The 72,089-nt window shown below is 36.2% G+C and overlaps 1 protein-coding gene across 1 annotated transcript; it reads right to left on the minus strand.

The window, feature by feature from the left end:
* Positions 1 to 2,511: 2,511 nt before the first annotated feature.
* LOC144443609 (monocarboxylate transporter 12-like) lies at positions 2,512 to 22,706 on the minus strand. The gene is made up of 4 exons (XM_078133152.1): positions 22,436 to 22,706; positions 5,195 to 5,338; positions 2,915 to 3,754; positions 2,512 to 2,711 (listed from the first exon to the last, which is right to left on the minus strand). The coding sequence occupies exons 1-4, from the start codon at positions 22,704 to 22,706 to the stop codon at positions 2,512 to 2,514; spliced, it is 1,455 nt and encodes a 484-aa protein (XP_077989278.1).
* Between the last annotated feature and the right edge of the window lie 49,383 nt (positions 22,707 to 72,089).

A 72,089-nucleotide genomic window follows, 5' to 3' on the forward strand; every position in this document is an offset into this window, starting at 1 on the left:
ATTGCATATTTAACATAAATTATTTTGTTAAAATTGCACGCTCCTCCTTTTTAGTCTTCTAATTCCCAGTAAAAGTCTAGCAAATGAAAAAAAAAGAATTGGGCAAATGATACAAGGCTAATATTTACTAGGACAAATGCTATTACATTATGATAATTTATAGGTTGAAATTTGAAATGACCAATTGTTTACTCCAGTATCTGATCTAACGCGATTTAACATGTACGAGAGACTAAGCTGTCAAGAACTGTGCAATTATGTGTTTCATTGAAAAGCGAAACTCCATCATACCATATGTTACCTTACCCCATGGACAAATTACAAATGTTCAATGTTTCTTAATCTCAATAATCAAATGCAACACACAATAACAGTATATATATATATATATATATATATATATATATATATATATATATATATATATATATATATATATATATACATATATATATATATATATATATATATATATATATATATATATATATATATACATATATATATATATATATAGGGGGGGGGGGGCAGCGAGCATGTAACTGATTGATTGATCGGTCGATCGATTGATTGATTTATTATTTGGTTGAATGATTGATCGATTGAATGATCAATTTTTGTGGTGCAATATAACTTTTTTTGTGCGTGATATTGATCAATTCACTCTTTTTCTTTCCCTGGTTACTTTGCTCTCAGCTATATCTCAGACCACTAGCAGTCTGAGGCTGTATGTAATTCTCTCTTTTCTTTATTGACTAAATAAAGACACATTGTCCATTCTTCAAATCTTATCTTAATTAAAACATCCCTTATCTTATAATTGGCGAGAGATCACTTACATTAACAGTTTGCTTTATCCGTCCATCCGTCCGTCCACCCATCCACCCATCCATCCATCCATCCATACATACATACATACATACATACATACATACATACATACATACGTACATACGTACATACATACATACATGCGCGCGCTGATAATTTGTAATTTACCAATCAATTTACAGTAATGCATTTTGAATTCACTTTTGTTTCATGTGGTGATTTTTCATTCTTTGTCGTCTTATTTAGATAACACGTTTTTTTTTTAGAATGGAAGGAAATGCCATCCCTACTGTCATGTGTTATTACAAATTTCGGCAATGTTATTACATGTTTTTAATGACATTTACTACGCAGAGATGTCGGCAAGTTTTATTACCTGTCGTTCACAGAAATTATTAAACATTTAGACAATTATTACAGTTGTAGGTTTTATTGAATGAAAAAATGTTGTTTTTATTGCAAATGTCTGCGTTATTACAAATATCGACAATTATTGCAAATGTCTGCTGTACAGGGCGCCCCGTCACGGCATACCTTATAGACTAGCGAAACCCTTGAACACATTATTTTATTGATAAAACAAACTCATTTTTGACAATACACTGTCGGTAAGATACATCGTGTCGGTGCGCCCTCATCGGCATTTGCCACTCTAAAGGTTGCCAGTGAAGGCGAACAACAACAAAATGATATGTTACAATCAAAACAATAAATTTTCACTTCTTAAAAAGTCTAATAATCAAAATAAAATCAAGAAATAATCATAACATTTGAAGCAGTTAGATGGAAAATGAACATGGCACACGGTTGGTGGCCTTAGGTTGACTTACGTCTTGTGAACGACTTCTGATCATCTTCATTATTATACAAGACAAGGGAATCATTATTATTCAGTATATGTGCAATATAATGCTAATGAATATAGTCTGCCCGATATGGCTATTTCAGGCATTTGCTGGAATAGCTGGTTATAAAGACCGTCTTTGGCTGAGAGAGGAGGAAATAATTTCCCGCCTTTGGACATGGGTTATTTACTTCAATTTCAATATAATTTACTTCATTCATTAAACATAGCAAAGTTTATACGCCCTATAAAGTTTGTTAATGTGCCTTACAGTGTTAATAACTAATTTGTATGATTAATAATTTTTGGTAATTAGGATATATCAGAAGAATGCATACTTGAAATTCAATATCATTTAGTACATGCATTAACCATAACAAAGCGGATATGTCCTATAACATTTGTTGATACAGCTTACAGTTTTAATGAAAAATTTGCATAATTAATGATTTTAGGTATCTAGGCTGTTAAAATGCAAGCTTCAAATTTCGTATAATATGATACATATATCAATCACAATAATACGCACCTGTCCTATGAAGATTGTTGCTACAACTTTTTCCTTTAATGAGTATTTCGAATAATGAACGATATTCAGTAATTAAGCAGTATCATGCACTCTTAAAATTCAGTATAATTTTGCACATACATTAACCTAAGAATGCACGCTTGTCCAAAAAAATAGTTTGTTACCATAGTTTTTAAAGTTTCTTTTGCATAATTAGTGATTCCCTTACGGGGGGGGGCATTCAGTTTAAATTTGGCTGTTATTTTCAGCGTTTTGAATAATTGAAAGGGCGCTATAGAAAATAAACAAATGTTAAATGTTAAAGACTTCAGCCTGTATTTGTTCCCGTTGAAACGCAGACAACCTGTTCACTATTTTCATATCTTTCGTCTCTCACTACAATTATTTCACCACGACATAGACGATAAATTGGCTCAGATAAGAAAGTTGTAAGGCCAGCAAACACCATACAGGAACCGTAAAAGTAGAAAGAATTGTTGTATTCCTTGGTTATGTCATATATCCATCCTGTGTGAAAATTATCGATAAAGAAAAGAATGTGTTATTAGTTTAATTGACATTGACAATATTAGCCTCCTCTCTCTCTCTCTCTCTCTCTCTCTCTCTCTCTCTCTCTCTCTCTCTCTCTCTCTCTCTCTCTCTCTCTCTCTCTCTCTCTCTCTCTCTCTCTCTCTCTCCTCTCATACTGACTGACTGACCGACCTGCCTACCTCCGACTGTCGGACCTATCAATCCTCCAATACAGCCCCAAGGCGAGCTAACACACAAAGCTGCCGTCAAGTTAGATGAACCAACTACATCGTTAGTTGCCTGTGAATACAGAGAGTAGAAAAGACCACAGAATAGTCCGAGAAAGGCGGTGTACACACAATATTTTGAGTACGTGTCAGCAAAGGGACTAAACAGATTGGTTATCCCGGCTAAAATCAATGCTACACCAAATAGGCTTGTACTTGTCATGGAGTGAGGTTTAAAACGCAGTATGACAGGTGGAGCGAGTCTGCCTATTATACCTACAGCTCCAAATATGGACATGATTAGGGCAATGTTCCTTTCAGAACTGAGGCTCATAGACTTCGCACGTGCAACCATGTGAGATGGTATGCCAAAGAAACCAGCGCTTATACCAAGTAGCGAGGCAAATGCGATTACATCAAATATTGGGTATTTGATATAGAGACTACAGTCGCAAATTTCATTTATCTGTCGTAAGGCATTCGTTTTCGCTGTAGAATGGACCTCGTTATCACTTTCATCGGCTGCCATGTCATCAAAATGTTCTGTGCCTCTCAACTCTAAATTTGTCTTTGTCATTTTTGGTAATTTGAAGAGTGTTCCGCATACACACAAGTTGGCATTAATAGCAGCAAATATAATGAACGCTCCACGCCAGCCGTACGTCTCAATCAATAGTTGCCATAATGGTGTAAAGACGAAAATGCCTATTCCTGACCCACACACCACAAAGGCATTTGCTATGGCGTACCTCTTTTTAATGTAAATTGGAATAAGTCCAAGGGGAGGGAATGCAATAAGACCATGGCCGCATCCTGCAATGACAGTGAACACAAATTGCATCCTTTTAGTAAACATTACTATGATACAATGGCAAACATTAAAAGAGCACTTGGATGAGTGTACAGTGGTTTGAAGCATAATGTGCATATATATATTTTACCTGTACTCAGTGTATTCTACTCACTGAATCATACTTAACCATCATTTGCAATTGACTTAATTCAAACCTAGTATTTAAGATTTAACATGTAAATGACCAAATGACGTAATACATTACAGTATATAATATATATATGTCGAGGAAATCCCTACTATACAATCAACTATTCTAAGAAGTCCAGAAGACAACAAGTGTAATGTCACAGAAGCCATGCATTGCCATTAACATAATTATAATAGAATAGTTTATGGCTTTAGGGTTGTATGCAAGTATTTGAAATTTCACATGAATACAAATCCTACAGACTCTGCTCATGCATCAATTCCCCGATTGACACAGGCACTCCCCTGGGGTTCTATTTTAGGTAAATTTATAGTAACGAGGTTTGCTCACACAATTACTTTTCTGAGCTTAAAATTACAGGATTTAAAAGTAAGTTTTTTGCCACAAGTAAAATCCGACATCGTACCAATTGATCATTATGGTCAGAAGTTGTGATTGGTAAGAGTTTGAATAGTGATCACGATAAGCGTCTGTCAACAAATTTAAAAAAAACCATGTCAATGACAATGACAATTAGTTCTCTTTTGGACATTGCAGATAAATACTACAACAAGTCCCCAAGACGCATGTTCTAAATCAGAGAATAAATGTGGATTGTACACGTGTTTCCTTTTTGTCTTCATCACGGTGAGATTGTATCTATGTGTATGCAATGAACAATAATTTGGTCGTAGGATATCGGATAAAATCATAAACATACGTGACATATAAACTGCCTGTATACTAGACATCTTTCGTAGATTCTGTTTAATTGTTTTGTCGTAATTTAATGAATATATAGCAATCATATAGAACAGAGGAATCAGCGTCGATGTAACTTGTCAATGATTAGAGTCAATGATCTGTACATGGTAATGGAACAGTAATTTTAGGAACTGGGAGCGTCCACGCACGCATGCACGCGCGCGCGCACACACACACACACACACACACACACACACACACACACACACGCACGCACGCACGCACGCAACATAATGTCATTGTCACTCATTTACAAGTGACAAGCGTTGCTATTCTTTCACATAGCGGTAGAACAGGAATGTACTGAACTGAGTATAAATGGACTTGATGATTTCAATGTCTTTAACTGTTTACCTGCTAATAAATAATATGACAACTTGTCTACTTCTACATTCCAACTGTATGATAGTCTGAGTGTAAAGTTATCTGTATTTGTGATTGTTTTATCTATGAAACGCCACGCCAACCCAGTTTCTGTTGTAAACATTCTTTATGTTATACATACCGTATAATACTCCAAAACTGAAGTAGACAAATTCAAGAGTTGGTGCATAAGCCGTCAGTAGTAATCCAATAGATGATATTATACCTCCAAGTATTACAGTGCCACGGTATCCTATTTTCTTTACGGATATATTTGCAATTGGACCTGGAGATGATGTGAAAAGAAAGATGCATTAATTTACTATTAAATGCTGCTATGTTTTATATGCACTTGTATCCAAGGTATACTATATAACTGACAGTATCTAGTATTACTTGTAAGTATATGCCAAGTACAATGTACGTTCCATATTTTGCTGCTATAGATCACCTTTCGGTAAATAGCCGAAATGAACTGTTTACACACGTCAAATGACCTTGAGTAGCGATGTTCAACAAACAATATACGTGTACGTTATAACGGAGCGTTCAGTTTTAACGGCCGGCGGCGGGTCTGTGACTTTCTGTTCAAGACATGTTGTACATAAAAATAGTGACCTCCTGCAATTCACCCACAAAACGAACCACCCCTGACAAATAAAAAACACACTACCCCCCCCCCCCAATCTATTGATAAGAACTATTCTTCTTGTTCTTGCAAAAGACACTCTATTCTCAAAGTATAAAACCGCCCACTGCATAGTTAATTTTACATGTTACATTTTCATTAATTTTAAGTTTGTCTGGTAAATTGCTAACCAAAATCCCTTGCTTCACAGCTCTTTAGACAGGAACCCTATGAAGTATGATTGTCTGTTCACTGACATAAAAAATATTCATGGTTTAGTACCCAAAAGTTCTAGGATATCTCTCTGATTGAGTGAACAATTACCATAGATTAATTCAGCTAATTATCAAATACAATATTAGAAATGGAGTTAATATAATTATAAACCCATGTCAATAACTGTCAATGCATGTATACACATTGCCCAGTTTGCAATTTTCAGGTACTTGTTTGTCATGTTCATAGTTGTTCAGTTTAGTAAATCATGGCACTGATTCAAACTCCCCTCTCTTCTTTGGTCAAACTGCTTATTTTAACGGAAATGTTTTTGAACAGGTTTTGAAAAACGAAATATGCTGACTGTCATTGATTTCAAAAGAAAAATTAAAAAAAAATCATGAAAGGTTTTCTATATTTTCAGCTGTTTTAGAACGAGATTACTAATTCAGTTCACTTGCAATGTTGTTCTGTAAATTGCTGACAACGTGATAGCCTTGAAAATAAATACATTTAACATTCCATGGGAGATGTAAAATCTAATTTTCCTTATAACTTTGCATTATGTCTGTACTATAGAAGTCCTAGCTACAGTAAGTAGCCCTTTACTAGATCATCTGAAACACAAACATAGAAATTTAATGGTTATTTCTGATAGGAAGACATGCAGTTCGTATTATGGCTATGCCAAGTAGTTTGTATATGTATGATATCTCAACACATTAGGGGCGAGATCAATATTTAAAAAACTAAATTCTTTTAGTAAGGCCTAGGCCTAAGACCCCTTCTGACTAAATTGGTCAAAATATAAAAAAGTTGTACAGAGCACACTCAATTTGAAATCAGTATGTAGAATTATGTAGTGCTATGAATAAAGAGGAAACAAGAGTTCTGCCAAGCATTTACTACATGTATAACACAAATTCTTCCATTTTTCAATTTGACATTTTTAGAAATGATTGTATTGGGGTACAAAACAGATTTCATTATAAAAGTAAAATCTTCTTCATACATGTAGGGTGAGACCTCCTCCCACACCCCCACCCCATACTAAAAGTGCTTAGTTTTTATCCTACATTAAACTATTGATCTGATCAAGGGCATGAGGCAACAATTCTGGTGTCTATCAACAATTGAATAACATGAATAAAGACAATATCAAAAAGTTCCGTCAAGTTTATAATTACTTCATTATCTTGAATCAATAATTAATATCTAATTAAAATACACAGAAAAATACATACAGTAACTTGAAACGCGCTGAAATATAAATAGAATACGGCGGACTGGGACGTAACATGCGTAATGCATGTCTAGTCTAACGCATGAGTCTAACGTGTATGGAGTGTACCGATTGTGTAGCGCCCCCAACGGTCATATAAATTATCTGTCTTGTCACGCACGAGCTCGAATGATTCGAATCTTTGCAACCGTCCATAAAAGTACTGGATTTTGAAAATTCAATATGCACGAGCTCGACATTTGCTCAATTTGCTCAATTTGCTCAATTGCTAAAAAGGGAAGGGTAGGACACTCTGGTGTTCTTTTTCGTCGTAAGATTGAAACCACATCGCCCTCGTTCACGGACGCTTTCTGTTTCGGGCAAACTTACGCGTTTTTGTTTACTCAGTCAAATGATGTTGTTACGTTTTCTCTTTCATTCAAAAGTATATTTCGAAGAGACACAGATATGACGAGTAATGTTTAATGATTATTTTTACGTAATTTTATGAAAATGATATAGACCGGAATCGACTGTGTGTTCGAGCCTACCGTAACTCTACGGCATCAAATATTGATTAAACCAAGATATTATCAATTGTATTTTTGTTTATATCCTTCGCAAAAGACGCACCGTTTCGGAGCTTCAGTTCATATAATATGCTGTTTCGGCAATCTGTTTTACTGTCCCGCAAACGCAATCACTCTGGCCACAATGTACTGAAACATGCGAAATATATATACCTCACCACAAGAGGGCAGCAGGTGGTATCGAGCTTCGAGCGAAAATTCATGGGTCACATGTTCGAATTGAAGCGTCCTGATTGGTTTATTCGATGTCGTGTCCTACCCCTCTGTATTACAAGTTTAAGCAAGGAATGCGTTTGAGCTCGAGCTCGAGCACGGCAAGCAGCGCGTCACGCATCGAAGCGTCAGCTGTACATGTCGCGAGCGAACTAAGCGTCGATTTTGCATGCACCATGATCATGTTCCATTAAATCATTACAGACAAAATCTATCCATATAGTTTCTTTTCCTTTATTCTTTTTTGGAGTCTTCCATATTTATATAAACTTTTTCTGCGATTATTAAAAATGTTTCATTTTTAAAAGACCGGAAAGTGTACAAATACATACCCAAAATAACAAATATGTGTAGACTTGTATAATGAGTTTATTAAAATAAACTACAAATAAAGAAGTAAGTATGTAAATGTGACTCATAGCTAACTTGGGCCTTTATTACCTGGATATCATTTTTGGGTTTCACCAGAATTGTTGCCTCATGCCCCTTGGTAGGACACTCTGGTGTTCTTTTTCGTCGTAAGATTGAAACCACATCGCCCTCGTTCACGGACGCTTTCTGTTTCGGGCAAACTTACGCGTTTTTGTTTACTCAGTCAAATGATGTTGTTACGTTTTCTCTTTCATTCAAAGGTATATTTGGAGAGACACAGATATGATGACTAATGTTTAATGATTATTTGTACGTAATTTTATGAAAATAATATAGACCAGAATCAACTGTGTGTTTGAGCCTACCGCAACTCTTCGCACCAAATATTGATTAAACCAAGATATTATCAATTGTGTTTTTGTTTATATCCCTCGCAAAAGACGCACCGTTTCGGAGCTCCAGTTCATATAATATGCTGTTTCGGCAATCTGTTTTACTGTCCCGCAAACGCCACAATGTACTGAAACATGCGAAATATATACCTCACCACAAGAGGGCAGCAGGTGGTATCGAGCTTCGAGCGAAAATTCATGGGTCACATGTTCGATTTGAAGCGTCCTGATTGGTTTATTCGATGTCGTGTCCTGCCCCTTTTAGGCTCGAGCTCGAGCACGGCAAGCAGCGCGTCACGCATCAAAGCGTCAAGTGTCGCGAGCGAACTAAGCGTCGATTTTGCATGCACCATGATCATGTTCCATTAAATCATTACAGACAAAATCTATCCATATAGTTTCTTTTCCTTTATTCTTTTTTGGAGTCTTCCATATTTATATAAACTTTTTCTGCGATTATTAAAAATGTTTCATTTTTTAAAAGACCGGAACGTTTACAAATACATACCCAAAATAACAAATATGTGTAGACGTGTATAATGAGTTTATTAAAATAAACTGTACAAATAAAGAAGTAAGTATGTAAATGTGACTCAAAGCTAACTTGGGCCTTTATTACCTGGATATCATTTTTGGGTTTCACCAGAATTGTTGCCTCATGCCCCTGATCTGATCACCCCTAAATGTATGAGTTGGAATGGGGCTCCGAAAATGGACAAATACAGTACTTTTATAATTGTTATACTCACACTTTAAAGCAATTCTATGTTTACCCCTAATGACTAGTAATGTGCATATTAACAGCCCAATTAACTTGTCTTGAGCAAACTTATATCTGCTCATCTCACGACACTTTCAAAAGAAATTTTAGAGAAGATGTTAAAGCATTATTACCAAAAATTCTATTTTGAGACCTAATTTGCATATTGAAGACTCAGTCAATTTGTCTTCAACAAAAAATTGTACCCATGTACAGATATTGAATGGTTACCTATGACAAAACTGTTATCTGCCAAGATTAAGTGGAATATTTAGTTTCTAACAACTTACAATTACATATTTGATACATCTTAGTTTTGTTAAAAGTCTTCGAATTCCCATAAAAAGTCAAGTTTTCGCTCAAATTCGATTCTGCAATGCATATGAATAAAAAAAAAAATTGATATGTTGTTTATTATGTTGCCTACATACTTCATTGTATGAGAGACAAAGCTGTCTAAAACTGTGCCAGTGTGTGTTACCCTGTAAGGGTAAAATCCATTGTGACAATATCACTTAATTCCATGGATGGAAACTGATACATCTGATGTGAACAAACTGTTATTATTCGTTGTACAATGTTTTGTATTTGCAGCAAGGATGAACTATCAGAATTCTTTAAGTTAGGGTGACCTTTTTTGTTTGTTTCTCACCTCCAGTGGAATAGTCAGGTGGGGCGGGCGGACGAAATAAAAAAACAAGCGACCTATCGGTCAGAATAGCTCCGCTGTTCTTTTTAGTTTTTATTTTGGTAGCGATGTAATAAAGTGGTTAGTGGTTTCATATGATGTCTCACTATAAAACACATTTTACACAGAAAGTTGGTAAAATATTGTTCTTTTATACCATAGTCACCATTTTATAAAAAAAATTACTGATATGAAAATTACACAAAATCTCAGAAAAATAATGATTGGGAAATGTGCACACACACACACACACACACACAAACACACACACATACACACATACACACACACACACACACACACACAGGATTTTGAGGTTGGCTATAAATAATTCCAGTGCCTTACAGCTTTAACCCTGGAAAATTTTAATAATGAATGAAATAAGCTAGAGATCTAAAACAATTTTGAGGCAATTAGAAGTTCAATTTTCTAACAAATTTACCAAAACCACTGTCCATAAGCTTATTTGTCAACAACATTCAACTTGTAGTAGACATAACATCGTCAAATATTTAAATTTACGGAGTGTCTTGTGACCTGCGCCTGTCAGCAGACTCGGCCAATTTTTTTCATCATTCCATTGTATTAAACCTTGTACTTGACATTTCGTAATATTTATAATTCTCAACAAAATACCTCAACATGTTTCACCTCGCTCGTACTCAAAGCAGCCCCAGTATGATCACTGACATGACTATACAGAACCATTTCGGATTTACACGTAAAACGGGGAAAGATACCCAAACATAATGCAAAGTCTGAAGCCAAATTAAAGTTGTAATTATTTTAATTATTTTTACTTGCCAAATATTTGCATTTTGGAATTAGCAAGACATGTTCATGTCATTTACATCACAGATAACTAACACTAGTTATCTGTGTTTATATGTAAACTGTCGGCCAATAAACAAAGTTTGGTCGATTCACTGTACGTACTGCGCATGCCTTATGGCCTTGGCATGCCTTGCTTAGCAAGTTGTCTTCATTCGAGACTGTCACTCCAAATTGCACGACAATATAGAATTAATCACAAGTTACATGTTACCTGAAAACATCAAACTTTTATAGTGGGTCTGAAGTGTGATTTTAGTGAGTACCAAGAACTCCCACGTTGTGGAAAATTGCCCGGTCAGACGAAGCCAGCTTCAACTTCCGGGTCATATCAGTCGTTTTCTACCGAAAATTCTTGAACGGTCCGGACCGTTACACAACGATCCTACTAAATTTACTTGCCATGGTTATTTAAAACACATAAAAATCCACCTTTTTGTGAAATTTGTCAACTTTCCGGTCAGTATTGAGGAAACTATGACTCGAGCGAAAACCGGGTCGAAATTTCAAGGCCTCAAGTATATGTCAAGAATTCGTCGGAAAATCGGTATTCCTAAATGTAATGCCAACATTTATTTTGCTGGCACGAAAGACGAGTTGTCAGTTGAGGTTTAGGCGTTTTCAGTATCTAAAATGGGGGACTCTAGTGAAAGTTACGGCGAGTTAAAAATACCGAAAAATAAGGCCCGTGAGCAGCCATTCAAAGTGTAAACAGTCACAGGATAGATGTATGCAAATGAGGATGTTGCGGACTGGCTGATTATGTAGAAGGGGTGCCGAATTTGGATTTGAAGTTTGCAACCCTGTTTCGAACAAAGACTTGTCATTTGGGCGCCCAATGCGTAGAATTATGAGTATAGCACATATTACATTGCCTGTTTGACATCAATAGTGTCTTTTGAAAAGTGGCAGTTTACTTAAAGTCTCGTCGACTGATTTCCAATATGGCGTCGGTCACAATGCTCATTAACATATTAATTTTTTTGTTAAATTACAAGAAAAAAATCATAAAAAATAAAAATGAAGATGTGCTGACTTGAAATTAATAAATCTGAGTAAGCTACCCCCTGCGCATCAACACACCAGATATCAAAGCAATCTGACAAGTTGTATTTGAGGAGATGATGAAAATGTCATTTTTTGAAATTTTTTTAATAAAAAATTGAAAATGGCACAGATCAACTTGGCATGAACAAATCTGAGTAGCCTCCCCCCAGGGAACATGCACACCAATTATTGAAGAATTCTGACTGTCGATTTCGGAGAAGATGATGAAAATATAAAAATTTGACGCACACCAATGATTCCACCTATACTCTATACCTATACACACCTATACCTAAAGCTACGCTTTCAGCTTTCGCTGACAGTGGAGCTAAATAGGGGACAAGAAAACAAATCTGTATTTTTTCAGTTCTATTCTCTGTCCTTTCTGTCCTGTCAGTCTCTCTACAACTTCCTTTCTCTTCTCGTTATTGAATCCTTGTTACTGGTCTCTTTCCTTCATTTTAGCAGGGTTGACAAGTCCGTAGAACAACTTTGTAAGAAGATAATTACTTATCATCCTGATGGGTGTATATCTGTAGCCATGAAATATTGTGTGATTTTATCAGGAGTACTAATACATTCGTCCTATTAATCAAAGTGGCATTGACATCGCTAACAATTTTTTCAAGTTATCCAATTTGAAATTTAGTATGTAACTTTTTGAAACACTTACGTGATTGTCATCAGTGTGCTAGATGAATTTTCATTTATACAAATCATTACTTCTATGAAACATTTCTCTTCAGTGTGAACTTGTCAAAATAGATAACATGTAAACATTTCTAGAACTCAGAACCCCTTTGGGATTTACTGTTTAAAAGTAATTAAAAGTAATAATGTAAACATCGGAATGTCTTCCAAGGTCATGTATGTCATGGTGTTCTGCCAAGGTTTCCAACAAGTGGGGACAAAGGCCCTTGGTTGCAAAAGTGGTGTCATTTGACAGGGAGTGGGGTCAATTATTATTGTCTATGAAATATTCATATTGATTATCTCAGACCACTATAGAGACACTGTGGTCTGAGATATTCCATTACATATAGACCATTACCTAACTACATAAAAAACTTCCATTCACAATAACAGTTCCCAGTAAGCTATTTTTTGAAACAATTGTGTACTACACATTACACCTTAGAAAAAGAAGGCAATTAAGATTATGTAATTTTAAGTCATTTCAACAGAGTATATTATATATTGTTTAGAACGATTGGACAGCCAGGTAGTCACAATTTTTAATCTGAATAACAATGAATAGCAGTGCTAAAATTTATAATTCCCAATTTTCAGACGACAACGCGACGAACAACTTCAAAATAAGTCAGTGAACATATGATTGAATAAAAACTTTGAGAAATCCTAAACTTGTAACCACTTGTTTCATTTTTAAAACTGTTCGTACACTGATGTGTTTATCATTCCCTCTTCAAATTCATGACATTTTGAATAAAAAAAATCCCTGACTTTAAAAAGTACCAAGTGTGAACGAAAAACTTACAAATAATATAGTCAAACAAACTTTAAAATAATTTATTTTTGATCAATTACCGTTACTGGCTGTGTATCATGATTTGGTCCTGCTATATCAAATGACAGCATTAGTTATATACCGTAAACTTGATACGGAAAGCTCGTGACATTAGGTGTCCTTGAAACTCAGAACTTGAATCTTTAACTAAAACTATCAACAACGTCAAAGTTGGAATGCTTTGTAAATACCACTGTAATTATTTTCTGATTTGCACAACAAGTTCATTCTTCATGTCTGACCGGGCGCACATGCATCGGCCGTCTATAGTGGCCATGCCAGTGATCACGCATTGATTCAGTGCCCAACATTCACATGTGTAACTGTCAACATCATGCAACACGATCCCCTAACACAGCTTTTTCGGAATCAAAATACACATGTACTCATATCGCGAGCAAACGTGAAACTGAGATGACTTGGAGAACGGGCGCGGTTACATATACTTTCTAGGGAATTGCATAACATACATGTATATCCATGGCCGATACATGTGTTTGACCTAAAACCTGTTGTTCTGTATCTCTTTGTAACGTCGTTATTGTTGTTGTTGTTGTTGTTGTTGTTGTTGTTGTTGTTGTTGTAAAGATTCAGTTTTCTTCATCGTACATTACAGTATAGCAAGTATAGTATAGTATAGTATAGTATAGTATAGTATATGACAAGTTGAGAACTACACGACACGTCTGTTTACATGTAATACAGGCTTCAACATGTGCCTTAGTAGGAGTACGTTGCATTAGACTGGTTAGTACCTTGCCCTACCACGTGTCCTACCCCAACCCGAATTAGCAATTACGATAGTATGTGCATTTCACCTGTTTCTATTTCAATCGTGCACAATGAACCAAGAAACACAACACTCTAAAAAATATACACACCATACTTGCCAATGGTCATCACAATAAACTTTACCGATGCAACGAACGTTTTGAAGGCCAGCAGTAAATGTAACTGGTTCCCTGACCAATTTAGTAGTTCCCCGCTTGTGGCTCATGATCAAAGTAAAATCGAAAATTGTGTTTGAACTGATATAAAGAAGGCAAGTCAGCTTCATGATGATATTTTTTTTGAACAATAATGCGTAGTCCGATTGTTAGTCTATCAGCTAGCCCTCGGATGTTCTTCCGATAAAATACGACACACAGCCGAACAACGCTATCGAGGATGGAACATCCGAGTGTTCGGGCAGGCCCTCACATGCGAACTTCGTTCGCTTATAGTTATAGCATCGAAAGAAAGCCCGAACGTCTAGCAGCAAGACTATCCGATTGTCTGATAGTCAAGCAGACTACCGAGAGTTGATTGCTTTTATTTTGATACATAGCATGTATCATTGTCGAAATCAACATAAAAAGACACAACGCTGTACTGATGTTGCAATTCAGTGTTGCCATTGTTGCGTCTACCTGGATCATGGCAAACACTGGTTCATATAACATATATGGACACAACACTGTACAGTCAATACGTCAAAACAAAATAATAAATACAAGATAAAACAAAAATAAGACATTCCTAGCCATAGTTCTCTTCAGCATGTTCAATTTAATTTTACAAGACAAAAATAGTCATAGACGATACACCATGCCACATGTACAGTGAGTCTTCAGTACACGCACGGGACGGGAAGTTTTTTGAAAGACAACGAAAATGCTTCGTGTCACTCTGTGGATGGTAATGAACCCAATCAAGAGAAAATAAAATAAAGTGAGTACATAGTTTTCAAGGTGGCTGGTTATTAGACAAAACTAAAAAGCCCAAAGTGTAAAATAAGATATCTTGAAAATATTTGACGATTACGCGGCAAAACAAGACTAGCAATTTTATCACGAGCGAAAGTGTTCTTGGTGAATTTAACCCTTGACCTATTTCGTCGAAGGAAACGAAGTCAGTGTGACATCTCAAGCATGATCAACAACGTTTACATGAGTAAGTACAACTAAATGTTGTCTAAAATTTAGTGGAAGAGAAATTCTGTTGATCAGACACATACTATTTTCAAATTCTTACAACATCTTGACGATAAGAAGCAAATGTGACACTGACAGACAGGCTAGTAGTCCGTCCGTACACCATACAGGAGGCACAAACATAGCATATGTGCATCTGGTTGACTGGGATTGATTGTGATCACGTAATATTTAGCGCTAACTTTATGCTGTTGCTTCCAAATATACTGCAATCTTTCTAAACTAGTCATGGAAATTGCCAGAAACCTGATAATTGAATATGTTACAATAATAAATTCCCTTACTTTCAGTTAAATTTTCTGATGGAAGCAACACATTTAGTGTGAAATCTGATAAGCGACATTGATGGGTACAGTGACGTAATTCGTAAACAAATCTAACGTTGGTAACTATTATTTCTGTAAATGATCCTTAAATATCAAGTACACCTGTCTCCATAGCAAACAGCAATCTGAGGCCAAGTTTTGCCACGAATGGATACATCATTTGACTCCACAATAAAAGAAGCACGGCAATAGCTCAAAAACCTGGCTCAAATTTTATAACACTCGCACAGCTCAGAGCGCCTGCAGGGGTCGGGAAAAAAATCGATAATCTTTTCAGTAAACTTTGCAACACTATATAGTCAAAATATTTGTACCTGTCAATGTACTGCTGCATAGTAGAAATACTACTACTAAACACTTCATGGAATAATATAATTACTTTGGACTGTACACTGTATTACATTATGTTACATGAATTTGCTGAACGGCCGTATAGTATAGATGTGGGAATAAATAATATATGTTTCAGCAACATATATTACATAATGTACCCAATGGCATGTACAGCTTTTGAATGGTTACTTATCGTTAAAAATCGTTCTCAAGGAAGAGTCATATGCTAGAAAACGGGATAAAGGGAGAGTAAGGTCACATTTTATTTTGACACATTATATCGTCAAATCTTGTATTACTGTTGTGAGTTTTGGCATTCCATCCCGGCCACATCTATTAGGGTGTGGGTTAAGTTTAGGTACTGTAATATCAGACCATATCAATCATATCGCTGCTGAAAACGATGTAGGGAATTAATTGGCAGTTGCGATGAGAGGAGAGAAATGGATGTCACAGGAGTAAAACGGAAAGAGTTTGGTTTTGTTTGTTTGTTTGTTTCAATTGCGAACGCCGTATCTTGTCCAATCAGAATGTCACTTCCCGATGACCTTTAACGTGAATGTCATGATGTTTAACGTTACATATCAAATACGATATTTCGCGCTAAACGTCATCAAGGACGATTCATTTGAGCATAAAGATATGATAAAAGTAGACATTGTTGCCCGATATTATTCTTCATTCAGCCAAGGAAAATACTCATGACCTAAGGGGCCCTGTCAGTACGAATCGTTCAGATGAGTAGTGACATAATATGATAGAATTCTCACATAGTAAAATATAATCGTACATCTTCAACTTCAAGCACAATTCATGAAAAAACGGAGATTTGGAAGTTTTCAATCATATTCGAGCACTAGACAACCGATGACGTAGACACGGGTTGTTGTGACATACAAGGACCAGGGTATATAATCCATATCTTCTGTTCAAAGACAATAACTTGGTAATATCATAACTAGGCAATGCCCATAAGCTCGCGCAGGGTAGATTCATTTGTGACCGGCTGCCTGGGCCAGGGTTCGTACAACTGATTTGGGTCATTTTCCAGGGGTGTTGAGAATCAATATTTATTTTATTGAATGTCAGAATGACATCTAATTCTCTGACATGGACTTCTCGAGAAGTAAAGGAAGTCAACACTCTATGCAGTTGTTGGTTTAAGATTAATATTGTTCATTTTCAATCAGCCTACTTATCATAGACTCTCCACCAACGTTGGTCTTTGGACAAATGTTTGTTGACATGTTGTCGAACATCGCGATTTCTCAATTCAACTCAATGATTTAGGATCGATAATTGAATTTTTTACATGTTCTAAAAAGAATAACTACATTACTATGTTTGTTGGTGCAGTAACATTCGACAATATAAATGTCAAAACCGCACTTCCACAACCTGGAAATTCAACTGCGCTATGTCATCAGTGGTCCGTATCGCATACCGTACGCCAAACTTCCAAATAGTGAAACAATTTCTACTAGGGGTACAGTGATGCCTCGATACTCGTTACAATGTTACGATAATCATGCCAACAGGCCCACTGTTAGAATATTGCAATGCATGGCGTCACCTGATATGACCAGGGGCATGAGGCAACAATACGGTAGCGCGTGGAGAATGCACATAGTATATGGAAGGCGCATGCGTAGTCACTACGCGCCGCAATGGCCAAAGCATCCTTGGGAGAACCACCAATTTTTGTCGCATATTGTCGCATAGTTTATACGACGCGCATGCGTACTAGTCATTGAGCCGAAAAAGTTACACCAACCACATGCAATTATAGTTACACATAGATTTATGCTGTGTACTTAGATACTCTGAGAAAAGATATACATGTTGTCATCATAGATTCCTGATTAACACGTACATATAGAGAAATAAACAAATACGAAAACCAAAATAATAGTTCTTGAACTTCTCAAATGATGATATTCAATTATATTAAAATACTGATATACTAATTTCACATTTAGACAACATGTCAAAAACACGCATAGGGTTGGTCGGGAGGTTACTTTGGAAATTTGGCTTTTTTACTGGGTGTGGTCACCTGCTATGGCCATCGAAGCTGACGGAGAGGTCAGTTCACATGAAAAAAAGCTATGCATCACCCTGCTGGTACAAACAAGTTTTACTTTTATTAGAGAAGTCATGTAGAAAAGTCTTCTAACAAGTACTTGCCCAGGGGATAAACTTCTGGGACAAGTAAAAGGCATAAATAATAATAATGAAAATAATAATAATGTACGGTTCTTATACAGCGCTTTCCCACGCTGTGCTCAAAGCACTTTTATTACCCCTGGCTCGGATCAGAACGGCACAACGGCCCTTTAGTCGTCCTCAATTCCCCGGACGCATACAATCCATTGCAAATAATACTTATACAATTATGTTTTACGAGAATCCGGGAACAATTTTCTATGCTAGCCTAGTACAGATCACCCCAAGGACAATGGGTTGTAGTAAGGAGATGTGACTCTTTATTGAGAGACTGTATATGTTATAAATCTTACTAGAGAATGCTATTTATATATTGGTATATGGTACGTCAGACATTAAGTTGCTCCCCATTTATAGGAAAGAGCATCCAAACTATAGTAATAGTTCACGTATTACTTGTCAAGACCTGAACTGGTTTGAATTCCTATTGTATATGAACACAGCTTCACGCGATAATACAGAATTAAGAACTGTTGGGGTGACCTCACGGTCCAACAACTAAACAGAAGCATCATATTGCAAAGTGACCACTCAAAATGTATATAATTGTTTATATTATGTGTGGATGAATTTCCTCCAGGCTGAACTTCTCTACGCAATGTTCATAATATGTGAATAATTTTGATATTTCGGTAATATTTAGACAAAATGTCCAATTTTCCCATCCATGCATTTATAGTCGAGATATAAAGAGAGAATAAAACATAGTATCCTTCCCTTCCTAACAGGTAAGAGTTCATTTGGGTTCCCTTCTAGCATCTATTTTCCATGGGGACTTATTACGTGGGCTTACGATTTGATTACGGGATGGGCTGTCTTGATACAGGGTGAAACAAAGAAATGGGAAAAATATGAATTTTGAGTGGTATATAGAGTTGCAGTAATTTTTGCCATGTCCTACAATGACAATATGTGGTGTTATCGTTTGATTACATGGTGGATCGTTTTGATGTAGGAATATATAAGAAAAGTAGGGGAAGTTGGGAAGGGTATACTAGAGAGTTTCGGCTGCACGTTCAACGTGTACGCGAACGCGCAACTCACTCACAATCATGTTCGCGTACTGGTCAGCAGTGACCTAATTTTTCTTCGGCTAGCCGTTTACATGGAGGTTATATGAGCGCAATGACAATAACCGTATGGCTCGGCATTATGACAAGACAAATAATTAAGCAAATATATTTACTTGAATAATCTCGTATTTTGACAATAAAATCACCCTGCAGTATCTTGACGATTGCAGCGACAGTCATCATCATACCCCAGCACAATACATCGTGATTTCTGTGCAAAATCAGTTTTCTGTGCAAAATCAGTTACATGAAGGCAGCCACAGATTCAAGGCTGCATTTTAAATATGTTACACGTAAAACAAAATTACTGAGGTGTATTATGTCGTGAAGGGTCAACTTGCTAAAAGCATCAACATTTTTTATTATATTAGTGTTGATTTTACAAAAAATTTAAAAAGAAATTTCAAAATGTTTTATACTTAAGTGTAGACAGCTGTCGCTACGTTCGAAACACCCGCGAAACTTGTCAGTACGCAGAGAAGTAGGTCAAAATTGCGACATAGTAGCACAAAATCTCCTACGTCACACGTGCGCGCACACTTTGAACGTGTAGACGAAACTCTCTACTGATTAAGAGTATAGACATGGGAATGCATATTATATGCTGCAATTTGTAGAATTGTCATGTGGAAGGTTACAATCAACTATAGTCAGGGTCGTATTGATATTGAGTGAAAGGTCTATGTGACAGAATGGAGACATGATTTAAAAGAAATTGGTGGAAACAAATGTACTAGAGAGTGTATGATAATGCAGGAAATTGCTGAATTTCGATAAATGAGCCAGAATATCAGAATCAAGGCTGAAGGTCAATGTCTCAAAATAAAGTTTGACATTTGAATGTAGTCTCTAGCTATGTATTAAGTTTGAGTTATGTGGTAAATCATGATTATTCACTACAAATATGGTTGGCATTGGGAAAAATTACATGCGCACCAAAACTATTGTTTCTGTATACTTCTTTTCTTCAATACTACTTGAAAACATGATTTGAAAGAAATTATCAATATGTAAACATTACGATGTGTCGGCGATGTTCACGCAATTGACTTGATTTTGATACTTAGCAATGAAGGTCAAGGTCAAAAGTCAAGGTCTTAAAAATATCTTGCATTTGATAATATGGGTTAGACACTTGACTGGAGTCTCTATGCATTACATGTTTTAGTTAAGCAATAAAAAAATGATTTTTAACTATAACTATGGCTTCCATTCAGTAAAGGTGATATGAGCACCTAAAATAATGCGTGTATTGAGTTCTTTTCTTCATTAAACATGATTTAAACGAAATTGGCAATATGTAAGTACTACAATGTGTCTGTGATAGGCAGTGATTGGCTTGATTTCGATAATTGACCCTTAAGGTCAAGGTCAAAGGTAAATATCTCAAGATAACTTGCAACTGATTATATGGGTTAAACACTTGAATGGAGTGTCTGTGTATTACAGTTTTTGAGTTATGCAGCACATATTGATTTGTAACTTTAAATATACGGCCGCCATTTAGTCAAATTTGCATATATCGCAAAACAAAGTGACATACATATGTACCACATGATATGTCACCTATGTGACAGGTATGAATAAAATGGCATCCTGCTTGTCTAAGAAATGACTTATTATGGACGGACGGACTGACGGACACACAGACGGACGGACGGACGGACACACAGACGGACGGACGGACGGACACACAGACGGACGGACGGACGGACACACATACGGACGGACGGACGGACACACAGACGGACGGACGGACGGACGGACACACAGACGGACGGACGGACGGACACACAGACGGACGGACGGACGGACACACAGACGGACGGACGGACGGACACACAGACGGACGGACGCACGGACACACAGACGGACGGACGGACGCACGGACACACAGACGGACGGACGGACGCACGGACGGACGGACAGAGCCCATTGTTATTATACCCTTTTTGGGATGGGGGAGGGGAGTGCTAAAATGTCTTGCTTTGCACAACTATCCCCGTGACTGGCGTAGTTGTGCATACATTAGTGAGGAACTCTGGCATGCTTAAAGTCCTCGGTATAGAGGGATTGCAAAGTTGTATGCAGGTGTACATTCTGTACTTAAAATTGCTACCTTTATAAGATATGCAAGTACATTTGTTATGTGTTCTGAAAGAATTATGAGATTGTGATATACATATCTTTAAATCACACCATACAATGTACTATACCCATGTACAGCTATTGAATGGTTACTTATGACAAAACTGTTATCTGCCAAGATTAAGTGGAATATTTAGTTTCTAACAACTTACAAGTACATATTTGATACATCTTTGTTTTGTTAAAACTGATACCCTCTCATTGTAGTCTTCTAAATTCCCATAAAAAGTCAAGTTTTCGCACAAATTCGATTCTGCAATGGATATTAATAGGTAAAAAATTGATATGTTGTTTATTATGTTGCCTACATGCTTCATTGTATGAGAGACAAAGCTGTCTAAAACTGTGCTAGTGTGTGTTACCCTGTAAGGGTAAAATCCATTGTGACAATATCACTTAATTCCATGGATGCGAACTGATACATCTGATGTGAACAAACTGTTATTACTCGTTGTACAATGTTTTGTATTTGCAGCAAAGATGAACTATCAGAATTCTTTAAGTTATCAATAAAAACAGTAAATCAGAATCGTATTAAAATAAATCAATTTTGAATCAAATCTGGAATATGTTGTCTTCAATAGGCCTAGGGTGGTTGGACGATTTAAACAATATTTTCAAAATATGCATTTCACTTTGTGTGCTGTCACCGAATTGCACCTGGTTTAGACTAGTGGTACAGGTGGTGGAGTTGGGATTATGAGAATGCTTCAGACTCTTTACTATTCTGGAAAGTCGTTTGGATGGTTTATCTTAAAATCTTCATTTTATAAAGTTAACTGCTATTTTAAAAGAATAAGGAACAGATGCTAGTTACCGAATGCCATTTCTATGCTTCCAGTGATCGCAATAACCCATGATGTACGTGCTGATCCTGACTCAAACGATGTCTGCAAAGCTACAAATACCGGACCCAAGGATTGATACACACCAAACACGAACATATAGCATACATGACATCCTACGATGACAAGCCAGCCATAGATTCCACCATCCTTCCCGTCAGAACTCATTCTATCATTGTGGTCGTTGGTTTCGGATTCAAAGTTTTTACCACAGTGATTTTTTCTGCTTCTATCTGATTCCATGCAGACGTCGACGTCATGCCCAAAGTTTGATCTCGCGCGTGCCTGGTTCATAATGTGATGTCCACAGGTTTGGAATGCCGAGCAACGTTATCAATAAGCTTACATAGTGAGTGAACAAAAGCCTCCGGGGTTTGACAAGAATTTACTACCTTAATTATAATACGTCGTGATTTGCTGGAAAACAAACAACCCTACCATTCTGCCAAATTAGTACTTATATTTTGTAATACAAGTTGCTCAAATATTTTAATGCATATTGTGGTTTTTCATTTCACCGATTTTGCTGTTGTCAATAATACCGTTGCACAAGAAATCTGAGGAAATTATGAATGAGAGAGTTGACTCAAGGTCAAGTGGGATGCTTCAGTCGTCAAATAAGAACTCAATTATTGGGTTTCTGTCGTCACAATTGCAAACCACTGAACATAAAAAATCATTGGTACAATAACATTTACTCTTTATCTGTAAGTAGGCTTGTCGGAACACTTTTACCCTCTGAAGAGATGACCACGTTGTGTTGGAGCGTCCTTATTGACTTTATCCTTTCAAGCGATAGCCCATTAAGGGGCAAGACAAGACGTACGTGACAGTAAAGTTTACAAAGATGAATTATCAAACAACTTGTTTGTTCATTGCAGTATTGACCATAAAGTACGTCTATTCAAGCATTTGCACAGATTATTTTATTTGCATTCAGACGACCAATCTTAGCAAGATGTGCGCACTCAGCTTTTGCGCACTATTTATTGATAAACAATCTTCTCTCAGTCACGCTCGTTCATTCATTCATTCATCCATCCATTCATTTTCATTCATTCATTCATTCATTCATTCATTTATTCATCCACCCATCCATCCATCCATCCATCCATTCATTCATTCATTCATTCATTCATTTATTCATCCATCCATTCATTCCTTCCTTCCTTCATCCATCCATCCATCCATCCATTCATTCATTCATTCATTCATTCATTCATTCATTCATTCATTCATCCATCCATCCATCCATTCATTCATCCATCCATCCATCCATCCATCCATCCATCCATCCATTCATTCATCCATCCATCCATCCATCCATCCATCCATCCATCCATCCATCCAATCCATTCATTCATTTCCACGCTCGGTTTTTCAATCAATTTGACCAGGTTTCTGATGACCCTGTTAGGAAAACAATTCCTAAATCTGCTATCAAAACTTGTGATCTTGACCCTTTTCCAACTGGCTTACTAGTAGAATGTCTACCCTTCCTATCAACAATGATTAACAATTCACTATCTTCTGGGTCCTTCCCTGCTGTCTTCAAAACTGCGCTTGTAACACCTCTCCTTAAAAAACCATCCCTTGATCCAAATGGATTACAAAATTACCGCCCTGTTTCAAACTTACCCTTTCTTTTTAAGCTCTTAGAGCAAATTGTTTTTTCACAACTTGTCAATTATCTCAAGTCAATGAATTTATTACATCCATTACATTCAATCAGCATACAGAGCATTTCACAGCACAGAAACTGCACTTATCAAAATTCTTAATGACCTTCTCACTTCCATGTACAGTGATAAAATCAGTATTATAACTCTCCTTGACCTGTCTACAGTATATGATACCATCGACCATAATATCTTACTCCATCGACTCGAACACACTTATGGTATCACCGACTCTGTTCTCGCCTGGTTTAGTCTTATCTTACCAACAGGACATAAGTTGTCACAGTTAATGGGTCAAGGTCAGATTCATCTGTTCTGTCTTTTGCTTTTCCTCAGGGTTCAGTTCTCGGACCGGTTCTGTTCGTGTTGTACACCAAATCCCTTTTTTATCTTGTAAGTTCACATTCTGTCGATCATCATGCATTTGCTGATGATAATCAATTGTATAAAAGTGCTCAAACTGACCAAATTCGACCCATGATCAAAACCATGGAGAATTGTATAGATGATGTTAAAGCATGGATGACTCACAATAAACGTCAATTAAACGATAGTAAAACCAAAGCTATATTTATCACGTCACCCAGGCTGGCCACTAAAGAGTCTCTCCCTATTCACATCCATATCGGTGATGCCGATGTGCACTTTTCCTCTCGTGTCAAGAACCTCGGTGTCACTGTTGACTGTCATTTGAATATGGCAGAGCATGTTCAGAATGTCTGTAATCTATCGTATATGTACCTTCGTCGAATTGCTTCCATCCGTCATTTTCTAACGCAACAGGCCACCAAGACTCTTGTCTGTGCGTTTATTCTTTCTCGCTAAGATTACTGTAATAGTTTAGATCTGCTTTTCGGTTGTTCTAAGAATCTTATTAAAAAGCTATTGCGCGTACAGAATGCAGCCGCACGCCTTGTGTGCAAAGCACAGGGAGCTCAGGCTCAGTTTGTTTTGTTTACAAATACAAGTAAACAAACAAACAAACAAACAAACAAACAAAACACAAACACAAACAAATAAGTAAACAAACAAACAAACAAACAAATACACACACACGCAAACAAACAAACAAAAACAATTAAACCGACAAATGAGTAGATACATACATGAGTTTAAAGGGTAGAGACTGATCAACATAGCTAGTACTATAGTACTATTAATACGTTTGCCGTGTGAAAAAAGTATTTTGTCTTGTCAAGAAAGAGTTTGTATGCAAAATGGTTATAAATAATTACACCCTCACAGAAGTGGTGCACTTTTGGCAATGACTGTACATCGGGATGATAGAATTCAGACATTTCTTCTCCTTGATTTAACGCCATGACCCGCCATTACTACAGCTGACAGTGACAAATACTTTAACTGCAGAATGCAGCAGAATGGTCATCGGCGAGGTCACCAGTGAGGGCGTGATTTAGGACCTAGTTAGCTCTAACTGCCTTTACATTGACAAATCTGGTCCGGACTATGTTATATTAGTCAGCCTTTTTGGTCCGGACTATTGAAGGTCGAACTTAGACTGCCCTAATGCTTTCATACAGTATTTTAAGGTCGGACTAGATACATTTTTACACATTGGTTGCTAAGGGCGTGGACGCGCTCACTCATGTCACCTTGTCCGCACACTACATCCATGCATGCATCCATACATGCATACATGCATGCATACATGCATGCATATATGCATACATGAGTTTGCTTCATCCATATTATATTGTGATACAGTTATATAAAACTCGATATCGAGTGTATTGTTTGATATGTCTTCACGGACTATTTGTTCGAATTATGATTATTTGACAATATCGACACTTGAGTGATTCAAATTCAAAATGAGAAACTTTGCAAATGAACTGTGAGGAATATAAAGACATCCAGTACGCTACCATTTATGGATGTACACTAACATGTATACTATATGAAATTTAAAGCGTGCATTCTTACGGTATTCAAAAGATTAGTTATTCAAATTACTCATCACAATTGAAATATATGTGCCTTATTATAATCAATGCATATACCAAATGACAGAGAATTTGAAGTTTATGTTCCTAGATACTGCCTAATTGTCGAAAATCATTAATTATGGAAATAAATCATTAAATTCAAAACTAAGGCAACAGGCTTTACAAGACAAGTATGCTTTGTTATTGTTGATACATGTACTGGGATGAAATTTGAAGCTCGCGTTCTTACAATTTAGCCAAATTACCGAAATCAATAATAATACAAAACACACATTAACAATAAAAACAAAGCAAACAGGAATTAAAAAAAAAACCTGAAAGCTAAACCAATAAACACGATAGCACTTGTGTGCTTTATTATGTTCATGTGTACCATACCAATCTATATGGAATTTGAAGTTTACATTCCAAAATATTGCCAAATTATCAAAAATCATTAATTATGCAAATGACTCATTACAATAAAAAACAAACTAAAATATACACGTGCACTTTGTGATTGTCAATGTACGTACCAAATGTTATGAAATTTGAAGCCAGCATTCAAGACAGCCGAACCACCGAAGATCATACATTTATGCTACTGACTCATTAAAACTAAAACCTATGTCAACAATCTTAACAAGAAATGTATGCACTTTGCTATGGTTGATGTATGAACCAAACTATATGAAATGTGAAGTTTGCATTCGTTAGATATATAGTCTCATTGCCGTATATCAATAATTATGCAAACCACACATTAAAAACACCGAACTATGCCAACATGAATTATAGGACATGTTTGCTATTTATGGTTTATGCTTGTTTCAAATTATATGAAATTTGAAGCCTACATTCTTAAGAAAAAGCCTAATTACTGAAAACCACTAATTATACAAATTACTCATTTTAACTAAACTACGCCAACAAGCTTTATAGCACATATATGCTTTGTTATCATTAATGCATGCATGTATCTAATGAAATTTGTATTACATCTTCCACTTGGTAATGACATGAACTGATTAGGTTTTGGTAAACATATCCAATGAACATTAATTCGTAATTTGCATAATTAATGGTTTTAGTAATAGGCTCTATCTTAAAAAAATACATACTTGAAAATGTTTATTCACATGCTGATCCCTGCCAGGTATATGTGTTCTTTTGATGAATGATTATGCAGTTGCCTATCCCTAGGCCTGTTGTTATCTTTGCAATATACATAATCATTTGGCTGTTGCTAAGGGCGAGGTCTTGTTGCTAGGCATATTTCATACACTTTTTGAATGTTTTGTTCCTTGTCTAAGTATCCCTGTTGTTATCTTTGTGAATTACATTGCAGTTTGGATGCTGTTATGGGCGTGGTCATGGTTGCTAGGGATATTTGCATACATATCTTGAATTGCCTATCAGATGATGTTGTTATTTTAGCAAAATATACTGGCATTTGGTTGTCGCTAAGGGTGTAGTCATGGTTGCAAGGGCAAAGTGTTCAAAATCTGCAGAATAACACTTCTAGTAACATCTCCGTTCCCACCAAATTTCACACCAATCTGCTCAGTAGTGATGACATTTTGTACTCAAATCACATACCTATAATGCGATCATTATGCTGCACCATGACTATAGCACTACTGAACCTTATCAGTTAGTTAATAATTTGGTACATATGTTAACGATAACAAAGTGCATATCTCCTGTAAAGATTATTGATATAGCATATAGCTTTTAATTAGGTGGCCAAAGACTATGGCCTTGGGACCCCTATTGGTGTTCCTAGTGTTTTTCTTCTTCTTCTGCCATTTTTTTGTCGGGCTAGAACTAGAAAACGGGTGCCTGTAAACCTTTTAATCTTGATAGGATTATCAGGGACTATGAGTACTCATGGACCTGACTAAGGAATATGGGCTGGTCACGTGACCTGGCCGCCAGATTGGATTTCGTGAAAATGTTCAACAATTTCTTCTAAAAAACTAGGGGTCCAGTTGGCTCGAAATGTGGTAGGTAGTGTGCATGTCCTGCCCTTTTAATTGTGTCGATAAAATCGTGTGCGGTCACGTGAAATTGGTCGCCATATTGGATTTTCGAAAGAATGGCATTTTTCTTTCAAAAATCATCTTCTCCAGAACAAGCATTCCACTTAGTGTGATCTTTTGTGTATAGCATCATATAAGTGATGTGTTCAAGTGTGTGAAAAACGTTGCAATCGATTGACCGCTATGGTGGCCATATTGGATTGTATGAAACTATAAAAATGACAACTTCTCCAAAAGCACTGCACTGATTGACTTGCATTTTGGCAAATAGAATCAACTACTTGACTACTTTAAAATTTGTAATAAAATTACATGTGGTCGGCCGCCATATTTGATTTTTGGAAAAAATGGCATTTTTCTTTATAAATCTTCTTGTCCAGAATGAGCAGTTCTCTTGGTATGATATTTTGTGTATTGCATCATCTAAGTAATACCTTTCACGTTTGTGAAAAGCATTGAAATTGGTTGACCGCTATGGTGGCCATATTGGATTTTATGAAAATTTAAAAATGCAACTTCTCCAGGAGCACTGCACTGATTGACTTGTATTTTCGCAATTAGAATCAACTACTTCATTACTTTAAAATTTGTAAACTAAAGTTTGTAAACGAGAAAAAAAATCAATGCGTACTTTCATGGCAATCATTGATTTAAGAAATCCAGTGGTGACTATATTGGATTTTCCTTCAAATCATTTTTAAAATGTTCTTCTCTGAAACCAGTGCATAGATAACCTTACAATGTGGCGCGTAGAAGGAAGACTACTAAAACCTCAATGCAGCACATCATTGCCTGCTGGATAAACTGCTTGGTCCCCGCAAACGATGCTTGGAGCTTTAATTTTTAGTTGTTATTGTTCAGCGCCTTTGAATGTTTTTATAATAGGGCGCTATAGAAAATAAATAAATGTTAACTGTTAAAGACTTCAGCCTGTATTTGTTCCCGTTGAAACGCAGACAACCTGTTCACTATTTTCAAGTCTTTTGTCTCTCACTACAATCATTTCACCACGACATACACGATAAATTGGCTCAGATAAGAAAGTCCAGCAAACACCACACAGGAACCATAAAAGTAGAAAGAATTGTTGTAATCCTTGGTTTTGTCATATATCCATCCTGTGAGAAAATTATCGATAAAGAAAAGAATGTGTTGGTTTAATTTACATTGGCAATAGCGCTGCTACGAAACAGGGATTGGCTATAGTGGTGGTGGGCTGTCTGCCTCACACACATGTTGACGTGTCTTCCTGTCTGTTTGTCTCTCTGTGTGTGGCTCTCTCTCACTCACACACACACACACACACACACACACACACACACACACTCACTCACTCACTCACTCACTCACTCACTCACTCACTCACTAACCCACCCAACCACCCACCCACCCACTCGCTCGCTCACTCACTCACTCACTCACTCACTCACTCACTCACATGCTGACCGACCGACCAATCGACCTGCATGCCTACCTCCAACTATCAATCCTCCAATACAGCCCCAAGGCGAGCTAACACACAAAGCTGCCGCCAAGTTAGATGAACCCACTACATCGTTAGTTGCTTGTGAATGCAGAGCGTAGAAAAGGCCACATAATAGTCCGAGAAAGGCGGTGTACACACAATATTTTGAGTACGTGTCAGCAAAGGGACTAAAAAGATTGGTTATTCCGGCTAAAATCAATGCTAAACCAAATAGGCTTGTACTTGTCATGGAGTGAGGTTTAAAACGTAGAAGAACAGGTGGAGCGAGTCTGCCTATTATACCTACAGCTCCAAATATGGACATGATTAGTGCAATGTTCCTTCCAGAACTGAGGCTCATAGACTTCGCTCGTGCAACCATGTGAGATGGTATGCCAAAGAAACCAGCTGCTATACCAAGTAGCGAGGCAAATGCGATTACATCAAATATTGGATATTTGATATAGAGACTACAGTCGCACATTTCACTTTAATACGTTTTCCTACTTGAACAATCAATGTGAAACAACATATATCAATTCCATGTTTATAACTGAATAAATGTAAAAACTAGACAGTACACAATGACAAACATTTTACACAATTGTTGTAATTTTTTGAGATGTTTTGAGCAACAAACAAGGACTTGGTATATGTTGTTTCGCATAGTTTTTTCAAGTAGGAAAACATACTAGAGTTATGTTATGAATAAGAAATCCAAACTAAATACCAATTTTTCATCCATATGGCCACTTTACTATAGGTGTAGGATGTAGACAGTTGTTAATGCGGCATATTAAGGTCGGTGCCTTGATTGGCAAATCCATTATATATCATTATCTTCAGAGATGATTAAATCGGAAATTACAGTTAACACTTTGCTGTAATGAGACCAATGTGATGATTGATTTGAAATGACAGCAATTTGACAGGTGTTTAAACAAATGAAATGATATAAGTACCAAGAGTCAATCAATCGGACATATCAAACTTCTGAAGCACCCATCATGAGAGTTCTACCAACTATTGCCTGTATCGTTATACTATCTGGTATAAGTGACCATATATCTGCATCAGATGATAAGGTAACCATTTTAAGTTATTTGATGTACGTGTAACGGAAAAGTGATATATAGATCTACATAGACATTTTAATTTCATATGGGCCTCATCTCAATCTCCTAAAATATTTTTTTTTTATACATTCACTACTTGATAATGTACACCCCAAACAATGCATTTATAAAATTGTAGTATCACATCGAAATTGTAAGAATATTTTTTTTCTTCAAATTAACAAAACATATGACGACTTTGGTTTTGTGCATCATTATTTGTAAACAATAACGATGGAATGACTTCACACCCGAGCTCTGTTTACATTTTTCGGAGCTTCTTCTGTTCTAATATTATCTAAACCTTTTATCACATGACTCAACATACAATGTAATGTCGCTGTAGTATTTTTAAAGGTGCATCTATTGATGAGCAGATAAAACTTTTTTAACCATGAGCAATCATCAATTTGTGGAGTCAAGTGGTTGAATGGTTAGAGTGGTCGGCTTGGAATCTGCAGTTTCCAGGTTCTAGTCCGTCGCTGCCTTTGTTTCGGAAAAGATAAAGTAGTATCACATCCTTTGGCAGGATTTGAACCATGATTATGCCTCAGTCAATCCAGAAGAAGTTGCAATGTGAAAGTTGTAATCCTATGCGCCAAGCCTTGTAAAGGGTGCAATTTGTTATATGCTTCTATATAGATCCTTGCCAGGGGTAACATTTGTAAAGGGTTTTGCGCATACCATAAATAATTAAGCACTTGGGGAATATATTGTTTACCGATTATCAATCATTATCAGTGTAAACAGCGAACAAAGACAGCTTATTTGGACACATCACCTTTCGTGCAGTCACTAAAAGTAAGCGGTCTACAACAAAAGTACATGGTTACACTGCAGTGATTTTTGTCGATTGAATTTGTTTTAATTGAACTATTGATAGAATTTGTGAATGACTCCCACCCGAGCGTGTGATTTGGAATATTTCACTATAAGGGGAATCATTTGGCCCCAATGACATTGTACTTCGTCGAAATACCGAGAGCTTGTATATAATTATTTGTCATGTGCTTTATGATATAAAATATTGGTAAGATAAGTTTTCGACATTTTAACTTGCTAGTGTTTATATGTTTTTAGTGACAGAGTTCTATGCATAGCTGGCATTCGTTCGTTGGCGAGTCTCTTGGCAACTCCTTTTTTTTCTAATGAAAGTGTCTATAGTTTAAAAAAAGAAAGAAATAATCAATGTTTTAGAATAACGCCTCCTTATTGATAAATTGTTCCCTACTGAAAGGCAGTGGCGTGATTTTACTGATCTCAACGTATCAGATTCATGGGTCCCGTAATGTCTGTATCCTTCCTTACCTATCGCCTCGAAGGGATACGGCCGACATAAGGGAATCATTTGGCCCCAATGACGTCGTACTTCGTCGAAATACCGAGAGCTTGTATAATCATTGTCATTTGTTTTATAATATAAAATATTGGTAAGATAATTTTAGGGAAAAATAACCCTACTTTGATTTCCTGGCTGCTTTATTTGTTAATGCAGTTATTAAAGTAAACGCAGAAAATACCAAATTGTATATACTAGTTAATAATTCAGTTTGCTGCCACCAGGGTGGTGAGGACGGACAGATCAGAGACAGACAGATGAACGGACAGATGGACGGACACACAGGCAGGCAGACTGACTGACAGTAAGACGGCATGTCTGCAGGAGGCCGACACTCGCAGGCAAACACTCGCAGTTGAATTTTTCAAATATCATTCACATGTATTTCCGACTGAAGGTCCTGATTTATTTATGTATTCGTATACAGACAAGTACATTTCTTACTTAAGTCTGTGATTCGTACTACAACCCTTGCACCGGTTGTCTAAAATTGCTGTTGATTAGAACGTCGTTTTATCATTAGTACGTAGTAAATTAAATCTGACTTTGTAGGTGCCACAAAGTTGTCTCCTTATCAGACTGTCTAGCAGGCATATATAACATTGGGTGTCTCTTCTTATCAGTTTGTTGATGTATGTGAACATTAGTCACATTGCCAGGTACATACAATATGTCTACCTTTCGCAGGTGCATGGAAGCACCCCATGCATTCTACATCTGAGATACCCTCTATTGTTTTTGTATGTGTACGACAGTTTGATAGTGTAATAAGGAGAAGAGTTTTGGGGCACTTTCAAAGCCACCTTTAATAGTCCATCACTGATAAAACGACGTTCTCTGATCAGAAGCAGAGACAACTAGTGCAAAGGTAGTATTATATTATATCATGCTACTATGCGCCATTCTGATTGGATAATAACTGTGGTAAAATCCCATTTTACCACGGCTGGCAGTGGTAAAATGGGCCCCTAAACTAGCATATGAATAGTACTCACAAAAATGAAGCTAGTGTTCGTTCTTATACCAATAAGTTAACACTTCCTCAGAGTAAAGGTATGTCAGGTATCCTGTCCAATAGTTTGGGTTACAGTAGTCCAAATAATTCCACTGATGACCTTGCGATCGAAAGTAACGATCGATCAGTGGCTTCAACATCACTGGCCATGGCTGATAAGGTACAAGTTCTCCCATGCAACGAGCCGTCAGCGTCCTGCTCTCGTTGAATCAAGCAACACCAATTTAACTTTTAACCATCAGTCAAGTGCGTCAGGATTATTTCAAAACTGTACATTTTCAGGTTCAGTCAATGTTCAATTTGTTAACCATTAAATTAAAGTAGACTGTGTAACGTCGCGTCTCTGATTTACTGTCTCGAGCTTTCTCCAACGCCGAGACATCTATTTTTAGCAGTGTACAGGATTGTACATGTATTGTTCTTATGTAAATATCCAAACAAAATTGTTACTTTCTTTGACCCCTTGCCCCGTTTTCTTCGTTGCTAGTTTTCAATGCGTTTTCGTTATGCATTATATGATGTAAATAAAGTAATTTATCAATGCAATGCAATGTGTAGTGTATGGTTTGTGTTCATGCAGTGTGTGTGTTGGCAACATGAACGTATCCACTCATCAAAATATGCTCGTTCCCGACGATCTATTACCGAACGATCTTTTTCTGTACGTGCGAATTCGCCTTTTCAGGCATATAAATAACCACAGAATCACATTTAGAAGAAATAGACACATATTTTGATATAATATAATAGCAATAACCCCCTCTGAAGGCGGGTATACACTCGAATTTGGTACAATTCGCTCCATATAGCACTCGCCATTCGGCTCGTGCTATATGTCGCGAATTGTACCATAATCTCGTGTACACCCACCTTCGGCAGGGGTTATTGCTTAAATATATCACAGAGTGAGAACAATATTTCATGTATCTTGAACGCGGAAATAAGGCCGTAGAGCTATATATACCTTGATTATTTTAAAGGAAATTGCTTCCTGTTAATCCAGAGTTCTGAAATAGCTTTAATGAAAGGTTCACATTAATTATATAGTTAGCCTAATAATGCCTATCATGAACACTATTTCCGTGTTCAGTGACAGCTATATATCAGCATATCTTGATTAATTGCCTTTCTGTTCTTATGGCAGGATACTGATAGTTGAATGCATTATGACTGACAGTGTCAAGAACCTCATTATGTAGTTAAACATCAGTCGTCTACTTAGAGGTTAAGTACAGCGATTTAGTGTCCACATTTACTCTACGCTCGAAAATCGAAATTAGTGAAGTTACCCCGTGGTTTTTTGTCATGATTTGGTCGAAGGAAAACATTTTTACGAGTTTATATGACTTCTTTTTGTCTGTCTACATCGCGATCTGTGTATTTTGCTTCTCTCCTCACTAACCCCTTGTGCTGGTACAAATTTCAACCTGTTAATTTAGCCACGCCCAATGGCTATCATCATCATGCCCAGACCTGTTTGGAGACATTTACATAATATTGGCCAATATTCATATGTGTCTCACTGGAAAGAACACATGGCTGTGTGCACCATGCAATATTAGTAGCAGAGCCTTATTGACTTAAAGGGAAATGATATCATGTGATTTAATGATTTTTAATGAAAGTGTAACTGTTAAACATGAGAGATTATAAAATGTCACTTTCACTTATCGGTATGGGAGAAGACATCGATCAGAACGTCTCTGCCCTTAGGCGGGAGTGACGTACGGACTTAGGCATTACTGTTGCGATGTCTGCTACCACATGGCATGAAGTGACGTAAGGACCCATGAGAAGTTTAGTTTTTCGTCAGTTCTGATATCAACTTTGACACAAACAGCATGGTGTGTTGTCAAGCTCGTGTAAAGAAGAGAATCGGCAAAGTGAAAGGATAAGGGTGTTATAAGTCGTTATCGCAAAGTTTCAAGCTTCCTCAGTAATCATCAGGCGACTGATAAATTGAGATTGTCAAGGTCGATATGTACATTTATATGTACTACTGTGACCATCAGTTTGAGCGCATATTTTTAGACAGCTGCATGGTGATAGTATCAAAGCGGTTGGTGAAGAGCGAAGCAAAGTCACAGATCATGGTGACGACATGCTACTCTAATTGACAGCTCTTTCATACCGTAGACATATTGAATATTTTTTGTAATGTTTAGAGGAAAGACATGACTGAATATTAAGTTATACATTCTTGGATTTGCCTTAACCTTAATGATGGGATGTAAGTTCGTTGGCGAATTTTGGTCTTTTTTGCTCATTATGAAGCTTCATGGTATGTTCCATTATTCGGTTAAAAGATTTTTTTAAAAATCGTTTATTTTTTTCCACCGATAAATTTGATAGGAAAAAAATGACATGAACTGTAACGCGATGTGTGTTTTATATGGTTTCATTCCTGAATGTTTATGTACAAGGATTTGCATACGTAAAGAAGATTGACAGGAACATTGATTACAGAAGAGTGTCTTTACATATGCAAATGAGACATAGCTAGTAGGCCTCTGTGCAATGACTGACGTGACATGGTTTCTCAGCTGGGTTGTGGAACAAAACTCGGTAAATTTGGTTATAACCAGTAAAGAGCAAAACACTCCTCCTTGCATGTAAATTGCCAATTTCAACCCGGACTTATACACGTTGATTTTGACCCCGGATTTTGACCAGTGCAATCGGCTAAAACGTTACAGTACAACCTACAGCCTTGTACCCGACGGCGATGTATTAGATGACGGTTTTCCAGTATCATGCATGTAAAAACATACAAATGTCGAATATCTAAGAGTATTGCAGGCTAATTGTTTTAGCCGATCGAACATCTGATGTTTACATTAATAAAACGATTTAATGAACAGAGTTGGTGCATCGAAATTAAACCATGCTATCTTCGAGACTTGAGAGTTCACGTCAGATGCGTGACAGTGCAATGAATCGGCGATTAATTCCGGGTTTTACATTTCTGTAAGTTTCACACAACGTGGCCTTAGACTAACTTTGAACTTTCGCGTTTGTGGATTTTGCCAACGTCCTCTTCACATACTATATCATATTATTAGGGTTATGATAAATGAAAGTGAACAGTGTAGATTTTACTAATAGTCCCTATAATTAACTGGTTTTATATAACACTCTCATTGGACATTGTACTTATATAACTACAACGTTTTCTTCATTTTAGAATATACACGTACCAGAGGATGTAGTGTTCGAATATGCAAGATCTGCTGGAATGAAATCAGGTATTAAAAAGTTAAAGGAATCGTACTACAGTATATTTGTCATTACCATTGCCATTGCCAAGATCACTGCCAGCATCATTTTCATGTTCATAAACATCATTGCCGTCGTCGTCGTCGTCATCATCATCGTCGTCATCATCATCATCATCATCATCATCATCATCATCATCATCATCATCATCATCATTACGCTGCCGCCATCGACATCACCACCACCACCACCACCACCACCACCACCACCACCACCACCACCACCACCACCACCACCAATAACAACAACAACAACAACAACAACAACAACAACAAATGTACGTAAAAAATGACAATATCAACAACGCCAGTCATAGTTTCTTAGAAACATCCATTTTAACTATCAGTATTTCATACAATCCATAATCACTACTTTCAACTTAATTTAGTCATTTCTCTGCGACTCAAAGGTACCTGAATTTATATATATTGAAGCTAACATTTTCACACCTCCAGTTTACACAACACCTCCAGCAAATTTGGATCATTCTGTCAGATCCAGTTAGGCACTGAAGTAGAACAAGTGATTTGATCGAAACATGTATGTTTGTCAATCTAGAAGAAGAGAATTTGTGTCTGAACATCAGTTTATATTTTACGTACTGCTTCGGCAACTAATTTCATTGAAGATCATAGTTCTTCGACACTATTTCTAAATGTTGTCATTAATGTATTTTTTTCCATATGAAAGCTTGTTCTTGGTCCTTTTGAATAAAGAAAGATTAAAGATTAACCCTCTTGCTTCAGGATAATCGACAATCGTATATCTTTCCATAGAGTTCAGAAGTATTTGGCTGCCATATTGGATTCTAAAACAATTTACATTATTATATTGACCTCTGTTTAAAAAATGTGTAAGGTGACTCCTGCTTTTAACTAAGAATGGTTCGCATTTTTTGTAAGCAAAGTTACAGTAACTTTACCAGCAAAAGTTCAAAACATTTTATATCTGAATTGCATTAAAAGTTATAAATTATTAGTCATTCATTCTGCCAAAGTACGATACGAAGTGGTCTACCCTAAGATACATGATAGATGGAGGAGATCTACAGATGTCGATGAAAACAGTCAAGACCCTCATGTTACCATCGATGCATTTGGAGATACGATGAACTTACGCTTGAAACGTAGTGGTGGTAAGGCTTGATCCACTGTTTTAGATAACTTGACTGCTTTGTTCATTATATGATGACGATTTATCAATTATACTTTCAAAGGAAGAAGACTTAAATTCTCCTAGTTATCCTCTGAAATATTTTTATTTGTCATTAGATTTATTGTATGCATGTTTCGATATCGATGTTTATATAATATATTTGTCAGTCACCTGTGGTCTTTGTACACACACACGTATACGTATGCATACGTATGCACGTACGTACATACATACATACATACATACATACATACATACACACACACACACATACATACATACATACATACATACATACATACATACATACATACATACATACATACATACATACATGCAATATCAAACTTTTTATCTTGAATTTGAATTTCCATATAATATGATGGATGTAGCATATTTCAGGGGGGGGGGGTAACAATGAATGCAGTTTATTCCTAAAGTAGCTAGTAAAATGTGAAATTAGGTGATATTAGTTGAATCAAAGTTTGGGGGATCCAAGTGAGGATGGGTACTGGAGGGGGTTTCCCCTCACATCCCCGGAGATATTTGAAATTCAAGGACTAAAAGACTGCTTTCTGGTGCTTTTTAACATGTCAAATTTTGTGTAGCCCACCCCTTTCACTTCCCATTTTTGGGTACCCACCTTTCACTCTCCACATTTTGAATGACCCCCCCCCCCCGCATTCCTCCGACACCCCCCGGTCGTAAATAATGACGGCTCCTTAATCTGTCAACTTCAATTCTTAAGGGCAAGACCACACTTTAAATCATCGAATACCTAGCACAAGTCTGTCAACTTCACTTCTTTAGGGCAAGACCACACTATAAATCACAGTATACCTAGCACATGTATTGCGATTGAGAAATCGCACTCTACACCTGTGCACTACTTCTCCGTATCACCCTACCACTCTTTACTCAAATAAGGCCATCGTTTATATCAATCCGGTTCGTGGCACGGCATAGACTTATATGGCAATAATGAACTTTTTAAATTAACTTTCGAAATCACGGCAAAAGTTATTTAATATGTCATGAGGTGTGTTATACAAACTTTACGGTCCGGATATGCACCACGGTACGTAGTACAGAAAACGAACCCTCCCATTTTAAAGCCTTCCCGCCGTATAATTTTGGTTTGTAAGGGATAACTTTATGTTGTCAGATTCATGTTTCAGAAGCTTTACGCATATAAGTTCAATTTTTGAATAGTTTTTGCATGTTACAATGTACATTTCCCCTTTTCGGATATGTTCCTAAAATTTCTTTTTATTACATCTGGTAAGACTTTTTCAGCGCTCCTTTCCTGGAATACTGTAATGATGGAGAAACGTGGTGGGAAAACTTCCCTGTGAATTTCGCAAAAACTTGCTATCATAGTGGTTATATAACTGGTGTCGAGAACTCTATTGTTGCCCTAAAAGCCTGCGAAGGGGAAGACCTGGTTAGTAAGACAAGAATATAAAAATCTTCTGTTAGAATCATATACTTAGATATATATGTTTCTTATCAGCGAGTAACTAAGGGGTTGAAAGCAACAACATTTGAGTCACAAGTGATTTTCTCTTAAATGTAGGGAAAAAAAGATTGAGAGTAATAGAATTAGACCTGCGCAAGCATAATTTATTAGAAATTGGAGATGATTTGTTTCACATTTCGAGCACTGCATGCAGAACGGTAGGGTAGCTGCGCGCTCTCTTGACGGAGAAGTCAGATGATATATCCCAATTTCATTCTTCAAACTTATACTGTCTTTTTCTGTGCATATATTCAATGTGATATCTTATGATGTCAAGATGACTATTTTATTCACTTTTAGACGATGACAGACTTTATGACATATTAAAAGAATTTTGAAATGGCTGGGTAATTTGATGTTTATTTTGGATTGTAATGACGTAATAAAACAACTGTACTATATTCTATGTGTCTCATGATCCTGCCGACCTTATATTTCTTTGAGAAATTAATAACAATTACGCCCTCTACGGCCGGATATAAATTAATCATAACGTCACTGATTGTTAGAGCAAGAGTCCCCAAGACATCAGAACAGCGTATCTGGGCAAATATTATGACGGAACCCCATAACGAGAAACGTAAAATAATTAGGGTTACCCCAATTAATAAAATTAACACGATTGTGAAATGTGTGAATTTCTTATTAGACTGGCTGGCTGTTAGGAGATCGTCAAATATTTCTCCAACCAATTAAAAGTGAACATAGACGTTTGATTCGAGACTCGGGAAATAATGATGAACCACCTTATATAGCGTTTGAGCTAGAGGACGACATTATGGAGACTCTTGGCAGTGATATCATGAAAACAGGTGAGGAAATTAGAGCGGTATATATCAATAATTCGTATACATTTTAAATTTTGATCAACAAGCGTTAATATGTTTTTCTTGAAAAAAAAGCGAAACAAATTAGAGCAATTGCGTTAAACACCTTTCAAAAATAGGTAAAAAAAAGTTTGATACTGTAAGGGCCCAGGGATGTTCGCACGATGTCGCACAAGCTCAACAAATAAACTTCGTTCGTTCAGGACACCCCCTCCCCAAAGCCGGGGAACTTTCACATATGCGGCACGTTTATATAATGTAATCCATGCGAAAAGTGTATTTGATTGGTCACACCACTGTTGGCGATGCAATGTGAAAACATGATTGTAAACATATAGAATACTACTGGAAATCCAGCACTGTATATCACATTATGAATAAATTGTACTCAACTTACCAACATCTCAGTAGTAAATATAGAGAACGTGTTATCGTTGATGGCGTGAAAGTTTTCTAATTTGGTTAGAAAACGAAAATAAAACTCGACAATCGCATTGACGCCAATTCCCCCCCCCCCCAACGAATAATATTCGTTTATTGAGCTTGTGTAGCATTATGCGATCGTCCCTAAGTATGCTAGTGATTTGTAATAAAACACAAGTAACCACTTCTATACGTCACATCTGACTGTGCAAGCGTCACATCATTCGCTTCTTCAAATATATCCAAACATACATTACAATTTGTCTGAAAATATGTACGATGCCGAACAAAAACGAGTTTGTTTAATAACATTTGGCAAAGCATGTTGGAACTACACTGTGCGGAGACTTGAATTACAGGGGAACGAAATTTGTTTGTAAATGTGAACTAATGATTATGTAAAGAGCCTGCTATATATATGTTATTATCAAATCATGAAATGCAATACTCTGCAGTTCCAACATGTTGTGTCAAACTGCATTAATCCAATTCAGTTATTTACTACTTCCCTGTTTGTAACAAGTCCCGCTTGTAAATGCTTGCTTCTTCCTGGTTGCTGGTTGTAGTACGCATGTGCCCCGTGTGCGTAATCGCGCGCCCCCCCCTCAACTGTAGGAGACATTAATCCAGGAGTACACCCCCCCCCCCAAAAAAAAAAAGAGAAAAAAATACACACTCGTCTTGTAAGTGAGAAACGGCTGCGTGATACATCCTACCCATTGAGCATGTAGATCACTCACCCTGGCCGGCTTTGCATCGGTCATAGAAAATTTCTCTGTCTCCAGTAGGATTCACACCCATATGCATAATTATTGATCATGAGCTCTAACCACAACACCACAGAGAGCAAGTGTTTATGTCTAGTTTCCCTTCCTGCCACGCTTACACATTCCATTCCATTTCATTTGTAGTTCATTTTGACAGAATTAATTGTTTAGATTTACTTTTGTTGCAGAAATTCCATGATTACCATAATTCTAATAACCGTTGTATTATATTACATTATATTATATTATATTATATTATATTGTATTGTATTGTATTGTATTGTATTGTATTGTATTGTATTGTATTGTATTATATTATATTACATTTTATTATATTATATATATTTTTTTTGCATGGCATGGGAAAAAGTGACTGCTAGATATAACAGAAACAAAGAGGTACGAGAAGCACCAAGACTTGATGTACCAATCTACCTGGAAATGATGGTTGTTGTCGACAAAACAGCTCAGGAAAAGTTAGGAAAAAATACGGTCCCACACATGCTAGCAATGACTAATCTCGTACGTAAATCTCTGTTTTATAATAACCATATCTCTCACCTTTAATGATCAGCATACGATGTATTTATATGAGACATTTTATGAAAATATGTGTAGCTTATAAAATATGTAAATAATGTACACGTATCACAGACCACTCAGCATGCTCTGTGTTAATATATGCATTGTGTATGGGTAACCGAGGTACTTGTTTTGTATTGTTTTTGAGATTCTGAAGCAGAACAGAAAATAAAACCGTAACAAACAAAAATAACGACATACATTATGAGAATAAGACAAACAAATAACTCAATAGAAAGGGGAAACGTTACATTTAAAATAGGGATTGATAACTATAGAGTGAGAGGAGACGATTAAAAGCAAAGGTTAAGATTCAGCAAACAGATATGGCTGACGAGAATGTGGGGAGGGAGGGAAAGGGAGAGCGATTTAGAGAGATGGAAGAGAAATGGTACATACATAGGAGAGAGGCAAACAGAGAGACTGACACAAACATACATAGGGACCAGAGAAAGAAATGAAGGCAATACCATGAGATTAAGAAACATCTTTTTAATAGGAAAAGACCTTTGGAGGGGGGGGGGGGGCACTGTTTATATGGGTTAACATTTCGTGTGTTTTCAAATCAATGTTACCGATGTTAAATAAAAACCATAATTTTCGTTTATCAGGTTGCTACCGCTTATAAACATCCAACAATACAAGAGATTGATATAAATATACGTTTAGTTCGACTGATGTTGGTTGACGAAGATACGGTAAGTAAATATGTATAGAATGATATACTGCGATAGACTGTACATGTTGACATGATTTGTTTCTTTATACATGTGTATTTTAGTAAGTTAAAATCACCTGAAACACAAAGATTTGTTCTTATATGATATGTGTATTTATTATAGTGCAAACCCTTTTTGGATCTTGATGTCGATGTGTACAAACGGCTTCATAAGTTTACTGCATGGGTAGATTTGTTGAATTTTGAAGATGAGAACAACCCCCTTCACTTTGATTATGCCTTCTTTTTCACTGAGTAAGTATATCCTATTCTACAGTCTACCACACTACTATGGAAACTGAGATTCCAACTTTACTAAGATAGACACAGTCTAAAACTACTGTTGTTTGATGCGGTAAATATATAATACAAGTGGGTGACAGCGGCGTTGTATTTTAAACACTAGAAGTCCGCAAAACTGTATATTGCAAGATCATATATCACCATGTTGCAACTATAATTTTAGTGTGCGTCTGCCTTAGCTGAAAGCTAGGTTTCCTCTACAGTATAACATAAACATAACTCAAAATGATTTATATATGAAGTTTATGTTGACATGCTAAGGTTAGTAGATTGTCTACAACTGAATGATAAGCCTGTAAGGGTCCGGAAAGACAGAACAAGAGAAGAGCTATGATTAAAGACCGACAAGTAGATAGATTTAAAGATCCTAATATAAATGTTTGACATATACTAGTGTACTGTGATAACAAACGGTTGATAACAATCACAAAGACAAGTAAAACTACGGTGCAAGTCAAATGTAAAGGAAATATTTTGTTTCGAATGAAAAGTTCGATCAGATTTGTTTCTGCCTATATTTTTACCTCCCATAAGGGGAGGTTATGCTATACGTCTGTATGTATGTATGTATGTATGTATGTATGTATGTATGTATGTATGTATGTATGTATGTATGTATGTATGTATGTGGACGTGATATCTCAAAGCCTATTGCATCAATTCTAATGACACTTGCTACACATCTTCCATATCGTAATGGGAAGAACTGATTAGATTTTGAGAAACATATAATGAACATTCTCAAGAATGCATACTTCAAATTCAATATAACCTGGTACAGGTGTTAAACATAACAAAGCGCATATGTTGTGTAAAGTGTGATGAGGCAGCTCATTATTTTAAAGATTATCTTGCATAATTAGTTATTTGTTGTAATTAAACTATATCTTAACAATACACACTTCAAATTCTGCAACATTTGGTACAATTGACAACCATATAGTAATATTCACTACACCAAATGCTACATATTCGCATAAGAAAACGTTTGCATTTGTAGTAAATATCTAGTGGCATATCCTACTATTCAGACATATGCACACGTATGCTAAGAATTTGGAGTCGACGTATGTTCATAAGAATAGCATGAAAAACGATGAGAAGATGAACCACTTTTACACATAATATTCACAGCATATTCTCACCATGAATATCTTAGCACACGCCTATGAATAGGATGTGAATACATGCCTTATGATAGGAATATGGGCGTATTTTAACCATAATCAGGGCATATTCAGGGAATATGTAAACGTATTATTAACGTAAACTGATGAGAATACTATAGGCATACCCATATGAATACTCACGAATATCTTTCATACCCGATGCATACATTTGCATAAATGATTACACAAACACATTATTAATTAATAATTAGAATAATTTATTAAAGGAGTGTACTCCAGAGGTGATTATCTAAACCATTACAAAACAGAGAAGAAAAGAAATAAGTGAAACAATTATCTATATCTAGTTGTCACTTGCTATTTATATGTAGGTAGATATATATATGTATATCATATTGGAATATTGGAATGGGTCGGCTAGGTCCTACCTTTCTCTGAATAACTGATCTATTGTGTTTGCTAATCTATTCACACGAATGCTGTATTGTGACATCAAGTGTATACATGTACTCATAAATTCCCATTCAAGAAATAGTTGCTCATCAATGCAGCGACCTCTACGACAATCTCTTAAATCACTTCCTTTTCGTCAAGTTATTAATTCCTCACAAATAGTTGTACGCCCTCTTTTGATGATCAAAGGAGACATAAGCAATAGCCGGTAAAACAAAAGAATCAGAATAATATGATAAATGATAATGAGAGTGAACTATGCTATTTTGAAACTATCATAATTTGATAGTATTAATGTTTCGGTTGCATTGACACTGACCTCGATCAACTTCATACTGAAGAATTGAGTTCATTTAACTATAGTGAACACTTAGCGGCCGTAATATATCGTCTCCGATAATAAGCGATCGCTTTCATTTCTAGTTTAAGTTTTTTTTTCCACAAAAACAATACAAAAGTTCTTCGAAAATAGACAAATAATTAACAAGCCCTTCCTTCTCTTTAGTTACTGACATAAAATACCAATACTAACAATATCAAAGTTAAAGGCACTGACATGCCCAGAATTACAGCTAGTAAATTGGCTCAATGTGCAAACTTGGTGAAATGCACCGTGGTTGTCTAGCACAACATATGATATATGTAAACTCTTGTAGAACTACATACACACTGGCAGTTTGGTCAGATATTTACATTATTGCCATATCTCTATATGCACATTATGGAAAATTAGTGAAACATTTACACGTAATTCAATACAATAAATTTAACAATATAACCTGAAGAGAGTGAAGACAAAATATTGGAAACACTAATAGTTTTCGCCTTAGACTTGAAGGGCACAAGCTGAGTTTATAAGTACTTCGGTGTAATTTTTGCAGTATTGTACTTACTGAAGCACACTTAACCACCACCACCACTTGTGATTGACTGAACTCAAACATGGTTGTCATGATATAATTTAAAAAATTATCCGATGATTTCATTTATAATACGTAATGATATAAAAACATGTTCAGGAAATCTGTACTATGTAATCAACTGTTCTAACGATGCCAGAAGACAATCGTAATGTCATGGGAAACGACATGCATTAATATTAACAATGCACTGGAATGTGGTTTGTTAAAGTATTTTCACTTGAGTAATATGCTTACAAACTCAGCTTGTGCCACTTTAAAACACCCTCCCTTCCCTCAAACTTTACCTAAATTTGTTCAAAGCATTTTAGGGCAAATTCAGTTTTACGGCCGGAGGGGGGGGGGGGGGGGGGCTAAGTCATCACTTTTACAAAGCAGATCGGTGGGACGGTTTGACTTATTCCGATATTGAGTTTTGCCTCTCCGAATCAAACTAAGCCCCAGTACAGGAGCAGTTATTAACCTTGTAAATTTGAAGAAAAAAAATCTTTCAGCTTTGCTGCAATTATGTAAGGTGCATTTACTTATGTACAATTATGAGACAGGTTATAACCTTCCATTAATAGTTTATCTTTACACACACACACACACACGTACGCGCATGTGTAATAAATTGAAAACTGGATAGTGCCCAATAAACTCAAGTAAAAACGTTTGGCTAGAATTTGTCATGTACATCATTATGTCAGCAAATCTACGATGTATACAATATCGTTAAAATTGGGACAATAACATTGTGCTGTAGAATAATTTTTGAATTACTAAATAATTGAGGTGTTGAAGACCATATTCCAGTATTCTTTGGCTATTCAACACCATCGCCTTCGGTAATTAGAAACACCCCATGACATACACTTGGAGATTGCTTTTAACGTTTTTTGTTGTTGTTGTTTTTTTAAAATAGTAATTGTTTTCATTTAGGGGTGGGGGCTTCTTTCGGAAGGGCTCACAAGGGAAAAGTCTGTTTCAGTACAACACAAACAATTCCCGGCACATCCCCAGCCGTAAAAATGAACTCTCCCTTAACATGCAATTCATTGATTGTTCGTTTGCTACACAATGTCATCCAGTTCATCTTGTGTTACTTCCAAATTTCCCATTCCGATTCGTCGTCATCAGAACTCATATATAGCACTGTCTTATAAAATATTATTTTCTTCTTGGCCGATTAACTGTCAACCGTCTCTGTAGTTTCTGCGAAGTAAAAGATGCGATAGTTTAATTATCTTTAGTATTAGGAAAACAATAACAAGTTACACAAATACAACTTTTACTTACTTATCTAAGTGATGATTTTTAGGTAATTATTTTAAAACATATGAATTACATTTCCAGCAACAATTACGCGAGAAATGTACCCATATTATTTGGTGATATACTGTATCTATCCGAAACAAAGTGATATAGAAAAGTCCTACTAATGTCTGTGAAACACACTGAACGTACTTACAATGTAAACTATTTGTATATGTTCATGGTCGATTGAATAGGAGTGACTATATTTAGTCCTGAGTGCATGCAGTGCCATCCGATCCGATGTAACTGTATCGCACCAGTACTGATGAAGGTCAACACAGTCAGTATCACGTCAACACATGGCATTTTCAGTCAAAGTAAATGAATACATGTAAAACGCGCGCTATTTTTGTTTCTTTTTTCTTGAAAGAATGATTACAAACTGTGAATACTGATGCTTTGTTTTAAATTTTTATGATGAGAGGTGTAAAAAGGTAAATAACTGTTACGTACCGAAACTCCTCTCAATATTTTTTTAGGGTCGAATCTTCTATCTTCTTATTCAGCAGGTTCAATCTGTATAATTTGCTGAAGATAAATTCTCTTCTGAGTGTTTTCAACAACGTCCATCATTGTGGAGCCTACAGATAGTATATATAACACACTAATTACTATATGTAATAGCCGTGTATGTGTTAATTGCCTGTTCAAGAATCAACACATTTATACAATATATATAAACATGAAGTAAAGTAAGATTACAGTAATCTTTTATCAGTATTTTAAAGCCTTCAATCTCGAGGGAACGGCTCTTTTAATTAACCCAATGTATATTGTTCCCAGGTTTCCGTTTCATTTTCCCTCCAGGATCTAGGAAGCACCGTTAACACTACACTTTTGAAGTGACCCGTTTTAATTGCACACAAAAGGAAAAACTCGTTTTTACCTAGGACATTCAATTTTATCAATATCTTGCAAAATACCAGTATATTTACCGGTCTTAGTAATTTTAGAGAAAATGTACTAAAATAAATAGTCGTAAATAGTGTACGACATCTCAAATAAATAAATAGAATTATAAAAATATATATATAAATAAATAAACAAATTATTTAATTAATTATTTTATTAATTAATTAATTGATTAATTAATTAATTAATTGAAACCAAAGCCTTGATACATTCGTAATTTGAGACTTCAAGTTATAAGATAACTAAGATAACTTTTTAAAATATTTGTTAAGTTTATTAAATTAATCGATCCACAGATTGGTCTATTGATTGATCTAATTGATTGATTGATTAATTGACTGACTGATCGATGCAGTATCCACAAAATACACATTCAACTACCAAGTGGTCCTAATGACTTAAACATCCACATATACCACCTCCTCATCACAGTGTAACTGATCCTTTTAACAACCTCCAAATAGCAAACACTGTCTCCTGTGTCTACATCTAGTAGTTCTATCAACCTACTCGTACAGATACATACACTTTACAATTGATTGATTAATTGGTTAATTAATTGGTTAATTAATTAATTAATTAATTAATTAATTAATTAATCAAATAAGTAAGTATGTAAGTAAGTAAGTAAGCAAGTAATTAAATACTTGGTTGATGATTGAACTAAAATATAGTGAAAGCGTATGTTCACCAAATTCCATACATGTTATACGAGACCACTAGATTAATAAAGTGTGCCAGTTTACTAACGGGATAGATTTCAACGTCAGATACACATATGTTGTATTCCCGCCTTTTCCCAAGTTTTTGCTTTAATACATCAGTTAATGAATATTCAGAAGACATGCATATGCACTATCAGGAGTAAGGTCACGAAAGAGCAAAGTATGCTGTACTTTTGTTACACGTCACTCACTTCTATTGTATACGTTCTTCATTTTTCTCAGTCAATGTTACATGATTTAGATAAAATCCAATCATGGAAATGTGCGTAAAAAGTGTCGTGAAAACGGAGACACAATGTATGAACTTCACTTCTGTGTAATTAACCATTTCAAGCATTTTCAGTCAGTCTGCTGTTATGGAATACATATACACAATGTAATGACAATGGTACAAAATATTTTGTCAATTCACTAAAAGAATTTTGTCAACTTACCTACGTGTCTCTCGTTCCTCTATGTCTTCATACGGCATTCGGCACACGACAGCATTGACAGTGCCATCTTAGCTATATCTACCAAACCAGTTACTAGGATGGAATACCTCTGTGATTCACTCGAAGATCATGAGCGTTCTATCGTTCCGATAATACGTTGAAATTGGCGCGACTACACATAAAAAGACACCTTAACTTAAGCTGCATTATTGTATGATTACCCCATACTGGCATGAACGACCACGCAAACTGTAATTGGAACAAACATGTTTAGACGGCTGGGCGGCCCTTCTCAATTTCAAGGAATTTAGAGCACAAAAATTGCGCCAAAAGTCGTTGACCCATTTTAGCCATCAACGTCGCTGAACTTTGAAAATTATATAACTAAACTGTGGTTGACTTGCCGATTTGCTTAACATTGAAATGATCAAAAGTCGTGAACAATACATCAAGAGAAGTATGATTAACTAATCCATACTGAATTTGCTAGATTTATACTAAGAGTGAGTTATAATATCAATGCTACACTGATGTAATGCCAAGATGAGTAAATGTGGGGTCTCGGGGCGGGCAACTCCCATAGACGGCTATACGGGGAGGGTCCGCGCGAAAGGGGTCGTTTTTTATGCTGATTGGTATCAGAAAGGGTATACTTTTCATGAAGTGTTGGTATCAGAAAGGGTCTGTAAATTAGACTATGTGTTTCAACCTGTTTTTCTTCCTTGAAAAACTTCTCTCGTCGCTCATGCCACTGCAGATCTAGGGCCACCTTCCCCTGAAAACCCCTGGTTTTAGTCACGTACAGCTAGCATGCAATATTCCTGCAAGTGCAACCATAACCAGACACTCGAGTGTGTCCCCAGGAAAACATCCAAAAATCCAAGAACCGGACCATAATGATCATAATCAACATATAGATGATGATGATGGGGTTATCAGATTTGTAGTCCCACCATCAACACAAGACAACAGAGTGAGTGCTAGTGGACTGAGACGGTCACAGCGAACAAGGACAGTTCGATTGTACTTAAAATGGTATCAGAAAGGGTATCCTTTTTTGCATAAAAGTGGTATCACAACAGTTTGGGTTTTAATGCTTGTGAGGAGCCCCCCCCCCCCGTAATGTTACCCATGGAGTTGCCCCCCCCCCCGGGGGGTGAGGTCGCAACACAATATTGACTTTGAACTTAAATTTCACTCATTGTCATCGTACTTGTTTGTAGTTTTTGGCTCTTTGGTTTTAAATTCTCGACAGATATCCTCTAAATATACACGTAAATAGATTAAATGACTGAATGTGGTGCTGGCATAAAACTAGCATATTCAGATACTGACGGGACTATCATAATGATGTAGAATAGCATAACCATTTACAAATTAAACGTCGAGGTATGTAGAGTGTCGACTTCAATTGATCGCAAGAAAATTAGAAACCACACAAGCCTACATAAAAAGATTATTGGGGCAATTTATTTGTAGTAGATTAATCAGTAAACAAATAATCTACAAGTATGATATTGTTAGCTTAATAGTAGAAATGATGGATGGGGAACCATGTCATTAACCACACAGAATCGAATTTCTGACCTTTGGAAAGGAAGGGTTACTGTCTAGAAAAACACATGTTCTCTTCCCTGCTACCAGATAGGTTTGGTGATATTTAGGTCATTCAGCTATATGTGGTGATGTGTGAAAGAAATTGGCAAATGTAGGACAACATTGATATAGCGGTAAGACCGTGACACATGGATATGATGATTGTGGACAGCAAAGAAAAGAACACGGCAAAAGAAAGGAGTATGACAATAAATATGTTATAGCCTTTTTGGTTTCGATCAATACATTTCACATAGATCATTTCTTTATCAAAATTTGTGTTTTAATGTTCGTCGGTGCTTAAAATGGTCCGACAATATGAATTGCTTGGGAGTTTACATTGAATGGCCGACAATTCTGCTACTATTTGTATAATTGTTCATGAAACTTTAGCTTTGTAACAGTATGAATAGTGATGGATGGACAGATGGATTGATCATAGGTCATTATACATTGGTCTCTGTACAGAGTATATGATAAACTGCAGTGTAGTCGTGTAACACAATCCAGTTTCGTAGAACGCATGCGTATTGACATCGATTCATCTCCAATTTATAAGATGATGTGATCAAAAGAAGCTAACTTTATAGTTAGTTGCAACATATTGTGTACGATACCCCAACTCACGTATTCAACAACGTGAAAACATCTCTTACCCAAGGTGTCATGCGTAATAAAGTTTTAACAATCAGATATAATAACCATTGTCAAATGTTTTGGTTTTGGTGTTAGCTAGCCTAAAAGCCCTGCACTGGGGACTTTGTGTGGGACACATCAAGATCTCAAAATGTCTTAAAATCTGATGAAATTGTGTGCAAATTTAACTATTACACGATAGATGCACAAAGCATTTTTTACTGAAAATATGTACTTCAGCTATTGTGATATTTAGGATATCAATGGAAGCAGGTACAAAACCCGACTTTATCTTTACTCTTCTAAACTTTTGGAAACGAAATTGTATCAAAATATGATATTTACAATTCACCATTCCTAATGCTATGCTTTCATCACAGAATCTATATATTTGTCTCATGATTCTATTTCCACCCATAAAACAAAAATATTCAAGTCAGTTAAAGCTTAGTCAGTACATTCTTGTTGTTAGTCGAATAAAACGATGTAAGAACAGTGCAGTTGAAAATGCAAATAAATTCAAAGATGGAAGTCAGTCTGCAAAACTTAATGGACAATAACATGATTATTAGGACTGGAATCTGTGTTCGCCCTAAATGCGAGTTAAACTTTGTATATCCTAGGTATCTATATTCGGTCACATTCTATTTTACAGCATAACGATCAGGAACTACAGTACGGTTTTTTTTGAAGTCAATGAGCACTTCGTTTTTTTTTTTTTTAAAACCTGGTGTTTGTCGTTTAGGCTATTTTTCATCCAATTCTTTATTGTAGAAATATTGTTGTAACTTTGTTAAAAATAAAGATATTGACTCCAAATTTTCCGAGTTTGTCCCTTTAATATTCCTCGTAACATTAAAAACATTAAAGGATAGTTTGTTTACATTATGATGAAATTTGACACCTGCATATATTATTATGTCATATTTTTCATATTTTCCTGTAGAAGGCAATTTTGATTTTTTACAATTTGTTTTTACAGTTGTCATCATAAATTTTGTTTTGTGTGTACCCCGTTTTCAACAAAACAGTGCTAATTGCCTGTCTTAGTAACATAAACCCCTCTAAGGAGTTTCTTTCTCGTCCTTCATATCAATTATCAAATAACACAAACTCGAATTCCCTAGCACTTGTAATAAGCTTGAAAGCGTAAAATGAAGAAACGTTCAAAATGGTCAATAAAGGAGAAAAGGCAAAAACGCAAGCTGCGAACTAGAGTGGGTTTTTTTTTCAACAGGGGACACATCATAGCTCACCTTAGTTTTGGAGCCTTCATGTAGCTTAATTTGTATCGAACCGCATGCTAGTTCTTTGATATCCAAGAGAGTAGGTTAAACTAACGGAATTGATACAAGCTCAACTTGACAAAATATTTTCACATTTTATGGTATTGTTAGGCAAATACTTTATGACAGGCCTGAAAGCAGGGAATCGCACTTAGAATTCACACCACTTAATCGGAATAACATGCAATTTGCCAATTGGGTCGACATTGATAATATTACATAATTTACTGACTACGTACGACTACGAATTCAACAAAAGATCCCTGCCCCCCGTACTCCCAGTCATGGATGCGATCAATGAAAATGTGAAGTGTAAACACGCAATCGTAATCTCTTGTTTAGGGTTTCAATTATGTAGCTAAAACTGTCAAGTTGTTGTCTTTAGTTTTTCACCAAAACAGGACCGTCGTTAAGAGTCCGTTTTATAATGTATCGACCAAGATAATCATACACTTGGGATTGTGGCAGATGATAGCTTGAGAGACAAGTTGATGAACCTACACACATAGCTTACAAGGTCACAAATAAGTCTCAGACCAAGCAAAGGAATGTGTTCGATACATCTGAAGTAGAAAGGTCGTTTTTCAAATAATTTATTGTGGGTTTTTGTACGAATCTAAGTACATTTGATAAAAAATTCTAGAGTTGACACTCTTTTATCTTGTGTGTAAACAGTGCAAAACGTGACACACAATTGTACAAACACACATGCGAGCGCGCGCGCGCGCACACACACACACACACACACACACACACACACACACACACACACATATATATATATATATATAACTCGGTGAGTATATATATATTAGTATATATATATATATATATTATAATAATAATTAGTAGTAGTAGTAGTTATTATCATTATTATTATCATTATTATTATTATTATCGTTATTATTATTAATAATAATAATATTATTATTATTATCATTATTATTATTAAAAAGGAACGGTTTATGGAGCGCGGCAATATCGTCCTGCTGAGTAACAGATAGGGCATTTCATTTGGGAGTTTATTACATGTAAAAGTGGCGTGAATTGTAATGTCTATATTGAATTCTGGTCGAGTCCACAAAATTCATACGCCTTTGACACATCTCTGCAAGTCGATAGCTTTGCAATGTGCAATGGAATTTTTACCACTCACTGCACTCTATTCAGCCACGGAAACTCATTAATCAATTCAATGAATATTCGCACATAACAATCAAGAACGCATGCGCGTTTCAGAAGCGCGCCCAGCGTATCGAGGTAAATTACCATTCTATTGGAACGAACGAGCCTGATCGAACTGTGCTTTACACATATGCAGGAAAAAAATAAACCTACCATGCTGAAGATAACGTCTACAAGAATCTCCTATTCATTGAAATGTGATAAATTGGTAAGTGTTATTTAATAATCTGAAATATGAAGTTGTATTTATACAGCTATGTAGCTAACGATAGTCTCATTGTTAATATTTCACATGCAATACTTTTACGTTGTTACTATCCGTAATTATTCATGTGTTAGCTTCCCGCTCCAAAACTCAAAAAAGACTGCAGACTTCAGATTCCTTTGCCAATTATCATTGACCACGATGGAAATCAGAGCCTAGAGTGTGATTTTGCATTCGATTAGTTAATTGCTATGTAACATCAAATTGTGCAAGGTCGAGTCCTCTTGAATTTGTGACTTGTATCAACTTGTACTTTCTTTACTAATGACATTCACCAGGAAATCGCCATATAAATTGAAAGTAAACACATTTTCTCTATGTTTTTACCGAAGCCGCGGCTGGTCTGATACTTAATGTCTGTCTTTTTAAAAATGATTGCGTATGAAATGTGTTCAACGCATGTACATCCTCAGTTCCGAGCAGAATGTTGGCGCGAAAAGCTAACGTGTGAATGAGCTTGCACATCGATCAGAAACACGACATCTTGCATGTCTCTCTATTCGGAATGGCCGACAGCCAATCATTGGTAGCCACTAGTGAACACGGTGAAATGAATGCGTGTAGGTTACGCCTCTTTCGGAGTCATGTTGGTGTCATTTGATGACACGATTCTCAACAATACCCTAAGGCGGGAAACGCATTTGTCAAGTAATTCAATCTGACTTTCGCAGTACCAAACAATAGCTTATAATGTTAGGTTTTATGACTTCTGACTCCGATCCCTGGTCCCGGTAATGTCGCATGAGAAATAAAATTTCCCGCGGTTCGAAGTAAATAGCCTTGGTGTGACTTAACTACAGCACAGGTCAATTCAATTGGAAGCAAGCTTGCATACATGTAGGTGTTCTCTGCAACCCAGTGGTATTTAAATGAAAATATGTGGACGATGATTTGTGCATCCACTTTCAATTTTCGAAATATTTAGTATTTGGTTTGTATTTTATTTACCTTTTTAACATTTTTCTTAAACCCCAGTCTAGTTCAGTATAGAAATACCACAGTCTATAATTTAATTAATGAAGATGTCAGTAGGTCTAATGTTGAAATGGCGATTAACTTTGCGTAAGGAGTGTAAATTATATATACATCATGACGTGTTTTGGTCTACGTCATTCTAAGACAACTAGCACTGGTAGATGACAAGCATTTCTGATATAAATATACAGTAGCTGCAACTAAAATGAAATCGAACTTGTATCAATGGAAGCAGGTACAAAACCCGACTTTATCTTTACTCTTCTAAACTTTTGGAAACGAAATTGTATCAAAATATGATATTTACAATTCACCATTCCTAATGCTATGCTTTCATCACAGAATCTATATATTTGTCTCATGATTCTATTTCCACCCATAAAACAAAAATATTCAAGTCAGTTAAAGCTTAGTCAGTACATTCTTGTTGTTAGTCGAATAAAACGATGTAAGAACAGTGCAGTTGAAAATGCAAATAAATTCAAAGATGGAAGTCAGTCTGCAAAACTTAATGGACAATAACATGATTATTAGGACTGGAATCTGTGTTCGCCCTAAATGCGAGTTAAACTTTGTATATCCTAGGTATCTATATTCGGTCACATTCTATTTTACAGCATAACGATCAGGAACTACAGTACGGTTTTTTTTGAAGTCAATGAGCACTTCGTTTTTTTTTTTTTTAAAACCTGGTGTTTGTCGTTTAGGCTATTTTTCATCCAATTCTTTATTGTAGAAATATTGTTGTAACTTTGTTAAAAATAAAGATATTGACTCCAAATTTTCCGAGTTTGTCCCTTTAATATTCCTCGTAACATTAAAAACATTAAAGGATAGTTTGTTTACATTATGATGAAATTTGACACCTGCATATATTATTATGTCATATTTTTCATATTTTCCTGTAGAAGGCAATTTTGATTTTTTACAATTTGTTTTTACAGTTGTCATCATAAATTTTGTTTTGTGTGTACCCCGTTTTCAACAAAACAGTGCTAATTGCCTGTCTTAGTAACATAAACCCCTCTAAGGAGTTTCTTTCTCGTCCTTCATATCAATTATCAAATAACACAAACTCGAATTCCCTAGCACTTGTAATAAGCTTGAAAGCGTAAAATGAAGAAACGTTCAAAATGGTCAATAAAGGAGAAAAGGCAAAAACGCAAGCTGCGAACTAGAGTGGGTTTTTTTTTCAACAGGGGACACATCATAGCTCACCTTAGTTTTGGAGCCTTCATGTAGCTTAATTTGTATCGAACCGCATGCTAGTTCTTTGATATCCAAGAGAGTAGGTTAAACTAACGGAATTGATACAAGCTCAACTTGACAAAATATTTTCACATTTTATGGTATTGTTAGGCAAATACTTTATGACAGGCCTGAAAGCAGGGAATCGCACTTAGAATTCACACCACTTAATCGGAATAACATGCAATTTGCCAATTGGGTCGACATTGATAATATTACATAATTTACTGACTACGTACGACTACGAATTCAACAAAAGATCCCTGCCCCCCGTACTCCCAGTCATGGATGCGATCAATGAAAATGTGAAGTGTAAACACGCAATCGTAATCTCTTGTTTAGGGTTTCAATTATGTAGCTAAAACTGTCAAGTTGTTGTCTTTAGTTTTTCACCAAAACAGGACCGTCGTTAAGAGTCCGTTTTATAATGTATCGACCAAGATAATCATACACTTGGGATTGTGGCAGATGATAGCTTGAGAGACAAGTTGATGAACCTACACACATAGCTTACAAGGTCACAAATAAGTCTCAGACCAAGCAAAGGAATGTGTTCGATACATCTGAAGTAGAAAGGTCGTTTTTCAAATAATTTATTGTGGGTTTTTGTACGAATCTAAGTACATTTGATAAAAAATTCTAGAGTTGACACTCTTTTATCTTGTGTGTAAACAGTGCAAAACGTGACACACAATTGTACAAACACACATGCGAGCGCGCGCGCGCACACACACACACACACACACACACACACACACACACACACACACACACACATATATATATATATATATATAACTCGGTGAGTATATATATATTAGTATATATATATATATTATAATAATAATTAGTAGTAGTAGTAGTTATTATCATTATTATTATCATTATTATTATTATCGTTATTATTATTAATAATAATAATATTATTATTATTATCATTATTATTATTAAAAAGGAACGGTTTATGGAGCGCGGCAATATCGTCCTGCTGAGTAACAGATAGGGCATTTCATTTGGGAGTTTATTACATGTAAAAGTGGCGTGAATTGTAATGTCTATATTGAATTCTGGTCGAGTCCACAAAATTCATACGCCTTTGACACATCTCTGCAAGTCGATAGCTTTGCAATGTGCAATGGAATTTTTACCACTCACTGCACTCTATTCAGCCACGGAAACTCATTAATCAATTCAATGAATATTCGCACATAACAATCAAGAACGCATGCGCGTTTCAGAAGCGCGCCCAGCGTATCGAGGTAAATTACCATTCTATTGGAACGAACGAGCCTGATCGAACTGTGCTTTACACATATGCAGGAAAAAAATAAACCTACCATGCTGAAGATAACGTCTACAAGAATCTCCTATTCATTGAAATGTGATAAATTGGTAAGTGTTATTTAATAATCTGAAATATGAAGTTGTATTTATACAGCTATGTAGCTAACGATAGTCTCATTGTTAATATTTCACATGCAATACTTTTACGTTGTTACTATCCGTAATTATTCATGTGTTAGCTTCCCGCTCCAAAACTCAAAAAAGACTGCAGACTTCAGATTCCTTTGCCAATTATCATTGACCACGATGGAAATCAGAGCCTAGAGTGTGATTTTGCATTCGATTAGTTAATTGCTATGTAACATCAAATTGTGCAAGGTCGAGTCCTCTTGAATTTGTGACTTGTATCAACTTGTACTTTCTTTACTAATGACATTCACCAGGAAATCGCCATATAAATTGAAAGTAAACACATTTTCTCTATGTTTTTACCGAAGCCGCGGCTGGTCTGATACTTAATGTCTGTCTTTTTAAAAATGATTGCGTATGAAATGTGTTCAACGCATGTACATCCTCAGTTCCGAGCAGAATGTTGGCGCGAAAAGCTAACGTGTGAATGAGCTTGCACATCGATCAGAAACACGACATCTTGCATGTCTCTCTATTCGGAATGGCCGACAGCCAATCATTGGTAGCCACTAGTGAACACGGTGAAATGAATGCGTGTAGGTTACGCCTCTTTCGGAGTCATGTTGGTGTCATTTGATGACACGATTCTCAACAATACCCTAAGGCGGGAAACGCATTTGTCAAGTAATTCAATTTGACTTTCGCAGTACCAAACAATAGCTTATAATGTTAGGTTTTATGACTTCTGACTCCGATCCCTGGTCCCGGTAATGTCGCATGAGAAATAAAATTTCCCGCGGTTCGAAGTAAATAGCCTTGGTGTGACTTAACTACAGCACAGGTCAATTCAATTGGAAGCAAGCTTGCATACATGTAGGTGTTCTCTGCAACCCAGTGGTATTTAAATGAAAATATGTGGACGATGATTTGTGCATCCACTTTCAATTTTCGAAATATTTAGTATTTGGTTTGTATTTTATTTACCTTTTTAACATTTTTCTTAAACCCCAGTCTAGTTCAGTATAGAAATACCACAGTCTATAATTTAATTAATGAAGATGTCAGTAGGTCTAATGTTGAAATGGCGATTAACTTTGCGTAAGGAGTGTAAATTATATATACATCATGACGTGTTTTGGTCTACGTCATTCTAAGACAACTAGCACTGGTAGATGACAAGCATTTCTGATATAAATATACAGTAGCTGCAACTAAAATGAAATCGAACTTGTACCCAATGACTAGGGGTATCTCATCACTCCACACACGTGCATGATCGTGTACATTAAAACATGTATCTATCAAACAACCCGGACTAAGTCATCAGAATAAGGGCCCCGAGTATAAGATACCGTAGATAATGCACCACAGGACTATTCATTGTTTGTGGTCATCTTTCATTTTAATCACAACCGAATAATTTTTAGAAGAATGTAATGAAGGAGGATTAATGTAAAGAATTGTGTGTACATTTCCCTCCAAGTAATCAATAGAAAGGTCATGTTTTGAAACGAAATATTCACTGTATTAGTTTTACTATATCATTTATAGGGTGCCAACCTGAACCTCTGACAAAGCAATCGTGATCTGACAGACCAGACAAGCATGTGACGTATGTGACCTTGTGAAAACCCTGGGTCAGGAATACATTAACTTCATTAAAGGAGGCAGCAATGGGAATATCCTTGTAAGTGACAAAGTTCATTTTTCCGACAAGAAATACATATACGATACATATGCACAGTATCAGTTTCTCCAACTCGAATTACATACACAGGACAGAAGGGCATCATGGTTTCACATGTCAACACAACTATTAACAACTGATATATAAATCTGATATTGCCATATGTCGGTCAGGCATCGTCAGCTTTCTCGTATACATTTGTTCGTGAACCTCACACATAAGAGAAGGCAATTCAAAATTCAAAGATGCAGTATGTTATACACAATATATATATATATATATATATATATATATATATATATATATATATATATATATATATATATATACATTGTGTGCATGTGTGATTGTGAGCGAATTAAGATATAGGTCAAAAGATTTATACTTTTCACTTTTTCAAACAGATTTTTGCAGAAGGACTTGATGTGTGCTTTGGCAAGGTCATCTATATCATGATATTATTATAAAACTACATCACGAGGTCATACGAAGGACATCTTTGTAGCCATTTTTGTTGCATGACCTACATAGATAGGTCAATGGTCTGTATACTGTTAATACTATTTATTTACATGGTCCAACAATAACTATAACGTCCCAGGCGAAAAGTTACAAAGTGCGTTTAATATGAATATTGTTAAGGAAAAAACCTGAAAAAGTGTGTCTCAGTGTCTCAGAAACAAAAGACTCATTACGAATATAATGTATGTGACTTTGTTCTGTTGTTTGGTTGTATTGTGTGCACTATGATTGTTGCATTGTACCTCATAGTATCCCTGTAGCTGTTTTAAATGGCAAACGGTGGTTACTAGCTGTGACTTTCACTGAGGGGTCAACGGTCGGTACTGTGTTTCAGTCTAGTGATGAGGATGGTTGTTGTGTTGTATATTGTGTGCACTATGGCTGTTGCATTGTACCTCATAGTATCCCTGTAGCTGTTTTAAATGGCAAACGGTGGTTACTAGCTGTGACTTTCACTGAGGGGTCAACGGTCGGTACTGTGTTTCAGTCTAGTGATGAGGATGGTTGTTGTGTTGTATATTGTGTGCACTATGGTTGTTGCATTGTACCTCATAGTATCCCTGTAGCTGTTTTAAATGGCAAACGGTGGTTACTAGCTGTGACTTTCACTGAGGGGTCAACGGTCGGTACTGTGTTTCAGTCTAGTGATGAGGATGGTTGTTGTGTTGTATATTATGTGCACTATGGCTGTTGCATTGTACCTCATAGTATCCCTGTAGCTGTTTTAAATGGCAAACAGTGGTTACTAGCTGTGACTTTCACTGAGGGGTCAACGGTCGGTACTGTGTTTCAGTCTAGTGATGAGGATGGTTGTTGTGTTGTATATTGTGTGCACTATGGCTGTTGCATTGTACCTCATAGTATCCCTGTAGCTGTTTTAAATGGCAAACGGTGGTTACTAGCTGTGACTTTCACTGAGGGGTCAACGGTCGGTACTGTGTTTCAGTCTAGTGATGAGGATGGTTGTTGTGTTGTATATTGTGTGCACTATGGTTGTTGCATTGTACCTCATAGTATCCCTGTAGCTGTTTTAAATGGCAAACGGTGGTTACTAGCTGTGACTTTCACTGAGGGGTCAACGGTCGGTACTGTGTTTCAGTCTAGTGATGAGGATGGTTGTTGTGTTGTATATTGTGTGCACTATGGCTGTTGCATTGTACCTCATAGTATCCCTGTAGCTGTTTTAAATGGCAAACGGTGGTTACTAGCTGTGACTTTCACTGAGGGGTCAACGGTCGGTACTGTGTTTCAGTCTAGTGATGAGGATGGTTGTTGTGTTGTATATTGTGTGCACTATGGTTGTTGCATTGTACCTCATAGTATCCCTGTAGCTGTTTTAAATGGCAAACGGTGGTTACTAGCTGTGACTTTCACTGAGGGGTCAACGGTCGGTACTGTGTTTCAGTCTAGTGATGAGGATGGTTGTTGTGCTGTATATTGTGTGCACTATGGCTGTTGCATTGTACCTCATTGTATCCCTGTAGCTGTTTTAAATGGCAAACGGTGGTTACTAGCTGTGACTTTCACTGAGGGGTCAACGGTCGGTACTGTGTTTCAGTCTAGTGATGAGGATGGTTGTTGTGTTGTATATTGTGTGCACTATGGCTATTGCATTGCACCTCATAGTATCCCTGTAGCTGTTTTAAATGGCAAACGGTGGTTACTAGCTGTGACTTTCACTGAGGGGTCAACGGTCGGTACTGTGTTTCAGTCTAGTGATGAGGATGGTTGTTGTGCTGTATATTGTGTGCACTATGGTTGTTGCATTGTACCTCATAGTATCCCTGTAGCTGTTTTAAATGGCAAACGGTGGTTACTAGCTGTGACTTTCACTGAGGGGTCAACGGTCGGTACTGTGTTTCAGTCTAGTGATGAGGATGGTTGTTGTGTTGTATATTGTGTGCACTATGGCTGTTGCATTGTACCTCATAGTATCCCTGTAGCTGTTTTAAATGGCAAACGGTGGTTACTAGCTGTGACTTTCACTGAGGGGTCAACGGTCGGTACTGTGTTTCAGTCTAGTGATGAGGATGGTTGTTGTGTTGTATATTGTGTGCACTATGGCTGTTGCATTGTACCTCATAGTATCCCTGTAGCTGTTTTAAATGGCAAACGGTGGTTACTAGCTGTGACTTTCACTGAGGGGTCAACGGTCGGTACTGTGTTTCAGTCTAGTGATGAGGATGGTTGTTGTGTTGTATATTGTGTGCACTATGGTTGTTGCATTGTGCCCCTTAGTATCCCTGTAGCTGTTTTAATTGGCAAACAGAATTACAATAGACAAAAACTGATACCACAAATTACATATTTGAAAGCCACTGTTCATATAATGCAGCGATTGCCATAAATCCTGTCATCCACTTTAACCAAGTCTCAGCTAGTCTGTGTCAGACATAAGCTGGTGACAAGTCACTGTCATCCATTTTAACCAAGTCCCTGCTAGTCTGTGTCAGACATAAGCTGTGACAAATCATTGTCATCCATTTTAACCAAGTCTCAGCTAGTCTGTGTCAGACATAAGCTGGTGACAAATCACTGTCATCCATTTTAACCAAGTCCCTGCTAGTCTGTGTCAGACATAAGCTGTGACAAATCATTGTCATCCATTTTAACCAAGTCTCAGCTAGTCTGTGTCAGACATAAGCTGGTGACAAATCATTGGCATCCATTTTAACCAAGTCTCAGCTAGTCTGTGTCAGGCATAAGCTGGTGGCAAATCACTGTCACCCATTTTAACCAAGTCTCAGCTAGTCCTTGTCAGACATAGCTGGTGACAAATCACTGTCATCCATTTTAACCAAGTCCCTGCTAGTCTGTGTCAGACATAAGCTGTGACAAATCATTGTCATCCATTTTAACCAAGTCTCTGCTAGTCTGTGTCAGACATAAGCTGGTGACAAATCGCTGTCATCCATTTTAACCAAGTCTCAGCTAGTCTGTGTCAGACATAAGCTGGTGACAAATCGCTGTCATCCATTTTAACCAAGTCCCTGCTAGTCTGTGTCAGACATAAGCTGGTGACAAATCATTGTCATCCATTTTAACCAAGTCTCTGCTAGTCTGTGTCAGACATAAGCTGGTGACAAATCACTGTCGTCCATTTTAACAAAGTCTCAGCTAGTCTGGGTCAGACATAAGCTGGTGACAAATCAATGTCATCAATTTTAACCAAGTCTCAGCCAGTCTGTGTCAGACATAAGTTGGTGACAAACCATTGTCGTCCATTTTAACCGAGTCTCAGCTAGTCTGTGTCAGACATAAGCTGGTAACAAATCACTGCCACTGCCATCCATTTATCTAAGACTGGTAACACCTCTGTGAGGATGGCCACACAACTCAGACCTTTTAAATATGTACTGTGTAGGGAGAATCAATAAAGAGGGTTTTGTGGTGTGAGGGTCAGCAATCTCTAATAGTTTGGCCACACAACTCAGACCTGTAAAATATGTAATGTGTAGGAATAATTTAGTGTAGAGGTACTGTGGTGTGAGGGTCAACAATCTCTATGAGGATGGCCACACAACTCAGACCTTTTAAATATGTACTGCGAAGGGATAAAAAGTAAAGAGGGTTTCCCGGTTTTGTGGTGTGAGGGTCAGCAATCTCTAATAGTTTGGCCACACAACTCAGAACATTTAAATATGTACTGTGTAGGGATAATTTAGTGTAGCGGTACTGTGGTGTGACGGTCAGCAATCTCTATGAGGATGGCCACACAACTCAGACCTTTTAAATATGTACTGTGTAGGGATAGAAAGTAAAGAGGGTTTTGTGGTGTGATGGTCAGCAATCTCTAATACTTTGGCCACACAACTCAGAACTTTAAAATATGCACTGTGTAGGGATAAAAAGTAAAGAGGGTTTTGTGGTGTGAGGGTCAGCAATCTCTAATAGTTTGGCCACACAACTCAGAACATTTAAATATGTACTGTGTAGGGATAATTTAGTGTAGCGGTACTGTGGTGTGACGGTCAGCAATCTCTATGAGGATGGCCACACAACTCAGACCTTTTAAATATGTACTGTGTAGGGATAAAAGTAAAGAGGGTTTTGTGGTGTGAGGGTCAGCAATCTCTAATAGTTTGGCCACACAACTCAGACCTGTAAAATATGTACTGTGTATAGGGATATAAAGTGTAGAGGGTTTTGTGGTGTGTCTGTGTCAGGCATAAGCTGTTGACAGATCACCATCATCAATTTTAACCAAGTGTCAGGTAGTATTTGTCGGACACATAATGTTGTTCTATTCTACCATAACTCATAGTATATGTAGTTATTTGAAGTGGCAATTTGCATCAAATATGTGACCTCCACGAATAGGTTAACTGTCAGTATGAGTGTGTTTCAATTTAGTGATCTCTTGGTTCTATTAATAATGTATGGGGTAATGTTACTGTGAGGAATAGTATCATGAGTATATCTCCAGAGAGCTAACATACATTCAAGGTCAGTCCAGTGGATAGCACACATTGCTACAGTCCTTGTATAAATATACTCTGAAGAGAAAAATAGAGAAGTACATTTGTTCTACAACTGGATTTGAGAACAATGCACATCTCCTCAAATTGTCAAAAGCTTAAAAACATTCCTTTCCGCTAATACAACCATTCGTTACATAATGGTTTTCAATTCGACTTGAAACAGTTTATATTTAACTGGTCAATGCCAAATGTCTTGATATACAAAAGATTGCCACCTTATTTACATGTCAAGCACGGGTCAATACCAAATGTCTTGATAAACAAGAGAATGCCATCTTATTTACATGTCATATTAATTTAAGCACTAGTCAATACCAAATGTTTTGATATACAAAAGATTGCCATCTTATTTACATATCATATTCATTTTAGCAATCACCCTTTATTGTTTTCTCTTTATTATAGACCTTGAGGAGCATGGTGATGTTACTCATAAGGGAACTAGGTGAAAATGCATAAGCAACGGTCATAGACCTTGACAACAGTTCCAAAGTGTAGATGAACGACGAAGACGAGATGGAATAAACTTTGAATTCTCCATTTTCTCTTGTTTAACCAATGTCTGTGTCACACACAAGCTAATCACATTGACGTCCATTCTGCTAACCGAATATCGGCTTATATATGTCATGCACACAATGTACATTGTGTATTGTTAGTATGCACACTACGAAATTTCGTGATATGTAACACATTTCTATTTTTATTTACAATGATATACACATTGCTATTTGTATATTCACAAAGACACAATTACGAAATTTGAAGCTACAACATTGCACTTTTCGACTTTCTGCGATAACATCTATATTCGTCTGAAAGTTTAACATTTTGAATAAAAGATTAGGGAGAGCCTTCCCCGACAAAGAGATTTTTATATGATAACAATCTAGAATCGGACATTTAATAAAAAACTTAAAGATAAAGATATTGAGAGAGGGCTTCCCACAACGAAGCGTTTCTATCTAATATTATCGACAATATCAGCTAAATATCTAACATTTTGAATATCTTTTTGACTGACTACTCAGATGAGGGAGGGCTTTTCCCGACCGACAAGTAACAGATACAATCCGACCAATATGCGTCGAGCGGTAGCGAGGCGCATATTGGCCGGATTGTATCTGTTTTGTACACCGGCTAATTTCCTTTGTTGTGTATTGAGTTCGAATTCCAATATACTCCGGAGATAACTCATACACTGCTATCATACCACCGCAACAACAATAATAATAATAACAGTGTCTGCGTCATCGTGCATGTCTGCATATCTTCCGGGCTATGTATACACTCTAGCTAATACACATACACCCCCTAACAAAATTAGACACTCACTTCACACTACAGGTTCTCAAATATAGTGTCTGCTGTACTGTGCATTTTCTCAGAGGATATTTTTACATTGGAGTTAGAAGACATACATCAATGAAGTTGGATACTCTCTGTACTCTCCATGTTCTTAAATGTAAACTGAGCGAAACGTCGCTTTCGACAAGACATGCTTAGCTACTGAAAGGTTCACACGTACACACACTAACCAAGCTATTGACGTTTATTTGGTTGGGCTTTCGCCATCATCAATCATTCATTTTGACAGCTCTTTCTGGTTGATAACAAACTCGATACTTCGATACAAACATCTTCCTGTTGGAGTCAATGTCTGTCTAATAAACTCCGGATGTTGACTTTTCATTACCATGTCTGTCTAATATACTCCGGGTATGGACTTTTCATTACCCGGATGGTATTTCTCATATTCTCAGCTCCCTGGATTTTGAAGCGGGAAGTTTGCGGACACCTGATTGGCTGATCGCCCGATTAATCACTGTCGCTTGACAAGTAACGCCCACGCCGGTGTACAAGCGTTTTTATTCGACAGTATCGTCTAAAAATCGAACCCTTTGAATGACTTACACAGATTTGAGGTTGAGGTCTGGACTTCCACGACAAAGAGTTTTTATCCGATAGCATCATCTAAAAAATCTAATATTGTTAAAAACTTAGACTACACAGAAGATAGAGGGTATTTCCCGACAAGATTTTCTGTAACCATCGTAAATATTTGACCTTTATCGATAATCCGGTCATGAAATTTTGTGCAATGTCGCGCTTGCATGAGTTCAGCATTCCCGTTAATTTCTTTTATCTCACAGGTTGCAGTATAGAGAATGCAAGTATTAAATAAGTAATCAAAACAATGCTTCTGTTTTTACTTGTATCCTATACTTCCAGTCTACTTCTGTTTGTTATGTCGACAGCTTTTTTGTTAGTCTGTAAGGTACGCCGTGACGGGACGCCCTCACACATCGGCCAAACCCTCCTTGAGAGGAGGTCGGTAAGGGCAGAACGTCACGACGTATCTTACAGTCTACTTTTTTTGTGTGTAACATTCATCAGGAAATCGTTTTTTCAAAATAACGTGAGTTCTATTCGTGGTCGTATGCATGTAGGTACAGTGATGCACTCAATATCTATTGGGATCGTGTCCGTAGAGTGACGCTGTCTGGTAAATGTAGACTATATGGCCGTAAATCATCACTTATATTGACACCAAATGTCCATTTTAAAAGATAAAAAAATGAACATGTGGAAAGGGGGCTAACATTATTTTCTGAAGTCATTACTAGAGGGCGCTACACTAGGAGAAATGTTTTCTTGATTTCCTTGAATTTCTTTGGGATTTTATCATACAGTTGTTGGTGGCGCTGTTTATAAGAAAAATAATTGCGATCATTTCATTTGAATTCATTTTTGTTTTCCACTTACTCTCGGCTATTCAACTCACCACTGACGGATCGCTTGTTGGCCGGGGTAGACTGGTGGTGGATAGTCTTAGTAACCGAGACTGTATACACAGTTGCCACTTGGACAACCAACACAAATGTGTTCGCTTTAAGTGGTTGCCATTACCAAAAACCTTAGACAATCCGGACAATAATGTGATGTAATGCTACACGTGACATATGAAAAAACTGGTGAGGTATATGAGCCAATTAGTTTTTATACCTATATTTGATTCAATACAAATTCTGGAATGTTCAGAGTATCATATCGGATATGTAATAGGTATTCTCCGTTACATACACACATATGAATGTCAGTATGATCTTCTCGAACAAGAATGTGCATGAGTCATAAATGACATATTCTTATTAATAATACGTCTGGACATATTGTTCGTAACAGGGGACATATACTCATGAATGTTTGCACTCCCACACATAAATATCCCGAACAAGAATATGTATGAGTTATACAAACATATTCTTATTCATAATACTATTCCAGCGTATTCAGGCTTCCATATTGGGTTTGCCTAAATATTCTTTGCAAAATACTTTAGGGAATATGAGAATGAATATGTATGTCACTTTACCCAACATATTCACTTTAAAATACTACGCATATGCAATATTCCGAAATATTCCGTAATATTCACACTGGCATACGTAAGCATACAGAGATATAAGAATATTTCAGCATACTTCTGGCATACATAAAGTATTGCTGACATATGCTTGTTCGCATAGTACTGAATATGCAGCATTTGGTGCAGTGATTCATATGTCCAATAAACCTAGATGGGGTAGCTTTTAGTTTGAAGATGAGTAATTTGCATAGACATTGATTGTCGGCATTTGTGCAAATCTTAAGAATGCAAACTTCAAATTTCATATAATTTGGTACAAACATCAACCATAATAATATATACCTGACCTATGAAGTTTGTTGACATAGTTTTTACTTTTAATGAGTAATTTGTAATTGCATGGTTAATGATCTTTCAGTAATTAAGCCATACATTGTATAAGACACTTTCATGTAGTAAAAACGATTTTTGTGTGTAAATGTATATGTATGTGTGATATATTGTCTTCTCCCAATTATGTTTTCAGTCCCATTTATAGCTGAACCATCTTATTGCTATCATTCACAGTGTACAATGTCGGGGGTCAGGCTTGATTAGCTGTAAGCTATTTCTTGACTCCCCCATTTACCCTTCTCTATCTTGTTTTATGTTACCATTATTTTGTAATCATTTATATGCTTGGGTAAATAAACCACTTATTATTATTATACCTGAAGATTGAAAGCTTTGAATAAGTAGTAACAATTTTGTTTCGTATAACATACTCTACTAACAACGCAGGTTTTCCTTGGCCACTCTGGTTTCCACTTTAATTTGACGGCTTAGGAGATTAGCACTTGACGTATGATGGTTTACAGCTATCCTGTACAATTACAAATTATCATAGCCAATTAAAAAAAACTTGTACACTCTACAGCTTCTACTAAATCATAGTTCTTTTATGTTTTAGTAAACCATGGGTCAACTCTGACGTTGTAGGGTTAGCAAGGAGAGGAAGCATGTGCAGTAAAGAATACGGTGCAGCATTGGCACACACAAGTCAATATGTTAGTGGATTCGGACACGAAATAGGACACTCGTAAGTAATCAAGTCTTTGAAAATCTATTTTAAAAAATGTTTTGAAAATCTCATTTATAGATTCTTTCAAAAGACATAATTATATTATTAGTTACCTCATGCATTTTGATAATAATTGAATATCTGTAATAAAAAAATGAAGAAATTTTTTTAAAATGAGAAATAAAACATCACAAATTGCAGAAATGTGCATGTTATAAAGTGGTCACTTTCGTAAATGGTATTCATTTTGATATAGTCTAATATTTCAATGTTAGAATCCATTTGACACAAAAATACATACATACATTGTACATACATATATACATTTGACACAAAAATACATACATACATTGTACATACATACATACATACATACATACATACATACATACATACATACATACATACATACACCGACAGACAGACAGACAGACAGACAGACACACACACATACACACACACACACACACACACACACACACACACACACACACACACACACACACACACACATATATATATATATATATATATATATATATATATATATATATAAACTTAACATATTAATATATTACTTTATTCGTAAGGTTCATCGTATATTCAATCTCAACAGATTTGGTCTTGATCATGATGCGGCTGTTGAATCTTGCAAAGGTTCAACTGAAGTTGGCTTTCTGTCAGGAGGCTGGTACAAGTTCACAGAATGTAACAGACAACAGCTTCGTGCATATCTCAGGTAATATTGAACATCGATATAATAGTATTTATCTCAAGCAAGGTTTTTTAACACTTAAGATAACAATGATTATATGGAAATTCAGGAATTTACAATATTTAGGTAAAATATATACTTTTTATTTAAATGTCAAATATATACTTTTATTTAGATACAGGATAGTGCTTAAATGTCATACTTTGTCACATGATTTTAAAGATAGTGCATGTGTTCAGATTATTGAATTAAATGGGATCATACGGGTGAGAAATTTGTAATTATGTAAATTTTCAGTTACAACAATTGTGCAATATATATATATATATATATATATATATATATATATATATATATATATATATATATATATATATATATAATATATATATATATATATATATATATATATATATATATATATATATATATATATATATATATATATATATATATATATATATATATATATATATATAGTTTTGGTAGTACTGGAACTCTTTCTTGGGTGTAACTCGGAGTTTCACGCATATTGCGATCATCAGACACTCTGTATGTGTATGTGTGTGTGTGTGAGTGTCTGATGATCGCAATATGCGTGAAACTCCGAGTTACACCCAAGAAAGAGTTCCAGTACTACCAAAACTATTACGCTCTGCCACTGCGGTATAGAGCACTGTCTTATAGCAGATTGATACTCACCGAGTTATATATATATATATATATATATATATATACATACAGACAGACAGACAGACAGACAGACAGACAGACAGACAGACAGACATACATACATACATACATACATACATACATACATACATACATACATACATACATACATACATACATACATACATACATATGTTACACCCAATCTGTGAAATTGCCCAATTCATGAAATGGGTGGGTAACTTTACCCAGTTCATGAAATAGTGGTGTCCATGTTATGAAGTGGGTATTGTAAGATATGTCCAGTACATGAAATGAGCATCTTTTATAGGACACACTCAAAATAGAATAATAATCAAACAACTTTATTATAATGTATTTACAAACTCATCACTTCACAATTTTTATTTTATTATAATTCAGTGTAGCTTAATAAAGTTCGATAACCAACATCCCAGTTAAAACATTTAATTTGGCCCCTTCTAGATCGCAATGTATACTCTCATTTGCATAAGGTAACCATTTCATGAACTGGGCAAAGTTACATGCACATTTCATGAATTGGGCAGTTTCACGGATTGGGTGTAACATATGTTTATATATATATATATATATATATATATATATATATATATATATATATATATATATATATATATATATATATATATATATATATATATATATATATATATATATATATGTGTGTGTGTGTGTGTGTGTGTGTGTGTGTGTGTGTGTCAACATAAACATGACATCAATTTTATAGTGATCTGCCAACTTGTTTATTGGATGAACCAAATGATGTAACTACATGGCCATGGCCAGGATACAGTGCTGGGGAAAGGGTTGTGTCAGGACAGGTTTACTCTACAGATCAGCAATGCCAGGCATACTACTATGGTGAAAGTGTTGGAGAATGTGCATGGAGGTCTCTAGTTGTACGGGCAAGTAATATTTGTATTCAACCCAATACATATCTCCAGTAAGATAGTAGGATCAGAATGAAAAAAAAGTCCAATCAGATTTATTTCTGTCTTTAATGATTATGATTTAATGACTTACGATTTTTACTTTCTGTAGGGATTAATAAGGTTATGGTGTAGTGATGTCTACCCGTGTGTGTGTGTGTGTGTGTGTGTGTGTGTGTGTGTGTGTGTGTGTCTGTCTGTGTCTGTCTGTGCGTGTCTGTCTGTCTGTATGTATGTATGTATGTATGTATGTATGTATGTATGTATGTATGTATGTATGTCTGTCTGTCTGTATGTCTGTCTGTCTGTCTGTCATCGTTTTCTAGACGACGGCTTGCTCAGCTGCCGCAAAATTTGGCAACACCTTCTTTAAGGTAATTGCTAGAACTGAATAAATTTCGGTAAACAAACCATGCAATTACTAGGTAATATCTTAAAAGTGCATGCCGAACATTTCATACAATTTCATTCATACATTGAGGGTAACAGAGTGGGTGTGTTTAAAAAGCTTTTTTGGTTTAGCTTTTAATTATCATGAGTAATTTGCACAATAAATAATACCCTATAATTACGAAAAATCTTTTGAATACAAGCTTGGTGTTTTATGTAATTAGGTACATATGTCATATATTGATAACAGAGAAAACAAATCCTACAAAGCTAGTTTATATAGCTTTTAGATCTGAGTGATGTGCATATTTAATGAGTTTCGACAATTAGGCAATATCTGCACATGTAACATTACATTTCATATACACCCTCAGACAAAATCTAATGTAAAACAAACAATTACATAGGTACCGTGCACAGTGGAGCTGTAGAGGTAGTCAAGTTGAAATGTTGATTATCAGTTAGAAAATAAACTTACAATTGCAGCCATTAAAATTATCAAGTTCACGTGTAATGCTTTCTTTAGAAGCATGTATTCACTGCACTGTGAAAGAATAGCTTATCACTGTTCAGTGTGATTAGGCAAATGATCCGGCTGTGTTTGTTTAGTCTCTGTTATTGTTATATCAGTCTAGAGTTTCAATATATCTATCTTTGTGTTAAAAACGTAATGTCCCATGAGCAAAACACCAAGCCTACATCTTTTAGTTCACACATTAATGATAACAAATACACTTGTCCTAACAATATCATACCAATGTCCTAACAATATCCTAACAAAACCTTTGGTTTCAAATTGATGTGTATTTCTGTTCGCACTTTATTTTCCTTTTTTTTCAAATGAATTATTAATTTCCAATCTGTCGGTCTCACACAACGGGGCCACAAACTTTACTAGTTTCTAAGAACTATTTTTTGTGGCCAAGGCCAGTAATTTGTTTTGTGATTCTCTACATTATCTATTTGTGGCTCATTTGACTTGTAAATTTTATACATTTGTAGATAAGTTTAGAGTATTTTGTAAACCTATAATTTCTGGCAATAAAAGTTATTATTAGTAGTAGTAATGTAGGTTGTTTTTTTCAATTCAATGATTCATTTGCATATTTAATG

The sequence above is a fragment of the Glandiceps talaboti genome, chromosome 12 (assembly GCF_964340395.1).
Source record: "Glandiceps talaboti chromosome 12, keGlaTala1.1, whole genome shotgun sequence".
Lineage (NCBI taxonomy): Eukaryota > Metazoa > Hemichordata > Enteropneusta > Spengelidae > Glandiceps > Glandiceps talaboti.

What these genes read in the sequence shown, in the direction of transcription:
- LOC144443609 (XM_078133152.1), bottom strand. Translation starts at nt 22,706, where the DNA reads ATGGAATCAGATAGAAGCAGAAAAAATCACTGTGGTAAAAACTTTGAA. An exon ending in AAGCATAGAAATGGCATTCG is followed by an intron (nt 5,339 to 22,435) that starts GTAACTAGCATC and finishes CATCATCTCCAG; the next exon opens with GTCCAATTGCAAATATATCC. An exon ending in GATAGGTCCGACAGTCGGAG is followed by an intron (nt 2,712 to 2,914) that starts GTAGGCAGGTCG and finishes ATTTTCACACAG; the next exon opens with GATGGATATATGACATAACC.